The sequence below is a fragment of the Bufo bufo genome, chromosome 8, assembly GCF_905171765.1.
Source record: "Bufo bufo chromosome 8, aBufBuf1.1, whole genome shotgun sequence".
Classification (NCBI taxonomy): domain Eukaryota; kingdom Metazoa; phylum Chordata; class Amphibia; order Anura; family Bufonidae; genus Bufo; species Bufo bufo.
Window position 1 is genome coordinate 59,725,830 of NC_053396.1, and position 72,089 is coordinate 59,797,918.

General features: G+C 43.3%; 1 long non-coding RNA gene across 1 annotated transcript; it reads left to right on the forward strand.

Moving 5' to 3' along the window:
* Positions 1-24,936: 24,936 nt before the first annotated feature.
* On the forward strand, positions 24,937-35,096 carry LOC120977799. Its single transcript, XR_005773965.1, has 3 exons — positions 24,937-25,057; positions 30,479-30,485; positions 35,087-35,096. It is a non-coding gene; the product is annotated as an uncharacterized LOC120977799 (long non-coding RNA).
* The last annotated feature ends 36,993 nt before the right edge of the window (positions 35,097-72,089 follow it).

The following is a 72,089-nucleotide window of genomic DNA, read 5'->3' on the forward strand; positions in this document are numbered from 1 at the left end:
TCGATTGTTTCCCAAAGGTCCAAAAGCTCAGATCTTAGTCACATTGCCGAGAAAGTGATTGAGGTGCGAATCTTCGTAAGGCGATTATATTAGCGCACAGGCGAATATCAGCACTTGTCCCCAGAACAGAGAGGCAAAGGCCTGTGCATTCATATAGTATAGCACCATATTCGCGAATATTTAGAACTTCGAAAAATTCGACTTACGAATATTAGTATTTTTTATTTTAGTTTCCACCGTACAGATTACATTGATCTGTACTCTGTCAACTACTTTCATCAGCCCCCACTGTATCTCGATTGTTTCCCAAAGGTCCAAAAGCTCAGATCTTAGTCACATTGCCGAGAAAGTGATTGAGGCGCGAAATTTCGTAATGCGATTTTATTAGCGCACATGCAAATATCGGCTCTTCGTGAGGACACTAATCCCTCCCTCATTTTATATTGTGGGCCAATGAGAAGGAGTCCAACAGGTTAGCAACATGCCTAGCAACCAATCAGAAAGTTGCCCACCCCATTACTATATAAGATTTTGTCACGGCAGCCATTTTGTGCAGTTTCATGTGGTGGTGATTGAGAGAGGAGCTTGGAACTGTGCAGTGCTTTGCTTTTTTAAAAGCAAATTCTAAATCAAATTAATTGTTGAATCTGATAGTGTTAGATAGGGTAGGTTAGTGTAGCTGATAGGTTAAAGATTAGGGTACAGAGTTAGGAGAAAAATAATAATTTATTTAGGTTAGTGAATAGATTAGTGTAGCTGATAGTTTCTAGTTCAGGGTGCAGTGTAGGGCCTAGTTAGGAGAAATAATCATTTATTTAGGTTAGTGAATAGATTAGCTGATAGTTTCTAGTGCAGGGTGCAGTGTAGGGCCTAGTTAGGAGAAATATAATCATTTATTTAGGTTAGTGAATAGTTAGCTGATAGTTTCTAGTGCAGGGTGCAGTGTAGGGCCTAGTTAGGAGAAATATAATCATTTATTTAGGTTAGTGAATAGTTAGCTGATAGTTTCTAGTGCAGAGTGCAGTGTAGGGCATAGTTAGGAGAAATATAATAATTTATTTAGGTTAGTAAATAGATTAGTTAGGTGATAGTTTCTAGTGAAGGGTGTAGGTTAGTTATAGTGTAGGCTTTAGTTTTTCTTTATTACTGTTTAGTTTGTGTCGTGTCAGTGTCTACGTCCTTTAGTGTAGTTTATTAGTTTTCCTTTATTACTGTTTAGTTTGTGTCGTGTCAGTGTCTACGTCCTTTGTTAGTTAAAAAAAAAAAGACAAAAAAAAAAGTTTATTATTTTTCGTTTATTACTGTTTAGTTTATGTCATGTCAGTGTCTACGTCCTTTAGTGTAGTTTATTAGTTTTCCTTTATTACTGTTTAGTTAGTGTCGTGTCAGTGTCTACGTCCTTTGTTAGTTAAAAAAAAAAAAAGACAAAAAAAAGTTTATTCGTTTTAGTGTTTTTCTTTTACTTGTTATTCGGTGTATTGTCCGCGTGGTATTCTTTATTGTACGACAGTCCCCATCCCAATAAACTTTTTCCCAAAATCAAATTATATAATTAAATTTTTCTATAAATTCAAAAAATAAAAATAATAAGATCTTCACGATCAAGCAGCAGGGGTAGGAGAGTAGTTGGTCCCAGTGCTGGACAGCTGCCAGCACGGGGCCGCTCCTCTACCCACCGAGGTGCGGACGCAGGTGTCAGGGGCGTCCGCCTTATTCGTGAATTTTTTGGGACTGGCAGCAGGAGAATTACCTCACAGGATGCCGAGGAAGTTATGTCTCTCGTGGCACAAGCCAGTGCCACAGAGTCCTCTGCCCCGGCTCCGAGCAGCAGCTGCACTTCGTCTCCTGTAGGACCAACCCCCAGCCCCCAAGAATCGTCCCTGCTCCTGTTTGACAGCGACAGTGAGAGGGACATCTTGGGGGAGGTAATGCAGGAGGCTGATTTGCAGTTCAGTCCTGAGGGTCAGGACCTTATGGAAGGGATGGAGGAGGAGATGGAGGGGGTACCACCTGTATGTACCCCAGTGACATCCCTTCCAACAGGTGCGGGCGGTTTCAGACAGCGAAACCCCACACCTAATCAGACCCAGGCGTCAGCGAGGGGACAGAGGAGCCAGATCAGGGGCCCTACGTCTGCTGTTCGCCTCAGTCCACCACTGGTTGGCCCGGTGTCTGACATATCGGGGGACGAAGAGGAGGGTGATAGAGAATGGGTGCCACCTCCCTTGTCAGGCATCAGCAGCACTGATGAGGAGGAAGGTAGGCACCAGAGGCAAATGGTGTGACAGGTTGCCAGTGAGCCCAGAGTCAGGGACTCCACTGGTAATGGCAGTAGGAGGAGGCAGCAGCAGCCACCTCCACCTGTCCGCACCGAGCCCGAGCAGGCGCAAGTCAGCACCGCCCCATCTGACAGGAGGGTGGTGCGTAAGTCGCCTGTTTGGGCTTATTTCACCCTGGCACCAGATGATGCCACAATTGGCATTTGTAATCTGTGCCATGCCAGGGTGAGGAGAGGGAGGTCTGCGGCTCGGCTGGGTACCACTGCCCTCACCCAGCACCTGAGAGTCAACCACTGGCGGGAGTGGGAACAGATGCGGGGTGGTCACAGCAGTGGCGCCACCAGCAGTGCGCAGGGGACAGCAGCTCCTGCCACTGTTCTGCAGCCACCCCAACCACTTCCAACAAGGCGTTCCCACTCCCCCGCTCCCTCTCCTAGAGGTACTGGTACCGGCATCCAGACCTCTGCCTCCACCGCACCCTCCTCTATGTCCTCCACTGCCGTCCGGCGCCAGCCCACAGTTGCTGACCTTTTTGAACGCACCGCGCCCTATGCCCCCGGGGACCGACACGTGCGTTCACTCAATGGGCTCCTGGCAAGGGTTATCGCCCAACATCTGCTGCCCTTCAATCTTGTGGACAGCAATCCATTCCGGCAGATGTTGGAGCAGGCACAACTCAGATGGCGTGTCCCCAGCCACCATTTCTTTGCCAGGACTGGCGTCCCTGCCCTACACCAGCACATTGTGCAGAATGTATCCCTGTCGCTGGATCATGCTGTCAGTGACAGGGTGCATCTGACAATGGATGCTTGGACCAGCAGGCATGGGCAGGGACGCTATATCAGCTTTACTGCCCATTGGGTTTCCCTCCGAGGCGCCGGGGAGGGAACGGCGGCATCTGACTTTGTGGTGCCGCCCCGGGGTGTCCAGGGGAGAACTGCTGCTCTCCCCTCACAAGCCACTGTCTCCACTGCTGCTGAGCCCCCCAGCAAGCGTCCCCATAGCTACGCAAGTGCGGTGCACGTCCGCTGCCAGGCCGTGCTCCAGCTTGTGAGCTTAGGGGAACGGAGACACACTGGACCTGATGTTCTGGCCGCACTACAGGCTCAGGTCCAGAAGTGTCTGACACCCCGAAGGCTCCAGGCAGGTATGGTTGTCTGTGACAACGGCAGCAACCTCCTCGCCGCCCTCCATGCTGGCAGTCTTACCCACATACCCTGCATGGCACATGTCCTCAACCTAGTTGTGCAGAAGTTCCTCAGAACATACGAAGGGTTGAGTGACATTGTGCCAAGGGTACGGAGGATTGCCAGCCACTTTAGACGCTCCCCAACTGCTGCCGCGTCCCTGTCCAGACTGCAGCGGGACAACAGCCTGCCATTTCACAGGCTGATTGTCGACAGCAAGACGCGGTGGAACTCCACCCTCCACATGCTGGAGAGGTTGTGGGAGCAGCGAAGGGCGGTGAGGGAATACCTGCTGGACCAAGGCACTCCAGGGCCAACCAACCCACTCCCATACATCACTAATGCGGAGTGGGGGCAGATACAGCAGGTCTGCCACGTGTTGGCCCCATTTGAGCAGGCGACCAAGATGGTCAGCGGGGAGCATGTCGGCCTCAATGACGTGCTCCCCATAGTGTTCCTGCTGGACAGGACACTAGATCGCCTGCTCGAGGCTGGGGAGAGTGCCTTGGTGGAGCAAGAGGAGGCAATGCTTCACCAGGACGAGGAGGAGGAGGACGATGATGATGTGGACGTCCAGGAGTCTGGGCTTGGTCAGGAGGGAGAGACGGTGTTGGGGGCACCGTTAGTCCGGGGGTGGGGCAGCTCCGACCGGGAGCATCAGCAACAGCAGCAGGAGGACCAAGAGGTCATGGTCCTGGGCATCCATGAAGAGTCACAGCGGGCTGTCCTCTTCCCTATGGCTGCCCACATGCTGCGATGCCTCCGGAGGGACCCCCGGATCAAGAGAATCAAGGAGAGGGAAGATTATTGGTTGGCCACCCTTTTAGACCCTCGCTGCAAGGGGAAACTGGAGCAGTTCATCCCAGCCTGCTGTAGACAGGCCCGGATGGATCAACTGCGGGCCTGTCTGATCAAGCGGCTGGAGCAGGCCAACCCTCGGCCTCACGCTCCAGTTCTCCCCGCCCATCTCACCCAGCAGGTGGCTGGCCCCAGCAGCACCAGCCGAGCAGGTGACCTTATGGGTGAGATGCGGTCGTTCTACCAGTCTGCGCGACCCAGTAGCAGCAGCAGCAGCAGTCACCACCAGCGGCTGGCCCGCATGGTGGCAGACTACATGGGGTCCGTTGGTGCTTCCGACAGCATGAGCACCGACGACCCCATGGAGTACTGAGTTGCCAGGCTGGACACCTGCCGCAAGCTCGCTCAGTATGCGCTGGAGTTACTATCTTGCCCCCCCTCCAGCGTACTGTCTGAGCGGACATTTAGCGCGGCAGGTGGGGTGGTCACGGACAAGCGGACCCGTCTGTCCACAGAGTCAGTGGACAGACTTACATTCATTAAAATGAACGAGTCCTGGATCGGCAGTGACTTCTTGTCCCCCGCTGTCGGTTCAGGCCGTTGAAGGGTCCCTTGTCCATCCCTCTCCTTGTCTCTCCCTCCAAAACTTCTTTTTTTTAAAAATTTTAAAAAAATATTTATTTATATATTTACTTATTTAGATATTATAAATTTTCAATTATGAAATTTGTCTGATTTGTATTTATTGTTGTGTATGAATTATAAAATTATTGATGAATTATTAAATCTTATTATTGATGTATATATTACTTTTTATTTATAGCTTTTATTTACTATTATTTATTTTAATGATTTGATATATTATTAGAAAACTAAAGATAAATTAAATAGACACGCCGCATGCATCGGTAGTTAACAATTTATTCTTTAAAGCATATTGAGTCAGTATCAGAACACTGCGGCTACACAGCCAGCCTAACCGTGTGATGATTCCTACACGCCAGAGGGCACTATGGGCTTACCATGGCCTGTTGGTTTCCCATTAAGCAGTACACATTGCTGCTGCCAACTTTGAACGTGATGATGTCTAAAATGTCATATTTCATTTATGGGCTTACCATGGCCTGTTGGTTTCCCATTAAGCAGTACACATTGCTGCTGCCAACTTTGAATCTGCTGCTGACTGACATGTCATATTTCATTTATGGGCTTACCATGGCTTGTTGGTTTCCCATTCAGAAGTACACATTGCTGCTGCCAACTTTGAACGTGATGCTGTCTAAAATGTCATATTTCATTTATGGGCTTACCATGGCCTGTTGGTTTCCCATTAAGCAGTACACATTGCTGCTGCCAACTTTGAACCTGCTGCTGACTGACATGTCATATTTCATTTATGGGCTTACCATGGCTTGTTGGTTTCCCATTCAGCAGTACACATTGCTGCTGCCAACTTTGAACGTGATGCTGTCTAAAATGTCATATTTCATTTATGGGCTTACCATGGCCTGTTGGTTTCCCATTAAGCAGTACACATTGCTGCTGCCAACTTTGAACGTGCTGTTGCCTGACATGTCATATTTCAGTTATGGGGTTACCATGGCCTGTTGATTTCCCATTCAGCAGTACACATTGCTGCTGCCAACTTTGAACGTGATGCTGTCTAAAATGTCTTATTTCATTTATGGGCTTACCATGGCCTGTTGGTTTCCCATTAAGCAGTACACATTGCTGCTGCCAACTTTGAACCTGCTGCCGACTGACATGTGATATTTCATTTATGGGCTTACCATGGCCTGTTGATTTCCCATTCAGCAGTACACATTGCTGCTGCCAACTTTGAATGTGATGCTGTCTAAAATGTCTTATTTCATTTATGGGCTTACCATGGCCTGTTGGTTTCCCATTAAGCAGTACACATTGCTGCTGCCAACTTTGAACCTGCTGCTGACTGACATGTCATATTTCATTTATGGGCTTACCATGGCTTGTTGGTTTCACATTCAGCAGTACACATTGCTGCTGCCAACTTTGAACGTGCTGTTGCCTGACATGTCATATTTCAGTTATGGGGTTACCATGGCCTGTTGATTTCCCATTCAGCAGTACACATTGCTGCTGCCAACTTTGAACGTGATGCTGTCTGTCCTGATAAGTTATTCAGAGCTATGTTTAGGCCTTTTACTAGACATTTTCCATCTTCCGTCCTGTTGATGCTGCTATTGAATTTGCTGATCAGGCTGATTTTGGTTTAGTCCTTACACTACATCATTATATTTAAATGTTGATTATGCATTTCCTACTGAGTTGTGCCAAGTTATGTTTAGACCTTATGCTCAACCATTTCAAACTTCCATCTTGTTGATGCTGCATCTGTCTATCCTGAACATGTAGTTATAATTACTCTTTATTCTTCAATTTTATCATTAAATTATGATGCTGCCTATCCTGCAGGGTTAGGCGAAAATAATGTAGACCTTTTACTATGGTGTTTACATTTACCTGCTTTTGTCTGCCCTGTTCCTGCAGAGTTTAGTTTAGCTATCTGTGGCCTTTAGACAACAGATTTTTCTATTTTAATGGTAGTTTCAGTAGTTATCCTTAATTGTTTGGCCCTTTGATTTGTAAGCCTTCTACTGTTGCGTTACTATTTCACTGCTACTGTTTGGCCTAATGCAGCCAAGTAATGTGTCTGAAATATAGTAAATTATTAAAATCGAACTGTGGAATTTTTTTTTTTCAAGATCATGCAAAGGAGAACCAGCATGGACCACTTATTAGCCCTTGTAATATGACAAGTATTGAGTATTATTATTTTCATAAAATGGTGTTCATGTTTAATATTTGCGAATGTGCACTATTCATCGTATATTGTCAAGAATTTGATTGGAATATAGATAGAATAAAAACTTTTTTGTTTAATACATTCATGTGGTTTTACGCTTCATTCACCAAAATAATTTATTTTATTTAAAAAAATTCAATTTTGCTTTAATTGGGTTTTTGGCATCCATGTTGTGGTTCTTACTTTAGCAAGGTGGGGACTGCATGTGGGCTTCCATTTTCAAAAGGTTTTGTGCACTTAACATTGTACAAGACTGATTGATAAACCTAATAAAAGTTTTTTGTTTTATTTATTATTTTAATACGGACTTAGGATCTAACATGGTGTTGTCGGTTGTCCTGGAAAGGATGCCTGGCTTCCGTGTTGACCTCTCTACATGGTTGGGTGTTACTGGCGTTATACTCATCCGTGTGGTAATCCGGTTTTGGTAATGGAGCGTTATTGCCACATGTATATATAGATATATACATTTATATGTAATCTTACTTCTTGACAATTATATAATGATTATTTTCACATGCAAGTGCAATATAATTCAAGATTGTAATCTTTCTAAATTAACTGCTGACAGTATAATAATCTTGAAGCCATGTCACCATTTTGTGAGTGATTCTACTCATTGCATCACATGTTGATGTCTTTATTGACGAAGCTATGCCCCGACATGTCCAGTTTAACAAACGGACACTATATCTGATTCATGCTAGTTATTTCTTTGTTGACTCGTCAATTTTTTTTTTTTTTTTTCAGACACATTTGATCTTTACAATTTTTACAAATAATGTAACTAATATAACTTAAGACAATTTTACTATGCAATATTGTCTTATTGAGGTTGAAATTTGGATCACAGTATGGATAGTTGGATAATTTTTTTTATAATAAGATACTTTTTTTAACCACCTCCGGACCGCCTAACGCAGGATCGCGTTCCGGAGGTGGCAGCGCTGCGCACAGTCACGCATATACGCGTCATCTCGCGAGACGCGAGACTTCCTGTGAACGCGCGCACACAGGCGCGCGCGCTCACAGGAACGGAAGGTAAGAGAGTTGATCTCCAGCCTGCCAGCGGCGATCGTTCGCTGGCAGGCTGGAGATGTGTTTTTTTTAACCCCTAACAGGTATATTAGACGCTGTTTTGATAACAGCGTCTAATATACCTGCTACCTGGTCCTCTGGTGGTCCCCTTTGTTTGGATCGACCACCAGAGGACACAGGTAGCTCAGTAAAGTAGCACCAAGCACCACTACACTACACTACACCCCCCCCCCGTCACTTATTAACCCCTTATTACCCCCTGATCACCCCTAATCACCCCTGATCACCCCTGATCACCCCATATAGACTCCCTGATCACCCCCCTGTCATTGATTACCCCCCTGTCATTGATCAACCCCCTGTAAAGCTCCATTCAGACGTCCGCATGATTTTTACGGATCCACTGATAGATGGATCGGATCCGCAAAACGCATCCGGACGTCTGAATGAAGCCTTACAGGGGCGTGATCAATGACTGTGGTGATCACCCCATATAGACTCCCTGATCACCCCCCTGTCATTGATTACCCCCCTGTCATTGATTACCCCCCTGTAAAGCTCCATTCAGACGTCCGCATGATTTTTACGGATCCACTGATAGATGGATCGGATCCGCAAAACGCATCCGGACGTCTGAATGAAGCCTTACAGGGGCATGATCAATGACTGTGGTGATCACCCCATATAGACTCCCTGATCACCCCCCTGTAAAGCTCCATTCAGATGTCCGCATGATTTTTACGGATGCACTGATACATGGATCGGATCCGCAAAACGCATCCGGTCGTCTGAATGAAGCCTTACAGGGGCATGATCAATGACTGTGGTGATCACCCCCCTGTCATTGATTACCCCCCTGTAAAGCTCCATTCAGATGTCCGCATGATTTTTACGGATGCACTGATAGATGGATCGGATCCGCAAAACGCATCCGGACGTCTGAATGAAGCCTTACAGGGGCATGATCAATGACTGTGGTGATCACCCCATATAGACTCCCTGATCACCCCCCTGTCATTGATTACCCCCCTGTCATTGATTACCCCCCTGTAAAGCTCCATTCAGATGTCCGCATGATTTTTACGGATGCACTGATAGATGGATCGGATCCGCAAAACGCATCCGGACGTCTGAATGAAGACTTACACGGGCATGATCAATGACTGTGGTGATCACCCCATATAGACTCCCTGATCACCCCCCTGTCATTGATTACCCCCCTGTCATTGATTACCCCCCTGTAAAGCTCCATTCAGACGTCCGCATGATTTTTACGGATGCACTGATAGATGGATCGGATCCGCAAAACGCATCCGGACGTCTGAATGAAGCCTTACAGGGGCGTGATCAATGACTGTGGTGATCACCCCATATAGACTCCCTGATCACCCCCCTGTCATTGATTACCCCCCTGTAAAGCTCCATTCAGACGTCCGCATGATTTTTACGGATGCACTGATAGATGGATCGGATCCGCAAAACGCATCCGGACGTCTGAATGAAGCCTTACACGGGCGTGATCAATGACTGTGGTTATCACCCCATATAGACTCCCTGATCACCCCCCTGTCATTGATCACCCCCCTGTCATTGATCACCCCCCTGTCATTGATCAACCCCCCTGTCATTGATCAACCCCCCTGTCATTGATCACCCCCCTGTCATTGATCACCCCTCTGTAAGGCTCCATTCAGATATTTTTTTGGCCCAAGTTAGCGGAATTTTTTTTTTTTTTTCTTACAAAGTCTCATATTCCACTAACTTGTGTCAAAAAATAAAATCTCACATGAACTCACCATACCCCTCACGGAATCCAAATGCGTAAAATTTTTTAGACATTTATATTCCAGACTTCTTCTCACGCTTTAGGGCCCCTAGAATGCCAGGGCAGTATAAATACCCCACATGTGACCCCATTTCGGAAAGAAGACACCCCCAGGTATTCCGTGAGGGGCATATTGAGTCCATGAAAGATTGAAATTTTTGTCCCAAGTTAGCGGAACGGGAGACTTTGTGAGAAAAAAATTAAAAATATCAATTTCCGCTAACTTGTGCCAAAAAAAAAAAAATTCTATGAACTCGCCATGCCCCTCATTGAATACCTTGGGGTGTCTTCTTTCCAAAATGGGGTCACATGTGGGGTATTTATACTGCCCTGGCATTCTAGGGGCCCCAAAGCGTGAGAAGAAGTCTGGTATCCAAATGTCTAAAAATGCCCTCCTAAAAGGAATTTGGGCACCTTTGCGCATCTAGGCTGCAAAAAAGTGTCACACATCTGGTATCGCCGTACTCAGGAGAAGTTGGGGAATGTGTTTTGGGGTGTCATTTTACATATACCCATGCTGGGTGAGAGAAATATCTTGGTCAAATGCCAACTTTGTATAAAAAAATGGGAAAAGTTGTCTTTTGCCAAGATATTTCTCTCACCCAGCATGGGTATATGTAAAATGACACCCCAAAACACATTCCCCAACTTCTCCTGAATACGGCGATACCACATGTGTGACACTTTTTTGCAGCCTAGGTGGGCAAAGGGGCCCATATTCCAAAGAGCACCTTTAGGATTTCACAGGTCATTTACCTACTTACCACACATTAGGGCCCCTGGAAAATGCCAGGGCAGTATAACTACCCCACAAGTGACCCCATTTTGGAAAGAAGACACCCCAAGGTATTCCGTGAGGGGCATGGCGAGTTCCTAGAATTTTTTATTTTTTGTCACAAGTTAGTGGAAAATGCTTATTTTTTATTTATTTTTTTTCATACAAAGTCTCATATTCCACTAACTTGTGACAAAAAATAAAAACTTCCATGAACTCACTATGCCCATCAGCGAATACCTTGGGGTCTCTTCTTTCCAAAATGGGGTCACTTGTGGGGTAGTTATACTGCCCTGGCATTCTAGGGGCCCAAATGTGTGGTAAGGAGTTTGAAATCAAATTCTGTAAAAAATGACCTGTGAAATCCGAAAGGTGCTCTTTTGAATATGGGCCCCTTTGCCCACCTCGGCTGCAAAAAAGTGTCACACATCTGGTATCTCCGTAATCGGGAGAAGTTGGGGAATGTGTTTTGGGGTGTCATTTTACATATACCCATGCTGGGTGAGAGAAATATCTTGGCAAAAGACAACTTTTCCCATTTTTTTTATACAAAGTTGGCATTTGACCAAGATATTTATCTCACCCAGCATGGGTATATGTAAAAAGACACCCCAAAACACATTCCTCAACTTCTCCTGAATACAGAGATACCAGATGTGTGACACTTTTTTGCAGCCTAGGTGGGCAAAGGGGCCCACATTCCAAAGAGCACCTTTCGGATTTCACTGGTCATTTACCTACTTACCACACATTTGGGCCCCTAGAATGCCAGGGCAGTATAACTACCCCACAAGTGACCCCATTTTGGAAAGAAGAGACCCCAAGGTATTCGCTGATGGGCATAGTGAGTTCATGGAAGTTTTTATTTTTTGTCACAAGTTTGTGGAATATGAGACTTTGTATGAAAAAAAAAAAAAAAAAAAAAATCATCATTTTCCACTAACTTGTGACAAAAAATAAAAAATTCTAGGAACTCGCCATGCCCCTCACGGAATACCTTGGGGTGTCTTCTTTCCAAAATGGGGTCACTTGTGGGGTAGTTATACTGCTCTGGTATTCTAGGGGCCCAAATGTGTGGTAAGGAGTTTGAAATCAAATTCAGTAAAAAATGACCAGTGAAATCCGAAAGGTGCTCTTTGGAATATGGGCCCCTTTGCCCACCTAGGCTGCAAAAAAGTGTCACACATCTGGTATCCCCGTACTCAGGAGAAGTTGAGGAATGTGTTTTGGGGTGTCTTTTTACATATACCCATGCTGGGTGAGATAAATATCTTGGTCAAATGACAACTTTGTATAAAAAAATGGGAAAAGTTGTCTTTTGCCAAGATATTTCTCTCACCCAGCATGGGTATATATAAAATGACACCCCAAAACACATTCCCCACCTTCTCCTGAGTACGGAGATACCAGATGTGTGACACTTTTTTGCAGCCTAGGTGGGCAAAGGGGCCCATATTCCAAAGAGCACCTTTCGGATTTCACAGGTCATTTTTTACAGAATTTGATTTCAAACTCCTTACCACACATTTGGGCCCCTAGAATGCCAGGGCAGTATAACTACCCCACAAGTGACCCCATTTTGGAAAGAAGAGACCCCAAGGTATTCGCTGATGAGCATAGTGAGTTCATAGAACTTTTTATTTTTTGTCACAAGTTAGTGGAATATGAGACTTTGTAAGAAAAAAAAAAAAAAATCATCATTTTCCGCTAACTTGTGACAAAAAATAAAAAGTTCTATGAACTCACTATGCCCATCAGCGAATACCTTAGGGTGTCTACTTTCAGAAATGGGGTCATTTGTGGGGTGTTTGTACTGTCTGGGCATTGTAGAACCTCAGGAAACATGACAGGTGCTCAGAAAGTCAGAGCTGCTTCAAAAAGCGGAAATTCACATTTTTGTACCATAGTTTGTAAACGCTATAACTTTTACCCAAACCATTTTTTTTTTACCCAAACATTTTTTTTTTATCAAAGACATGTAGAACTATAAATTTAGAGCAAAATTTCTATATGGATGTCGTTTTTTTTGCAAAATTTTACAACTGAAAGTGAAAAATGTCATTTTTTTGCAAAAAAAATCGTTAAATTTCGATTAATAACAAAAAAAGTAAAAATGTCAGCAGCAATGAAATACCACCAAATGAAAGCTCTATTAGTGAGAAGAAAAGGAGGTAAAATTCATTTGGGTGGTAAGTTGCATGACCGAGCAATAAACGGTGAAAGTAGTGTAGGTCAGAAGTGTAAAAAGTGGCCTGGTCTTTCAGGGTGTTTAAGCACTGGGGGCTGAGGTGGTTAAAGTATCAATTTATTTTTTGTTAAAATTTGGTTGATACTCTATATATAATACATTTTGAATGTAGATTTGTATTTTGTAATCTAAAGCTTTGTTCAATAATACATTTGAAAGGTAATAGTGTGTTCACACAAAGGAGAATTAATGTGCGTTAAACAATAATTTTCTATTATAAATTACGTTTTTCTTTTAGATAAATGATTTATTGTACACTGCTCAAAAAAATAAAGGGAACACAAAAATAACACATCCTAGATCTGAGTTAATAAAATATTCTTCTGAAATACTTTGTTCTTTACATAGTTGAATCTGCTGACAACAAAATCACACAAAAATAAAAAAAATCACACAAAAATAAAAAAAATGGAAATCAAATTTTTCAACCCATGGAGGTCTGGATTTGGAGTCACACTCAAAATTAAAGTGGAAAAACACACTACAGGGTGATCCAACTTTGATGTAATGTCCTTAAAACAAGTCAAAATGAGGCTCAGTAGTGTGTGTGGCCTCCACGTGCCTGTATGACCTCCCTACAACGCCTGTGCATGCTCCTGATGAGGTGGCGGATGGTCTCCTGAGGGATCTCCTCCCAGACCTGGACTAAAGCATCTGCCAACTCCTGGACAGTCTGTGGTGCAACTTGACGTTGGTGGATAGAGCGAGACATGATGTCCCAGATGTGCTCAATTGGATTCAGGTCTGGGGAACGGGCGGGCCAGTCCATAGCATCAATGCCTTCGTCTTGCAGGAACTGCTGACACACGCCAGCCACATGAGGTCTAGCATTGTCTTTCATTAGGAGGAACCCAGGGTCAACCGCACCAGCATATGGTCTAAAAGGGGTCTGAGGATCTCATCTCGGTACCTAATGGCAGTAAGGATACCTCTGGCGAGCACATGGAGGGCTGTGCGGCCCTCCAAAGAAATGCCACCCCACACCATTACTGACCCAATGCCAAACCGGTCATGCTGGAGGATGTTGCAGGCAGCACAACGTTCTCCACGGCGTCTCCAGACTCTGTCACGTCTGTCACATGTGCTCAGTGTGAACCTGCTTCATCTGTGAAGAGCACAGGGCACCAGTGGCGAATTTGCCAATCTTGGTGTTCTCTGGCAAATGCCAAACGTCCTGCACGGTGTTGTGCTGTAAGCACAACCCCCACCTATGGACGTCGGGCCCTCATATCACCGTCATGGAGTCTGTTTCTGACCGTTTGAGCAGACACATGCACATTTGTGGCCTGCTGGAGGTCATTTTGCAGGGCTCTGGCAGTGCTCCTCCTGTTCCTCCTTGCACAAAGGCGGAGGTAGCGGTCCTGCTGCTGGGTTGTTGCCCTCCTACGGCCTCCTCCACATCTCCTGATGTACTGGCCTGTCTCCTGGTAGCGCCTCCATGCTCTGGACACTACGCTGACAGACACAGCAAACCTTCTTGCCACAGCTCGCATTGATGTGCCATCCTAGATAAGCTGCACTACCTGAGCCACTTGTGTGGGTTGTAGACTCCGTCTCATGCTACCACTAGAGTGAAAGCACCGCCAGCATTCAAAAGTGACCAAAACATCAGCCAGGAAGCATAGTAACTGAGAAGTGGTCTGTTGTCACCACCTGTAGAACCACTCCTTTATTGGGGGTGTCTTGCTAATTGCCTATAATTTCCACCTGTTGACTATCCCATTCGCACATCAGCATGTGAAATTGATTGTCACTCAGTGTTGCTTCCTAAGTGGACAGTTTGATTTCACAGAAGTGTGATTGACTTGGAGTTACATTGTGTTTAAGTGTTACCTTTATTTTTTTGAGCAGTGTACAATGTTATATTGGGCTTTTCAATAGCATATAATAATAATAAAGAACTGTTAAATTTTTTTTGCTCTAAATATTTTATTTTTGTTGGACAACAGTTTATATATAAGCGATGAATACACATGCTGTAGTTGGGTGTTCAATCTTTTTTTAAATACTTTTATAATCGCTCTTCCACAGCCCCATCTGTTACAAAATTTTGTCTGCTGCAATATTATAACCTGACACTCTCTATTACTGCTTAGTTATGCCAAACTTTGTGTAGTAATTAGAATACTACTTTAACTTACCAACTGCATGCTGATCTTGGCCTGATACTTCAGAGTTCTGTGTGGTCATTATACTCCACCGTTAGCAATGACTGCTTCTATTCTCCTGATCATTGAGAGTTATGTGTAGGCCGTATAATCCACTGTTAATATCTAACTACTGCGGATTCTGATGCTGTCTGTTCTGGTCACGGCGAGTTAGCCTTCAGCCTTTTGAGAATCCACATTACCTGCTGCTGCCTGTCCTGCTGAGTTAGGATGAGATATGTTTAGGTCTTATACTCGACCTTTAATATCTACCAGCTGCAGATGCTGTCTGTCATGATCATACAGAGTTATGTCAAGCTAGTTGTTTGTCCTTTGGTAGCTATGTGAAGTTTTTATACAACACGTCAGCTGTCCTGATAAAGTTGATTTTTCTATTTACTAATCAACCGAAAATGTTAACTTTACCTACTGCTGCTGTCTAGATGAAGCTGACTTGTATGCCTCAGAATACAACGTTAGCTCTACCTGCTGCTGCTGTCCTGATCAAGTTGATTTGTTATGTATATACCTCATAATACAACACTATAAATATCTGCTGCTGCTGTACATTTAAAGGTGACTTGTAGCCCTCAGAATACATTAGCTCTACCTGCTGCTGCTGTCTTGATCAAGTTGATTTGTTATGTATATGCCTCATAATACAACACTACCTGCTGCTGCTGTCAAGAAAAAATTATTTATGTGTAGGCCTTATACTACACTATTAAGATGTACCTACTGCTGTTGTCTTTCCGAACCCTGCTGACTTTCAACGTGGACTAAAGGCTCCTTTACTGATAACTCTGCAGTTAAAATGGTACAAAAACATAACCTTATAGAAAAATAAGTATGGAATCAATATAACTTAAGAAAACTTTTTTAATAAAAAAAATATTATAATAAAAATAAGGCAACATTTGCATTTGTTCCTGCAGGCTTGCGAGGTACTTTAGGTCCTCCTCATATTGGCCTTCAAATTCTTGAACCATTATTTGTGATTTGCGGATCTGGGCTCGTAATTCCTTTATTTTCTTTTGCCTCTTTTTCATTAGAGCAATTCTTTCCGAAATTTTCTTTGTTACTGTTATGAAAACACAAGAAATAAATATATCAATTAACAATAAGAGTCATTTATTGAATTTTGTGTACTATGTAGTTAAGTGCAGATAATTTGAGTCTCATTTTTAAAGTATACCATAATAAATGTAGTTATATATTAGATTATTTAGTGACATTTTAGTAGTTTTAAATTAAATTTGTTGTGTTAGATAATATTAGTTTATGTAGATTAAAGAGTTCTTGTGCATGGCTGTTGTTTGATATTACTGTGGTTTTTGTTGTCCCATTATTATTGTTACTTTTATAATCTTCATCACCTGCTATATAATTGTAGCGTGCAGCGTTTCATGACTTTCAAAATTGCGCCGTAATATTTTTGTGCCAAATTAAAAAATATTTGCCCTGGGGAGAAAATGGCTCATTAACCGTGGTCTAATAGCTGATCTACTAGTCCAGAGCAGCTAGCCAATTATATTAAATAAGGCCTTTTCAAGTTTTTGACAAACACCTGTTGTCTAGATCTCTCCTATTAGACGTATTACAAAAACATAAGCATTGCTGCTACGTGGCTGAAGGGGGGGTAAGGAGGTGTCATGTGGAGGTGACGAATGCTAAACAAGACTGTACGACAGCACCTGTCTCCTTAGAGGTGAAGCAGGGGACACCAGTGTTTTGTTCCCATGCAAGCGCTGATATTGGCTGTTACAACTCTACAGCCAATGACATAAATTCACATATGTGGTGGTGTTCAGGTGAATTATAGGCGAGTAGTGGAACTAAATGTGGGGTGCATTTAGTCCTGTAACCACTTGTTTAATAAAAAACTGTGTGTAATTTCCTTTTTTTTTTTTATTCAATTTGAAAAGTTTTTTTAAATGACAATCGTTGCCACATTATTAGGGATGAGCGAACCCGAACTGTATAGTTCGGGTTCGTACCGAATTTTGGGGTGTCCATGACACGGACCCGAACCCGAACATTTTCGTAAAAGTCCGGGTTCGGGTTCAGTGTTCGGCGCTTTCTTGGCGCTTTTTGAAAGGCTGCAAAGCAGCCAATCAACAAGCGTCATACTACTTGCCCCAAGAGGCCATCACAGCCTTGCCTACTATTGGCATGGCTGTGATTGGCCAGTGCAGCATGTGACCCAGCCTCTATATAAGCTTGGGTCACGTAGCGCTGCACGTCACTCTGCTGATTCAAGCATAGGGAGAGGTTGCAGCTGCGACGTTAGGGCGAGATTAGGCAGATTAACACCTCCAAAAGACTTCATTCAGTGATCGATCTGCAGCTGTGGATCATTGAAGTGCTGATATTCAATTGCTCAGTGTTTTTAGGCTGCCCAGAGCGTTTTTCAGTCACTTTTTTCTGGGGTGATCGGCAGCCATTTTGTGGCTTGTGGTGCGCCAGCACAAGCTACCACCAAGTACATTTAACCATCAATAGTGTGGTTATTTTTTGCTATATCCTACATCAAGGTCAAGCTTTCATCAAGTGCATTTAACCATCAATAGTGTGGTTATTTTTTGCTATATCCTACATCAAGGTCAAGCTTTCATCAAGTGCATTTAACCATCAATAGTGTGGTTATTTTTTGCACATATACTACATCAGGGGCAAGTTGAGCCTGTCACCCAGCGCCCAAAAAATAGGCCTCACATTTATATTCATCCAAATCAGTACTGTTTTAGCTGGTCAAGTTATTTGTAGTGACCATAAAAGCACAGTTTTTGTTCAGGGTTGAAAAACAATTCCCAAATTTGCCATTCTCAAAATTAGTAGTTTCTGCTGTATCAGGCCTACTTTAAATCTATCTCTAAAAGGATATCTTAGATTCAAGGTGCTGATAGGGTCATTCTGCAAAACTTAACACACACGCTACAGTGCAGATACAAGTCTAATTCTGTGTTTAAAGGTATATCTGTCACACAGCGCAAAAAAAATAGGCCTCACATTTATATTCAGCTAAATCTGTCATTACTGCTGTGCCTGTATTAGTGTAATACGGTACCTAAATAGAAAGCCAGACAGTGTTAGGTGTCTGTAAAAAAAGGCCTGAATTTTAATTCAATACATTGGCCCGAATAATATCTTTCTTATTGTGGTGAACGGTAACAATGAGGAAAACATCTAGTAAGGGACGCGGACGTGGACATGGTCATGGTGGTGTTAGTGGACCCTCTGGTGTTGGGATAGGACGTGGCCGTTCTGCCACAGCCACACGTCCTAGTGTACCAACTACCTCAGGTCCCAGTAGCCGCCAGAATTTACAGGGATATTTGGTGGGGCCCAATGCCGTTCTAAGGATGGTAAGGCCTGAGCAGGTACAGGCATTAGTCAATTGGGTGGCCGACAGTGCATCCAGCACGTTCACATTATCTCCCACCCAGTCTTCTGCAGAAAGCGCACAGATAGTGCATGAAAACCAAGCCCATCAGTCTGTCACATCACCCCATGCATATCAGCCTGCTGTGCGACCAAAGTTAAGGGTTTTGTGCACAACTGTTTTTAAATATACATATTCTGTGTAATACGTTTAAGATTTTTTTAAGATTTAAACACTACAATGTTTTCAAATAAAATAGTTTGTAATTTATAATTTGTTCAAATTATTTTTATTTTTTTAACATTTTAATAGATTACCGTTGGACAAGTAAATCGTTAACAGACTTTATAGAATAAATTTGGATTAAATAGAGGGTGTGTGGTTTCTGAAATGGGGTTATTTATTTGTCGCTGACACTATGTAGGCCACAAAAAGTTACTGCATAACCAAACTGTTATTGAATTATATTTCAGTTAATAAATTATCTAAACATGATATATGCATATGGCGATTGTAAACTTATACATTTATTTAATCTCTATTAATCTATATTGTAGCATTAAGTGATATTTTTATTTTGATTATATAATTTTATTTCTAATATTTTTTTAGTTTAGTTAATTTTAGAACAAAGATGCCATTAAAATTTGGACTAAATTTTACCACTGTCATTAATTGTAATGATAAGATAGAACTATGCCCGTGAAAAGTAAACTCGTTTTAAAGTTATTAGCACAAAAATAGATACCTTTTAATATTTAAGAAAATTTTTTAATTAGCGTTAAAGTAAAAATGGGCATTGGGTACTGAGGGTTAATGTTTCTAAATATGTGATGTATACATAATTACAATGATGTGTGCACATATTTACCCTCCTGGTGCGGGGTGGTAACCAACGCCTGATCGTCTTCCTCAGGAGCTGGGGTGGGCATATCCTCCTCTGCAGGAGCTGGGCAAGATGTTTTCGGCCCTTCAGAGGGTCCGGGTTCATCAGATGCCACCTCCACAACATTCCCCACATCAGGTGGGTTGGTGGCACCTCTAAGACTGTGGGAGGGCCCGCCTGCTCATCCTCCTCATCCTCCTCCCCAGCGGAGACCTCCACCAGATCGAAATCCGCTGTGGTTAGACGGCGGCGGACCTTTGGCACTGGAAGCCCTGTGATCACACAACGTTTGAATTTAGGCTCAATTTAAACGTCCGTAATGTGTTTTTCTTATCCACCCACACAAAAAAAATAAAAAAAGGACACCGGCAATGTGCGTGACGCATTTTGAAGACCGCACGCCAATGGCAATAATATAATATGACTATTCTTGGCCTCAATTGAGGACAATAATACAAGGATTATTAATAAATATCATCCAAAATACAGCAAAAAGTATTTGTTAGAAGGTGTAAATATTATATTTAATGTTCACGTTTTAAGATCGGATTGTATTGCGATTGTGGGTGGGGTCTGATCAATCGGATATTGGCCGGCTGAGCTGAGATGTACCTGTCTAGTGAAGTGACGGTACGGTATGGGGTGTACAGCTGGTTCGCCTCCCCGTGGTGCACCCTGGGTAACGCTAAATGAACCAGCAAATAATGGCAGGAAGAAATTTTTAGTTTTTCTCCAGACCAATAAGACATAAACTCTAATAAATAGACTATGTGTTTGTATGTGGTACACAGTGTGTGGTAGGAAAATGTATATGCAATGTGCATGTGCTTGATATTTCTTTGCTGCCCATACATACATACATACTTGCTAAATAAAAAGTGCTGTGATGGCAAAACAATACTTATTACAACAATGATGAATATCTAATTAGACATAATAAAAGATGAAGTTATATTTAGAGCAAAAATATATTCGTTCATTTTTTTTAAAGAACTGAAATGTGGACCCAGAAGTGCGGGTCCGCTTTTCTGGAGACGGGACGCACATCGTGCGGCCCCCTTAGAGATGAATGGGTCCTCAAGTCAGTTCAGAAAAATAAATTATGAAATTGAGCACTTGTGAATGGGCCCTTAGAGAAACAACTCAGAACTAATAATAAATGCTAAGTAAGGCTATTTTCACAATAGCAGCAGAGAGCTCTGGAACCTCGGATCCGTCCTGCCACTAGTGTACGTGTGGCTCAGGAATACCGCTCCGGACCCATTGACTGTAGTGGGAACGGGGCGTCATACCAAGGCTACAACGATAAACCATGCTGAGAGGTGCACAGAATAAAACTAGAACATGTCGGCATGGTTTGCAGATGTTCATGCCCAGGAATAACGCCACGATCCCTTGAAAGTCAATGGTGATGGAGCTGTAGTATGGGGCCACACGTACACTAGCGGCAGGACGGATCCGACAAGCTGTTCACATGAGGGAACAGCCTGGCGACGTCCATGCCGCTATTGTGAAACTAACCTAAGTGGGGGATGTATGTAATGTAATGATGGATGGGGACTTTTATTGTAAGGCTCCTTTCACACGAGCAAGTTTTCCGCGCGAGGGTGCAATGCGTTACGTGAAAGAATAGCACCCACACTGAATCCTGACCAATTCATTTCAATGGGTCTGTGTACATGAGCGTTGTTTTTGACGTATCAGTTCTGCGTTGCATGAAAATCGCAGCATGTTCTATATTCTGCGATTTTCAAGCAGCCCTGGCCCCATAGAAGTGAATGGGGCTGCGTGAAAAACGCATTGCATCCGCAAGCAAGTGGGGGTGTGATCCGTTTTTCACTGATGGTTGCTAAGAGATGTTGTGTCTAAACCTTAAGTTTTTTATCACGCGCGTGAAAAACGCATCAAAACGCATTGCACCCGCGTGTAAAAAAACTGAATGCAATCGCAGATTAAACTGAGTCAACTTTATTGCAAAATAGTGCGAGTTTCACTGAACACACCCTGGACGTATCTGGACCTAATCCGTCCGTGTGAAAGGGGCCTAAGGGCTGTTTCACACGAGCGGATGCCGTGCGTGACATCCGCTCCGTGAATGACAGCCAAGACCCGATGCGGACAGCAGAAGCACGGAGCAGTAACATGACTGATAATGCTCCGTGCCTCTCTGTGATCTCTATACTACGAAATCATAGCGAGATAAAGTTGTCACTGTGATTTCGTAGTATAGAGATCACAGAGAGGCACGGAGCATTATCAATCATGTTAATGCTCCGTGCTTCTGCAGTCTGCATCGGGTCTTGGCTGTCATTCATGCAGCGGATGTCACGCACGGCATCCGCTCGTGTGAAACAGCCCTAATACAGATTGATGATTGCTGTTTATCTAGATATACACACACACATATATTTATTATTATGTGTGTGTGCAAAGTACAAAATCAGCCGGTTACATCATACATCACTACCGCGCTGTGTGGATAAATATATATATATATATATATATATATATTTATACACTCACAGCGAGGGAGAGATGTATGAGGTTAAAGGATGATTACCATGGTAAAAATAAGTAATAATTTGTAACGGGTGATAAAAAAAAAAAGTACCAGGGCAGACTCTCTCACTGAGCTCTTTGACCCAGTCCGGGTGCCTCCTTTTCAAATCGGACCACTTCTTCACAATCTGCATTTCGTCGTGGGTCCGTCCAAATTTTTTTTTAACACGTTGACGACCCCCACAACGATTGCCCTCTTCTCTGCCTGCTTCCGGGTCCTGTCATAACCCTTCTTCAACATGCGATGCAGGATAAAGATGCAAACATGTATTACAAAATTTTGAAATACAAGGATTATTAATAGATATCATCCAAAACACAGCAAAAAGTATTTGTTAGAAGGTGGAAATATTATATTTAATGTTCACGTTATAAGATCTGATTGTATTGCAATTGTATGTGGGTGGGGTCTGAGCAATCGGATATTGGCCGGCTAAGCTGATATGTACCTGTCTAATAAGTGACGGTACGATATGGGGTGTACAGCTGGTTCGTCTCCCCGTGGTGCACCCTGGGTAACGCTAAATGAACCAGCAAATAATGGCAGGAAGAAATTTTAAATTCTTCTCCAGACCAATAAGACATGGGGCCAGATTTATCATTAGCTCAAGTCAGAATAATGGAGTGAAAAAGTTGCAAGAAAATGCGCAAACGCTAAAACTGCGCAGTGGGCATGTTTTCTTATGTAGATGAATCTCTAGACAGATTTACTATTGGGACTATTTAAAAAGTTGCAAAAAAAATGCGCTAGTTCACTCCAGTGAGGACCATGCTTATCTTATGAGAGTTTTTAACCACTTTCCGTCTGCCCATAGGATATAAACGTCCTATAGGTGGACCTCTATTTCTGAAACCACGTTTTAAAACGTCCGTTCAGAAAGTGCAGCTGCACGCTAATCGTGCAGCTGCTGATCGGGTTGCCCGCTGTCAGTGACAGCAGGGCAACCCAGAGAGAAGGCAGGGACAGTGCCCAGGTGTCCTTGCCTTCCGGATCGCTGCAGACACAGCGCTCACCGAGCGCTGTGTCTGCAGAGAAGGAAGCGCTGTGCGCTTCCTGTTCCGGCCCGGCGGTCATGTGACCGCAGGGACCGGAGAGTGCAGGAGCTGTGTGAGGTCTCTCAGAGACCTCGATCAGCCCTGCTCTGAGGCTGTACAGCGCTGTATACTGCTGTACAGCCTCTCTGGGGGAGTGTATTTCTCCTGTAACTGGGGCTCCTATGTCAGCCCTGCACTGAGGCTGTACAGCTCTGTATACTGCTGTACAGCCTCTCTGGGGGGTGCATTTCTTCTGTAACTGGGGCTACTATGTCAGCTCCAGTTACAGGAGAAATCAACAGTGAAAAAAAAAAGAAAAAGTTAAGTAAATGTCCCCCAGAGGTCTTGTATGACCTTATGGGGGACGAAAAGTGTAAAATTAAAAATAAATAAATAAAGGGTTGAAAAAAATAATAAAAAAAAAAGTTTCACATGTAAAAAAAAAAAAAGGCCCACAAATAAGGAATACATTTTTTTTTCTAAAAATAGAAAAAATAAAATAAAATAGACATATTTGGTATTGCCACGCCTGTAAAAACCAGCTCTATAAAAATATCACATGACCTAACCCCTCGGGTGAACACCGTGAAAAAAAAAAAAAAACTGTGTCAAAAAAAACTATTTTTGTCAACTTGCATCACAAAAGGTGCAACACCAAGTGATCAAAAACGCGTATGTCCCACAAAATGGTACCAATAAAACCGTCACCTCATACTGCAAAAAATGAGCCCCTACATAAGAAAATCTCTCAAAAAATAAAAAAACTATGGCTCTTAGAACATGGAGACACTAAAACATCATTTTTTTGGTTTCAAAAATGCTATTATTGTGTTAAAGTGAAACAAATAAAAAAAAGTATGCATATTAGGTATTGCCGCGTCCGTAAAAACCAGCTCTATAAAAATATCACATGAGCTAACCCCTCAGATGAACACCGTAAAAAAAAAAAAAAAATGTGTCAAAAAAAGCAATTTTTGTCACCTTGCATCACAAAAGGTGCAACACCAAGTGATCAAAAACGCGAAAGAAAATCTAAAAAAAAATAAAAAAATATATAGCTCTTAGAACATGGAGACAATAAAACATAATTTTTGCTGTCCATACATACATACATACATACTTCTTACAAAGTGCTGTGATGTCAAAACAATACTTATTACAACAATGATGATTATCTAATCAGACATGATTAAAAATAAAGTTATATTTAGTGCGCATATATATCCGCATAACTGCGCATGCGCGAATATAGTATTAAACATACTATTGCTTAATAATTACTATACTATACAGATATGGTGCGAACATGCGTTCAAAATGTTATGACATGAAGTTTTGTACTTACGGTTAGCAGGAGTTCATCCTCTTCGTCGTGGAACTTTGTGCCCACCATTATCTCTTCTCAGGAAGATTCACTCTTAAAATGGAGCTGACGTACTTGCGATAAACCACGCCTATAATGCGCGCGCGCGCACGTGCGCATGTGCACGTGCACAATCACAACACACTAACAGGTGGTGTATGTAGCGAATAAACGAATAGAGAGAATAAGCGACTATATCGAATAGGCAAATTATCTAACAGGCAGCGGTTAGGCGAATATTTGAATATTTGAAAAATGCTATTGACCCTGACGTACTTGCGATAAACCACGCCTATAATGCGCGCGCACGTGCGCGCGGACAATAGCATCACATTATTTTAAGTGGTTATGTAGCGTATAAACGAATATAGCGAATAAGCGAATTATCCAGCCAGCTAATAGGCGAATTTTTAAAAAATGCTATTAACCCTGCCGCATTAGTTAAAATATACCATCGGAACTGAGTTTTCACGAACGTATGGAAAACTTAGATCCGATGGTATATTCTAACAACACAGTGAAGTGACGCTTGTCGGATTAGTGTTAAATGTATCGCATAATATTTATTATCGAATTATCGCATATGCGAAATAATAACGAATTTGAATATTCGCGAATATTTTACGAATATTCTTTCGAATATTTGCGAAATTTTGCGAATTCGAATATGGGACATGCCGCTCAACACTAGTCATAGCAGAGAATCAGGCTTCACGTCACCCACCACTGGAACAGGCCACTGTCACATATTTAGGCCCAGGCACCCAGGCAGAGGAGAGAGGTTGCGTAACAGAGAATCTGGCCTTATGTCAGCACAGAATCAGTCTTCATATCATAGCAGAGAATCAGGCTTCACGTCACCCACCACTGGAACAGGCCACTGTCACACATTTAGGCCCCGGCACCCAGACAGAGGAGAGGTTCATTCAACTTTGGATTGCCCCGCAATATAATGGTAAAATGAAAATAAAAATAGGATTGAATGAGGAAGTGCCCTGGAGAAGAATAATATATTGTTAAGGGGAGGTAGTTAATATCTAATCTGCACAAGGGATGGACAGGTCCTGTGGGATCCATGCCTGGTTCATTTTTATGAACGTCAGCTTGTCCACAATGGCTGTAGACAGGCGGCTGCGTTTGTCTGTAATGACGCCCCCTGCCGTGCTGAATACACGTTCAGACAAAACGCTCGCCGCCGGGCAGGCAAGCACCTCCAAGGCATAAAAGGCTAGCTCTGGCCACGTGGACAATTTGGAGACCCAGAAGTTGAATGGGGCCGAACCATCAGTCAGTACGTGGAGGGGTGTGCATAGGTACTGTTCCACCATGTTAGTGAAATGTTTCCTCCTGCTAACACGTTCCGTATCAGGTGGTGGTGCAGTTAGCTGTGGCGTGGTGACAAAACTTTTCCACATCTCTGCCATGCTAACCCTGCGCTCAGAGGAGCTGGCCGTGACACAGCTGCGATGGCGACCTCTTGCTCCTCCTCTGCCTTCACCTTGGGCTTCCACTGGTTCCCCTGTGACATTTGGGAATGCTCTCAGTAGCGCGTCTACCAACGTGCGCTTGTACTCGCGCATCTTCCTATCACGCTCCAGTGTAGGAAGTAAGGTGGGCACATTGTCTTTGTACCGGGGATCCAGCAGGGTGGCAACCCAGTAGTCCGAACACGTTAAAATGTGGGCAACTCTGCTGTCGTGGCGCAGGCACTGCAGCATGTAGTCGCTCATGTGTGCCAGGTTGCCCAGAGGTAAGGACAAGCTGTCCTCTGTGGGAGGCGTATCGTCATCGTCCTGTGTTTCCCCCCAGCCACGCACCAGTGATGGGCCCGAGCTGCTTTGGGTGCCACCCCGCTGTGAACATGCTTCATCCTCATCCTCCTCCACCTCCTCCTCATCCTCGTCCTCCTCGTCCTCCGGTAGTGGGCCCTGTCTGGCCACATTTGTACCTGGCCTCTGGTGTTGCAAAAAACCTCCCTCTGAGTCACTTCGAAGAGACTGGCCTGAAAGTGCTAAAAATGACCCCTCTTCCTCCTCTTCCTCCTGGGCCACCTCCTCTTCCATCATCGCCCTAAGTGTTTTCTCAAGGAGACATAGAAGTGGTATTGTAACGCTGATAACGGCGTCATCGCCACTGGCCATGTTGGTGGAGTACTCGAAACAGCGCAACAGGGCACACAGGTCTCGCATGGAGTCCCAGTCATTGGTGGTGAAGTGGTGCTGTTCCGCAGTGCGACTGACCCGTGCGTGCAGCAGCTGAAACTCCACTATGGCCTGCTGCTGCTCGCACAGTCTGTCCAGCATGTGCAAGGTGGAGTTCCACCTGGTGGGCACATCGCATATGAGGCGGTCAGCGGGAAGGCCGAAGTTATGCTGTAGCGCAGACAGGCGTGCAGCAGCAGGGTGTGAACGCCGGAAGCGCGAACAGACGGCCCGCACTTTATGCAGCAGCTCTGACATGTCGGGGTAGTTGCGAATGAACTTCTGCACCACCAAATACAGCACATGCGCCAGGCAAGGGATGTGCATCAAACCGGCTAGTCCCAGAGCTTCAACGAGATTTCGCCCATTATCGCACACCACCAGGCCGGGCTTGAGGCTCACCGGCAGCAACCACTCGTCGGTCTGTTGTTCTATACCCCGCCACAACTCCTGTGCGGTGTATGGCCTGTCCCCCAAACATATGAGTTTCAGAACGGCCTGCTGACGTTTACCCCGGGCTGTGCTGAAGTTGGTGGTGAAGGTGTGTGGCTGACTGGATGAGCAGGTGGAAGAAGAGGAGGAGGAAGCTGAGTAGGAGGAGGAGGAGACAGGAGGCAAAGAATGTTGCCCTGCTATCCTTGGCGGCGGAAGGACGTGCGCCAAACAGCTCTCCGCCTGGGGCCCAGCCGCCACTACTTTTACCCAGTGTGCAGTTAGGGAGATATAGCGTCCCTGGCCGTGCTTACTGGTCCACGTATCTGTGGTTAGGTGGACCTTGCCACAGATGGCGTTGCGCAGTGCACACTTGATTTTATCGGACACATGGTTGTGCAGGGAAGGCACGGCTCTCTTGGAGAAGTAGTGGCGGCTGGGAACAACATACTGTGGGACAGCAAGCGACATGAGCTGTTTGAAGCTGTCTGTGTCCACCAGCCTAAATGACAACATTTCATAGGCCAGTAGTTTAGAAATGCTGGCATTCAGGGCCAGGGATCGAGGGTGGCTAGGTGGGAATTTACGCTTTCTCTCAAATGTTTGCGAGATGGAGAGCTAAACGCTGCCGTGTGACATGGTTGAGATGCTTGGTGACGCAGGTGGTGGTGTTGGTGGTACATCCCATGTTTGCTGGGCGGCAGGTGCCAACGTTCCTCCAGAGGCGGAGGAAGAGGCCGAGGCGGCGGCAGCAGCAGAAGAGGCCGAGGCGGCAGCAGCAGAAGAGGTAGCAGGGGGAGCCTGAGTGACTTCCTTGTTTTTAAGGTGTTTACTCCACTGCAGTTCATGCTTTGCATGCAGGTGCCTGGTCATGCAGGTTGTGCTGAGGTTCAGAACGTTAATGCCTCGCTTCAGGCTCTGATGGCACAGCGTGCAAACCACTCGGGTCTTGTCGTCAGCACATTGTTTGAAGAAGTGCCATGCCAGGGAACTCCTTGAAGCTGCCTTTGGGGTGCTCGGTCCCAGATGGCGGCGGTCAGTAGCAGGCGGAGTCTCTTGGCGGCGGGTGTTCTGATTTTGCCCACTGCTCCCTCTTTTGCTACGCTGTTGGCTCGGTCTCACCACTGCCTCTTCCTCCGAACTGTGAAAGTCAGTGGCAAGACCTTCATTCCATGTGGGGTCTAGGACCTCATCGTCCCCTGCATCGTCTTCCACCCAGTCTTGATCCCTGACCTCCTGTTCAGTCTGCACACTGCAGAAAGACGCAGCAGTTGGCACCTGTGTTTCGTCATCATCAGAGACGTGCTGAGGTGGTATTCCCATGTCCTCATCATCATGAAAAATAAGTGGTTGTGCGTTAGTGCATTCTATCTCTTCCACCCCTGGGGAAGGGCTAGGTGGATGCCCTTGGGAAACCCTGGCAGCAGAGTCTTCAAACAGCATAAGAGACTGCTGCATAACTTGAGGTTCAGACAGTTTCCCTGATATGCATGGGGGTGATGTGACAGACCGATGGGCTTAGTTTTCATGCGCCATCTGTGCGCTTTCTGCAGAAGACTGGGTGGGAGATAATGTGAACGTGCTGGATCCACTGTCGGCCACCCAATTGACTAATGCCTGTACCTGCTCAGGCCTTACCATCCTTAGAACGGCATTGGGCCCCTCCAAATATCGCTGTAAATTCTGCTGGCTACTGGGACCTGAGGTAGTTGGTTCACTAGGACGTGTGGCTGTGGCAGAACGGCCACGTCCTCTCCCAGCCCCAGAGGGTCCACTAACACCACCACGACAATGTCCACGTCCGCGTACGCGTCCCTTATTAGATGTTTTCCGCATTGTTCCCGTTCACCACAATTTTGAGAATGGCAAATTTGGGAATAGTTTTTCACCCCAGAACAAAAACTGTGCTTTTACGGTCACTACAAATAACTTGACCAGCTCAAACAGTACAGATTTGGTTGAATAGAAATGTGAGGCCTATTTTTTTTTGCGCTGTGTGACAGGTATACGTTTAATCACAGAATTAGACTTGTATCTGCACTGTACAGCGTGTGTGTTAAGTTTTTCTGAATGACACTATCAGCACCTTGAATCTAAGATATCCTTTTTGGGATAGATTTCAAGTAGGCCTCATATAGCATAAACTACTTATTTTGAGAATGGCAAATTTGGGAATAGTTTTTCAACCCAGAACAAAAACTGTGCTTTTACGGTCACTACAAATAACTTGACCAGCTCAAACAGTACAGATTTGGTTGAATAGAAATGTGAGGCCTATTTTTTTTTTGCGCTGTGTGACAGGTATACGTTTAATCACAGAATTAGACTTGTATCAGCATGGTAGCGTGTGTGTTAAGTTTTTCTGAATGACACTATCAGCACCTTGAATCTAAGATATCCTTTTTGGGATAGATTTCAAGTAGGCCTCATATAGCATAAACTACTTAGTTATTTTGAGAATGTCAAATTTGGGAATAGTTTTTCAACCCAGAACAAAAACTGTGCTTTTACGGTCACTACAAATAATTTGACCAGCTCAAACAGTACAGATTTGGTTTAATAGAAATGTGAGGCCTATTTTTTTTTGCGCTGTGTGACAGGTATACGTTTAATCACAGAATTAGACTTGTATCTGCACGGTAGCGTGTGTGTTAAGTTTTTCTGAATGACACTATCAGCACCTTGAATCGAAGATATCCTTTTTGGGATAGATTTCAAGTAGGCCTCATATAGCATAAACTACTTATTTTGAGAATGTCAAATTTGGGAATAGTTTTTCACCACAGAACAAAAACTGTGCTTTTACGGTCACTACAAATAACTTGACCAGCTCAAACAGTACAGATTTGGTTGAATAGAAATGTGAGGCCTATTTTTTTTTGCGCTGTGTGACAGGTATACGTTTAATCACAGAATTAGACTTGTATCTGCACGGTAGCGTGTGTGTTAAGTTTTTCTGAATGACACTATCAGCACCTTGAATCTAAGATATCCTTTTTGGGATAGATTTCAAGTAGGCCTCATATAGCATAAACTACTTAGTTATTTTGAGAATGTCAAATTTGGGAATAGTTTTTCAACCCAGAACAAAAACTGTGCTTTTATGGTCACTACAAATAACTTGACCAGCTCAAACAGTACAGATTTGGTTGAATAGAAATGTGAGGCCTATTTTTTTTTGCGCTGTGTGACAGGTATACGTTTAATCACAGAATTAGACTTGTATCTGCACGGTAGCGTGTGTGTTAAGTTTTTCTGAATGACACTATCAGCACCTTGAATCTAAGATATCCTTTTTGGGATAGATTTCAAGTAGGCCTCATATAACATAAACTACTTAGTTATTTTGAGAATGGCAAATTTGGGAATAGTTTTTCAACCCAGAACAAAAACTGTGCTTTTACGGTCACTACAAATAACTTGACCAGCTAAAACAGTACAGATTTGGTTGAATAGAAATGTCAGGTCTATTTTTTAGGCGCTGGGTGACAGGCTCAACTTGCCCCTTATGTAGTATATGGCCAAAAAATAACCACACTATTAATGGTTAAATGCACTTGGGTGACACAGGCTCAGCCTGCAGCTGATGTAGTATATGGCCAAAAATTAACCACACTGTTGATGGTTTAATGCACTTGGGTGACACAGGCTCAGCCTGCACCTGATGTAGTATATGGCCAAAAATTAACCACACTGTTGATGGTTAAATGCACTTGGGTGACACAGGCTCAGCTTGCACCTGATGTAGTATATGGCCAAAAAATAACCACACTGTTGATGGTTAAATGCACTTGGGTGACACAGGCTCAGCCTGCACCTGATGTAGTATATGGCCAAAAAATAACCAGACTGTTGATGGTTAAATGCACTTCGGTGACACAGGCTCAGCCTGCAGCTGATGTAGGATATAGCAAAAAATAACCACACTATTGATGGTTAAAAGCACTTGGTGATAGCTTGTGCTGGCGCACCACAAGCCACAAAATGGCCGCTCTGGGCAGCTTAAAAAAAGTGAGCAAGTTGATATTAGCACTTCAATGATCCACAGCTGGAGATCGATCACAGAATGAAGTCTTTTGGAAGAGTTAATCTGCCTAATCTCGCCCTAACGTCGCAGCAGCAACCTCTCCCTATGCTTGAATTAGCAGAGTGACGTGCAGCGCTACGTGACCCAAGCTTATATAGAGCCTGGGTCACATGCTGCACTGGCCAATCACAGCCATGCCAATAGTAGGCAAGGCTGTGATGGCCTCTTGGGGCAAGTAGTATGACGCTTGTTGATTGGCTGCTTTGCAGCCTTTCAAAAAGCGCCAAGAAAGCGGCGAACACCGAACCCGGACTTTTACGAAAATGTTCGGGTTCGGGTCCGTGTCACGGACACCCCTATACAGTTCGGGTTCGCTCATCCCTAAACAGGAATCCAAAATGATTCCGATAGGAGACTACAACGCGGTGATGGACCCACTCAGGGATAGAATGTCTGGCAGAGGTGGAGGAGCATTAAAAACAGATTTTTTTAAACTAGCCCAAGAATTTAACTGGGTTGATGTCTGGCGTCTTCAGAACCCGGATGAAACCATGTATTCCTGTTATTCTAAAACACATCAAAGTTGGTCAAGGATAGATATGGTCCTGGGAAATAAAAATCTAATGTCCCAAGATAGGATTAAGATAAAGTACTTGCCTATGGCTTTATCAGACCACAGTGCAGTGGTCATGGAATTAGATTTGATTAAAAAAAATATTTTGCTACCATTTAAGTTCAACTCCCACTGGTTAACGATGATCCCAGATAAAGAGACTATAATGGAAGATTAAAAAAAAAATTTTTTGGAGAATAATGATACTGCTAGCAGGTTAATTGTTTGGGATACAGCCAAGGCATATCTGAGAGGATTGCTCTTCAAAAAGGTGAATTAATGGAAAAAGAGCACTAGAGAAATAGGTAACGCACTAGAAAAAAAAGTAGAAGAAGTAAGAATAACTTGTATAACATACCCTACGGACTATAATAGCAAAACATGGGAGGAACAACAAGAAAAGTTAAAGGCACATCAAATGGCCAGAAGTAGGAAAGAATTACTTTTTCAAGGGATCTGCTTAGCTTCAGAGGGAGAAAAGGTTGGCAAAATCCTGGCAAATATAGTAAGAAATCAAAAAGGGAAATCCTGGATAGGGGCGATTAAAGATAAAACGGGTGAAATAATTAGTACACTGGAAGGAATTAAAGAAGTGTTTCTGGAATATTTCCAGGAACTTTATAAGTCTAGGGCACAATACTCAAAACAATATCTGGACCTATACCTAGACAGGATATCTCTCAGAGAGTTATCTCAGTCCCAAAAAGAATATTTAGAAAAAGAAATACCGATGGCGGAAATGAATGCTGTTTTGAGTAAGGTAAAATCTGATAAAGCACCAGGATGTGACGGGCTCCCTTTTGAAATATATAAAACGTTCTCCCAGGTATTAGTACCAGAATTAAAAACAACACTGAACGAGGCCAAAAAAATCGGCGATTTACCAGAATCCATGAAAGAGGCAATTATTACCTTAATCCCAAAAAAAGGTAAAGAACAACTAGACCCTGGATCATATAGGCCAATATCTCTTTTAAACACGGACGTTAAAATCTTGGCAAAGGTTCTGGCCGATAGGTTATCGAAGGTGATTAGGGGTATTATAAATGAAGATCAGACAGGCTTCATACCTGGGAGAACGATATATTCAAACATAAGAAGGTTGTTCCTAAATATCGAAACCAATAGATTAGAATCGGGGGACAAAGCGGTACTTTCACTCGACGCCCAAAAGGCATTTGATTGTATTGAATGGGAGTACCTATGGGCAGTATTAAAAAGGGTTGGTATAGGGGAGGGATTTATAAGATGGATTCAGCTAATATATTACAATCCTAGGGCTAGAGTGATGGTAGATGGGATCTTGTCCCTGCCCCTTGCCCTTTATCGGGGCACTAGGCAGGGATGCCCTCTCTCACCATTACTATTCGCTATTGCGATCGAGCCCCTGGCATGTATAATAAGAAATGACAGGGAGATTAAAGGTTTTCAATACGAGGGTGGAGAAGAAAAACTAATAATGTACGCGGATGATATTTTATTATTTATGCACAATACTGGAGATCAGTTTAATAGAGTTATTGATATAATAGATAAGTATGGTTTCTTTTCGGGATTAAATATTAATTGGGGGAAGTCACATTTGTTGATGTTAGGTGATATACAACCACAGGGAGATCTAAGGGTGCATGTGTTAGAGAAACACGAGAACTTTAAATACCTAGGTATACAAATCTCTGGAAATATAGCAGAATATGAAAAATTTAATGTACTCCCCTTACTAAAAGAACTTAGGACCAAAGTACACATTTGGCGGAGATTACCAATGTCAATACAGGGCCGAGTAAATCTAATAAAAATGATTTTTCTTCCCAAAATACTCTACGTCCTTCAAAACGCTCCATCGAGGCTAGCGCAGAGTTTTTTTTAAGTTACTGGATAGTTTAATGGGGGATTTTCTCTGGAAAGGTGCTATTCCCAGGATAAAGAAAGAAGTGCTTCAGCTCCCAGTAAGAGAGGGCGGATTAGCTGTTCCGAATTGTTTTTTTCATTATTTAATATCACAATATGGTCATATAAAAGGTACTTTAAATGGCTTAGTGGGGAGACAGGTTATAAATAGATTGGGGTGGAAAGAGGAATGGAACCACTTAGAGGTGCTGGAATCGGGTACACTGGGGAAAAAGAGCACAGGAAATAGAATATTAAATTTACTGGAGTACATATGGGAGAAGATTAAAAAAATATTAGAGATTAAAGGGTTTTTGTACTATACACCCATCTGGAAAAATATAAATCTTAAGGAATTGCAAACGATTAAGATCGATATAGACTGGGAGAAAAAAGGGATGAAATACCTATGCCAGATATTTGAACAGGGCAAACTGAAAGATTTTAATACAATGGTTAGAGAGTTTGGGATTCCCCAAAAAGATATGTATAAATATTTTCAGCTTAGGAATGTGCTGCGAACAGTTGTGCAGGATGACAAATATAGAATAGAAAAATCAGATATAATACACAAATTTACTAACGAGGGCGAAAGAGGAGGAATAACCGCAAAAATATATAGGATATTGATGGAGGGTAAAAAGAGACGGATTATAATACTCGCCAGAAAAAAATGGGAGAATGAACTTCAATCTTTTACAGAAGATAAATGGAAAGATGCCCTCAGAAGCTATTCTAGGGTCTCTAATAGGGGCTCACATAAGATTTCACCGTTTTTTGTAGTCCATAGGCTGCATCGATCCCCACGGATGCTGAAGATAATGGGTGTGAGAGCCTCGGATAAATGTATAAAATGTGGGAGAGAGAGTGCCGATTTAATACATTGCTTTTGGAGATGCCCAAGACTGTTTAGATATTGGAGAGAAATAATAGAGACTGTACATCTAATTCTGAACGTCCAAATATCTGAAGATTCTGTGATTTGTATACTAGGGGCAATTGAACATCTGAACTTAAACAGAGATATACGTGTGGTTCTCTGTAAAGTGTTATTCCAAGCTAGACTTCTTATACTCAAGAAATGGGTAGGGGTAGATCCTCCGACAGTGGGACAGTGGAGAAAAGCAGTTGATAACTTGATTAAGGAAGAATGGGCGATGGAGGGCCATAATAAAAAAGCCAAAAAAATTGATGTACTTTGGAAAAACTGATTACTTTAGGGCTTGATTGACTAAGAAATTTTAATTTTTATTATTTTATTTTATTTTTAATTTTTTTTAAATTTTTTTTCTTTATTATACGTCCCGCCTCTCCCCCCCCCCCATATGGGTGGTGGGAGGGTAAAAGGAAAAAATAATTTTCTTTTTTATGCATAGTAAAACTAGTCACGGTTGATAAAATGGAGATTGTTGATTTGTTATGATTGGAATGAATATGTTTTTTTACGAAATGAAAAAAATAAAGAGAAATTGAATACATAAAAAAAAAAAAAATCCCAGATGTGCAGTATATCAGAGGTTTTTTTTTAACCCCAGTAAGCAAAAGCCGTATTTGAGGCCTAAATTTCACAGTAATTTATGCACCTCTAATCCCAGATGTGCAGTATATCAGAGTCTTTTTTTTAACCCCAGTAAGCAAATCCGTATTTGTGGCCTAAACTTCACAGTAATTTATGCACCTCTAATCCCAGATGTGCAGTATATCAGAGGTTTTTTTTTAACCCCATTAAGCAAAAGCCGTATTTCTGGTCTAAAATTAACAGTCCCTTATGCACCTATAATTCTAGATGTGCACTATATGAAACAGAGGGGTTTGTTTCACCCAGTATGCCCCAGTATGCCAAAGCCGTATTTCTGGCCTAAATGTTACACTCACTTATGCACCTATAATCCTAGATGTGCACTATATGAAACATATGTTTTTTTTTTCACCCCAGTATGCCCCAGTATGAGAAAGCCGTATTTGTGGCCTAAATTTCACAGTAATTTATGCACCTCTAATCCCAGATGTGCAGTATATCAGAGTTTTTTTTTTAACCCCAGTAAGCAAAAGCCGTATTTCTGGCCTAAAATGAACAGTCACTTATGCACCTATAATCCTAGATGTGCACTATATGAAACAGAGGGGTTTGTTTCACCCAGTATGCCAAAGCTGTATTTCTGGCCTAAATGTGACACTCACTTATGCACCTATAATCCTAGATGTGCACTATATGAAACAGAGTTGTTGTTTTTTCACCCAGTATGCCCCAGTATGCCAAAGCCTTATTTCTGGCCAAAATGGGACACTCACTTATGCACCTATAATCCTAGATGTGCACTATATGAAACAGATGTTTTTTTTTCACCCCAATATGCCCCAGTATGAAAAAGCCGTATTTCTGGCCTAAATGTAACACTCACTTATGCACCTATAATCACAGATTTGCAGTGTATCAGAGTTTTTTTTAACCCCAGTAAGCAAAAGCCGTATTTGTGGCCTAAATTTCACAGTAACTTATGCACCTCTAATCCCAGATGTGCAGTGTATCAGAGTTTTTTTTTTAACCCCAGTGAGCAAAAGCCGTATTTGTGCCCTAAATTTCACAGTAACTTATGCACCTCTAATTCCAGATGTGCAGTATATCTGAGTTTTTTTTTTGAACCCAGTAAGCAAAAGCCATATTTGTGGCCTAAATTTCACAGTAACTTATGCACCTATAATCACAGATGTGCAGTATATAAAACACAGTGTTTTTTCCACCCCGGTATGCAAAAGCCGTATTTCTGGCCTAAAATGAAATGTCCCTTATGCACCAATAATCCTAGATGTGCACTGTCACGGCGGACGTGCACTCAGACTAACAGATAAACCACCAACCAGGCTCTAGGCGAGAGGCAGGGGAAGGGTCACCTCCTAGCTAATCCCTGACCTCTCTCCCTCCACTGCTCAGCCCACATTCAGACCTTGGTGGTAGGTATGATGTGTCCCCGTGCCTGGGCTGAAACACCCTAAATTCCCTGAGATGGTGAAGAGGGGAAATAGGAGCAGCCTGCTCGCACAGAACCTGGATAGGAGAGATGACACAAAACAATCAAACTAGAAACCACACTTATCTTTCTGAGCTGGAACAGCCAACCTTCCTTCCTAGCTTCCAAGACCAAAGTGATTCCTATAATCCGCTCAGAGCACTGGGCTGGAGTGCTATATAAACTAATGACCCCACCCAGTGCACCTGATGGGAGGCGGATCCAGCACGGCTCTAAAACAAAACACTAAACTCATGCTGCTATTCTGGCCGACCTCCGCACATAGTCAGGGCGGGGCATGACATGCACTATATGAAACAGATGTTTTATTTTCACCCCAGTATGTCCCAGTATGAGAAAGCCGCATTTGTGGCCTAAATCTCACAGTAATTTATGCACCTCTAATCCCAGATGTGCAGTATATCAGAGTTTTTTTTTTTTACCCCAGTAAGCAAAAGCCATATTTGTGGCCTAAATTTCACAGTAACTTATGCACCTCTAATCCCAGATGTGCAGTATATCAGAGGGTTTTTTTTTAACCCCAGTAAGCAAAAGCCATATTTGTGGCCTGAATTTGATAGTAACTTATGCACCTCTAATCCCAGATGTGCACTATATGAAACAGAGGGATTTGTTTTATCCAGTATGCCCCAGTATGCCAAAGCCGTATTTCTGGCCTAAATGTGGCACTCACTTATGCACCTATAATCCTAGGTGTCAGGGGCGTAGCTATAGGGGGTGCAGAGGTAGCAGTCGTTACCGGGCCCAGGAGCCTGAGGGGGCCCAAAGACCCTTGTGCCACATAAGACACTGGCATTATGGAAAGTGCATACTGGTCAATTTACACCTCTGGCTGGAGGGAAGGGGATAGGTTAAGAATTTGGCATGAGGGGGTGCCCTGTCAATGTTTGCCTCAGGCAGCAGGAAGGCTATGTGCTCCCCTGTCCCTTGCCAACAAGCACTGAGGGATGGGGGCCCAAGCTGAACTCTTGCACCAGGGCCCATGAGCTTTTAGCTACTCCCCTGCTAGATGGGCACTATATGAAACAGATGGGGTTTTTTTTCACCCCAGTATGCCCCAGTATGAAAAAGCCATATTAGTGGCCTAAATTTCACAGTAATTTATGCACCTCTAATCCCAGATGTGCAGTATTTCAGCATTTTTTTTTTAACCCCAGTAAACAAAAGCCGTATGTCACGAGGGTATCGAGAACCACGCCTGACTCCATTATACCCGGGGTCAGGAAGTCGCAGCGGTTGGCTGCTCGCTCTATTTATTATAGAAAAAAACGTAAGGCAGCTCTCACCTGCTATAGTAGAAACACCTGAGGAGCACGGATGCCGCTCCTGGGTGCGGTGAAATCCAATATAAGAAAGAGAAAAGAATCCGGCTCTCTCCAGGTGAAAAAATGAATGAATAACTTTATACCAGCGAATTAAAATCCGTACAGGTGTACATGAAACAGTCAACGCGTTTCAGACCTCTGAGAAATATGGGTCCTTCCTCATGACAAACGTGTTTATGAAATGGGAGCTCCCTCTTAAGTAACACAGACTAACCCCTGGTTGATGAGTATTACCTGGGAGGTGGAGACCCAAGGGGGCGTTCCCATGCACATGACAGAATAGAAAACCTCTTTAGCCAAAGGCAAAAACAGCATTAAGGAAGGAAAACTCAAATATAAATAAATCAAGTCACTAAAACAGGGATCATTAGACTAGATAAAATAAAAATACAAATACAAAGAGAGCAAAAATATTGATGGCAATAAGAGTGTGTGGTAGAAAAGACGTCATGGTCCCACATCAATATTGTAGAATGAGATCATGGCGTTTGTTCAAACCACAGGGCTGGCGAGATTCTAGCTGGAAGATCCAGAAGGCCTCCCTATTGAGGAGTTTTCTCCTGTGATCTCCCCCTCTAGGCGGTAGAAACACTCTTTCTATGCCCTTAACCTGTAGGTGGGATACATCACCAGCATGTGCAACTGCAAAATGCATGCTAACTGCAGAGACATTCCGGTCCTTGTAGTGAGGCACATCGGATATGTGTCTGCGGATCCGATTTTTTAAAGGAGTAGTGGTGCAGCCCACATACAACAAGGAACATATTGTGCATGTAATGAGATATACCACGTGTTTGGTGTTACAGTTGATGTAAGATTGGATATTATATACCCTCTCATTGTTCATGGATTTGAACGTTTTTTCAGTGGTCATGTGGTGGCAACAAATAAATTTTTTGTGGCCACACTTAAAATTGCCTTTGTGCTGTAACCAGGTGGCTTGTGGTTTTTTACCCACTGAAAAAAAGCTGGGGCTAATGATATTACCCAGAGTAGGTGCTTTTTTGGCTACACACTTTATTCCGTTCGACACGATCTCAGACCATTCGCCGTCAAAATTAAGTACATTGAGATATTTTTTCATAATTTTACAAATGGCAGAGAACTCTTGGCTATATTGTGTGATGAAATAAGTTGCTTGCTGGCTATGATTAGGATCCTCTGATTGTCTACGTGCCCGAGACTGTCCCGGGAAAATAAGCGACTGTCTATTAATTTGCGAAACCATTTTTTTAGCATGTTGTATATCCTGTCGTGAATAATCCCTGCGTAACAATCTGTTAGTTATGTTTGAGGCTTCTGTTTCAAAGGCCCTCTGATCGGAACAGTTCCGACGGGCACGTACTGTATGAGCTCACCTCTGGGGATACTATGGATAGTATGGGAGGGATGACATGACTGGGCCAAAAGAATGGTATTCCCTGCTAATTGTTTACGATGGGTAAATGTATTTACTCCACCAGTGGAGGGCTCCCCCCTCAGGCACAGATCCAAGAATTGACCACTGAAAAAACGTTCAAATCCATGAACAATGAGAGGGTATATAATATCCAATCTTACATCAACTGTAACACCAAACACGTGGTATATCTCATTACATGCACAATATGTTCCTTGTTGTATGTGGGCTGCACCACTACTCCTTTAAAAAATCGGATCCGCAGACACATATCCGATGTGCCTCACTACAAGGACCGGAATGTCTCTGCAGTTAGCATGCATTTTGCAGTTGCACATGCTGGTGATGTATCCCACCTACAGGTTAAGGGCATAGAAAGAGTGTTTCTACCGCCTAGAGGGGGAGATCACAGGAGAAAACTCCTCAATAGGGAGGCCTTCTGGATCTTCCAGCTAGAATCTCGCCAGCCCTGTGGTTTGAACAAACGCCATGATCTCATTCTACAATATTGATGTGGGACCATGACGTCTTTTCTACCACACACTCTTATTGCCATCAATATTTTTGCTCTCTTTGTATTTGTATTTTTATTTTATCTAGTCTAATGATCCCTGTTTTAGTGACTTGATTTATTTATATTTGAGTTTTCCTTCCTTAATGCTGTTTTTGCCTTTGGCTAAAGAGGTTTTCTATTCTGTCATGTGCATGGGAACGCCCCCTTGGGTCTCTACCTCCCAGGTAATACTCTTCAACCAGGGGTTAGTCTGTGTTACTTAAGAGGGAGCTCCCATTTCATAAACACGTTTGTCATGAGGAAGGACCCATATTTCTCAGAGGTCTGAAACGCGTTCACTGTTTCATGTACACCTGTACGGATTCTAATTCGCTGGAATAAAGTTATTCATTCATTTTTTCACCTGGAGAGAGCCGGATTCTTTTCTCTTTCTTATATTCTATTTATTATAGGGCTGTTTTCCTTATGGTAGCTTTCTGGGTTTGCTTTGCAAACCCTTTTGGCTCACTCAGGGATCCGTAGCTCTTTCTCCTCAGCTGTTCCTTGTCCAGCACTCCCAATCCTCCTTATATTCCTCTCTCACACTTCTCTGGTTGCCAGAGATAGAACTTCCTGCCTGGACATCTATTCTGACCTTCTGGAGCTGTGTTGCTGCGTTCTCTGGTAGTTGGTCCAGAACGCTACCCTCCGGATCCCTGTTGGACCTTTGTGGTCTATTGTGATCGCCCACCTGGGTGTATGTGTTTGTCTGTTTTGTCTGCCCTCTCCCTGGTGTTTCCCTCTTAATGATAGTGGTGCGGACTAGCGATCCCACCGGCCCGTTCACTATCTAGGGCTCATTTTAGGGAAAGCCAGGGTTTAGGCACGTGATCGCCGCACGGGTGAGGAACCGGTCTAGGGACGTCAGGGCAGTCAGGTGCCAGCCCCAAGGTGAGTTAGGGGTCACCACCTTTCCCTCTCCCTTGGGCAGGGCTTTCCCTTTTTTCCTCCTTGTGCATGACGTAGGTGTCACGACTGTGACTGATCCAGACAGGTCTGGGAGAAGAAGGTCGCAGCGACTTGCTACTCGCGATAGCTTGTGAGTTTGCTCCGTGGTTCAGGGTATGTCATCTGGGTTTTGCCTTGTGAACCTTTTTGTCCTGACTGGGAGTTTGTAGGCATCCTTCTCAGGTGAGTCCTGTCTGCCACTCCCAGCTACTATATTAGTTTCACTTTCACTTGCAGTCATTGCCAGATATAGTCCTTACTTCCAGTGCTACTCTGACCTTGGAAGGAGATCGTTTGATGGTGTTGCTGTGGAGCTCTTGTCCGGCGTGGACTGTCGTGTTTGGGATCGCCTTCTCTGCTCGTGACTGGATAAGTCTATCTCTGCTGTTGTTTGTTTGTTGCTGTCTTCCCCTGTTGTTTTCCTAGACGTGAGTGATGGTGACTAGCGCTCCCATCGGCCTTTCCCCAGTCCAGTCTTGTTAGGGCGACTGAGGGTTTAGGCATCCTGCTCGCCGCACGGGTTCACACCCCGTCTAGGGTATCAGGGCAGACAGGTGCCAGCTTAGGGTTAGTCAGGGGTGGCCATTCTATTTCCCATCTGTAGATAAGGGTCCCCCTTCCCCTCCGTCTGGTGCGACATGACTGCTGCTGGGTTAGCGGTCGTGACAGTATATCTGGCCTTTTAAAAAAAAAGAAAAAAAAAGGGACATTTCTTTTTTTTTTTTTTTTTTCTTTGTTGCTTGCTGTTTTGCTTTGTATTTTGTCTGTTCCACTATGGATCCGGTTTCGGTTTTGGCAAAACAATTACAGGGGTTATCCCTTGAAGTGGCAGGATTAAAAGCAACTGTGCTGCAGCAGCAATCCTTGGGTTCCACCGTTGCTACGGGAAACCAAGGTACTCCTGAGCCAAAAGTGGCTTTACCTGATAGGTTCTCTGGAGGGAGAGACCAATTTGTAACCTTCAGAGAAGCTTGCAAATTGTTCTTCAGGTTACACCCTAGATCCTCCGGCGGTGAGGAACAACGGGTGGGCATTGTAATTTCTCTCCTGCAAGGAGATCCGCAGGCTTGGGCTTTCTCCCTACCATCAGACTCTCCGGCCTTACGATCAGTGGAGGAGTTTTTTGAAGCCCTGGGCCTCGTATATGATGACCCGGACAGGGTCTCACTGGCTGAGTCTAAGCTACGTAGACTTCAGCAAGAGAACCGGTCTGCTGAACTATATTGTTCCGAATTCCGTAGGTGGGCTACTGATACATTATGGAACGACTCGGCCCTTAGGAGTCAATTCTGCCAGGGGTTGTCTGAAAAATTAAAAGACGCGCTGGCGGTATACGAGGTCCCTGGGTCTCTTGAGGCTGCTATGTCTCTGTCCATAAGAATCGACAGACGACTCAGGGAGAGACTATTAAATTTTACGGAGGCCTCTATAGGGCAGGGATCGGTCTGTTATGGTCCAGTCGAACCAATGCAAATAGGGGGCGCCACTAGACGGGTGAATCCTCCTAAGTTCCGCCATAGGTCAGAGGTTTGTTTTCGTTGTGGGGGGAGGGGTCATTTTGTAAAGGTTTGTCCCTCAGAACCCAAGAGACCACAAACAAAGGAGCCGCCGGAAAACTAGAGTCCCCAGATTGAGCAGAGGAGAACAGTCTGGGCGTATTCGTTTCCTAATACGCATGTCTCAGTTTTTGTTGTCCGCTACCGTTGAGGCGGGCAATAAAACTGAGATCTGTTCCGTCTTTTTGGACAGTGGGGCGGGGGTCAACTTGGTGGATTCACGGTTTGCTCAGGCTCTGGGTTTTACTCCGGAACCGGTATGCAGAACTATTCCTGTGTTTGCCATCGACTCCTCCCCTCTTACTCAGAGAGAGTTAACTCAGATCATCCATAATATCCATCTGCAGGTAGGGGACCTCCATAAAGAGCATATCTCTTGTTATGTCCTGGACGGTCTTCCGGCTCCTATGGTATTGGGGCTTCCCTGGCTGGTGACTCACAATCCAGTGGTGGATTGGCAGGCCGGGGAGATTGTGGAGTGGAGTGAACATTGTAAGGACAACTGCTTGAGTAGTAGGTGCTCTACACTCTCTGTAACATCTTTACCTGCCTTTCTGTCAGAATTTATGGATGTGTTCTCTGAGAAGGGTTGTCAGGGGTTACCACCTCATCGTCCATATGATTGCCCGATTAATCTATTACCTGGGGCAAAACTACCTAAAACCCGGTTATACAATCTTTCCGGCCCGGAGAGGAAGGCTATGAAAGATTATATTTCGGAGAGTTTGGCTAAGGGACACATCAGACCCTCTTCTTCACCTGTGGCTGCAGGGTTCTTTTTCGTTAAAAAGAAAGATGGGGGCCTACGTCCTTGCCTGGATTTCCGGGAATTAAACCGGATAACTATCCGAGATCCCTATCCTCTTCCTCTCATTCCCGACCTCTTTAATCAGGTTGCTGGTGCTAAATGGTTCTCCAAAATGGATCTCAGAGGAGCCTATAACCTGGTTCGCATCAAAGAGGGGGATGAGTGGAAGACGGCTTTTAATACTCCGGAAGGGCATTATGAAAATCTGGTCATGCCATTTGGTCTTACTAATGCGCCTGCGGTATTCCAACATTTTGTCAACGATATTTTTAGTCACCTTATCGGGAGATTTGTTGTGATATATCTTGATGACATCCTGGTCTATTCCCCGGATCTGGATACACATAAGATCCATGTGAGACAAGTGCAGCAGATATTAAGGGCCAACAAATTGTTTGTTAAGTTAGAAAAATGTGTGTTCGCCGTAAAAGAACTGCCATTTCTGGGGTATGTGTTGTCAGATTCAGGTTTCCACATGGATCCAGAGAAAGTCCGGGCGATTATAGACTGGGATCTGCCTGAGAACCTGAAGGCATTGCAACGCTTCCTGGGGTTTGCCAATTTTTATAGAAAGTTTATAAAGAACTATTCCTTGGTGGTCAAACCACTGACGGACATGACCCGAAAGGGATCCAATTTTTCCAAATGGTCACATGCAGCCAAAACTGCCTTTGCATCTCTGAAGGAGAGATTCACCTCGGTCCCTATTCTCGTACAGCCAGATGTCTCGCTTCCTTTTATTGTAGAGGTTGACGCATCAGAGGTGGGGGTGGGAGCGGTACTATCTCAGGGCCCGTCCCCTGGTGAATGGCGTCCGTGTGCTTTCTTTTCGAAGAAATTGTCTACTGCAGAAAGGAACTATGATATTGGCAACAGGGAACTTTTGGCTATTAAGTTGGCTTTTGAGGAGTGGCGTCATTTTTTGGAGGGGGCGGTTCATCCCGTCACGGTGATTACTGATCACAAAAACTTATTATATCGGGAGTCTGCCTCACCCCTAGACAGGCTCGGTGGCCGTTGTTTTTTTACTAGGTTTAATTTTGTAATAACCTATCGCCCGGGGGCAAAAAATACTAAGGCGGATGCATTGTCTCAAAGTTTTCCTGGAGGGGGTGATGTTGAGGTACCAGAGCCCATTTTGCAAAAGGGGGTGGTGGTCTCTGCATTACACTCAGGTTTGGAGGGGAGGGTGTTGGAAGCTCAGGGGGACGCCCCGGCCTCCTGCCCCTCGGGTAAACTGTTTGTGCCAGAAAATTTACGACTGGAGATACTAAAAGAACACCATAACTCCACACTGGCAGGACACCCAGGTAGTAGGGCAACCTCTGAGTTAGTGTCTCGTCGGTTCTGGTGGCCTAAATGGCGCCATGAGGTGTTGAATTTTGTGTCTGCATGTGCTACCTGTGCTCGTTCTAAGGTAGATCATACTTGTCCGGCAGGGCGTCTTTTACCTCTGGCCATCCCCAACAGGCCTTGGACGCACCTGTCAATGGATTTCATTACGGATCTACCAGTATTAGCGGGGAAGACTGTTATTCTTGTAGTTGTTGACAGATTCAGTAAAATGGTGCACTTTATTGCTCTTGCCGTATTGCCTAATGCTAACACACTGGCTCAGGTTTTTATTGACCACATCGTGAAGCTTCACGGGGTCCCTTCCGATATTGTTTCGGATCGTGGTACCCAATTCGTTTCTAAATTTTGGAAAGCTTTTTGTTCTCGTTTAGGGGTTCATCTGTCGTTTTCTTCATCTTTCCATCCACAGTCCAACGGTCAGACTGAACGTACCAATCAAAACCTAGAGACATATTTGAGATGCTTTGTTTCCGAAAATCAGGAGGAATGGTCATCTTATTTACCGTTAGCCGAGTTTGCCATTAATAATCGTCGTCAAGAATCCACCGATAAGTCACCATTTTTTGGTGCGTATGGTTTCCATCCTCAGTTTTGTACGTTTAGTGAGGGGGGGCCGTCTGGGATTCCCGAGGAGGAACGATTTGCGTCCTCACTTTCTTCAGTGTGGCAGAGTGTGCAAGAAAGTTTGAAGAGAATTGGTGGTAGATACAAACGTGCGGCTGATAGGAAGCGCTCTGAAGGTCCGGACCTTGGGGTGAATGACTTGGTGTGGTTGTCTACCAGAAATATCAAGTTGAAGGTTCCCTCGTGGAAATTAGGTCCGAGATTTATTAGTCCTTATAGGGTAATTAAGATCATTAACCCGGTGGCTTTTCGTCTGGAGCTAACTCAGACTCTAAGGATCCATAATGTCTTCCACAGATCTCTGCTTAAGAGATATGTAGAACCTCCTGAACCATTGCCACTACCGCCTCCTCCGGTGGTTGTTGATGGCAATCTTGAGTTTCAGGTAGAAAAGATTGTTGATTCACGATATGTTCGCCGCTCTCTTCAGTACCTGGTGCACTGGAAAGGTTATGGTTCCGAAGAGAGAATGTGGGTTCCAGCATCAGAGATAAAAGCGGACAGACTCATTCGGGCTTTTCATAGCTCCCATCCGGAGAGGCCTGGTCTTGAGGGTCCAGGGGCCCCTCGTAGAAAGGGGGGTACTGTCACGACTGTGACTGATCCAGACAGGTCTGGGAGGAGAAGGTCGCAGCGACTTGCTACTCGCGATAGCTTGTGAGTTTGCTCCGTGGTTCAGGGTATGTCATCTGGGTTTTGCCTTGTGAACCTTTTTGTCCTGACTGGGAGTTTGTAGGCATCCTTCTCAGGTGAGTCCTGTCTGCCACTCCCAGCTACTATATTAGTTTCACTTTCACTTGCAGTCATTGCCAGATATAGTCCTTACTTCCAGTGCTACTCTGACCTTAGAAGGAGATCGTTTGATAGTGTTGCTGTGGAGCTCTTGTCCGGCGTGGACTGTCGTGTTTGGGATCGCCTTCTCTGCTCGTGACTGGATAAGTCTATCTCTGCTGTTGTTTGTTTGTTGCTGTCTTCCCCTGTTGTTTTCCTAGACGTGAGTGATGGTGACTAGCGCTCCCATCGGCCTTTCCCCAGTCCAGTCTTGTTAGGGCGACTGAGAGTTTAAGCATCCTGCTCGCCGCACGGATTCACACCCCGTCTAGGGTATTAGGGCAGACAGGTGCCAGCTTAGGGTTAGTCAGGGGTGGCCATTCTATTTCCCATCCGTAGATAAGGGTCCCCCTTCCCCTTCGTCTGGTGCGACACGACTGCTGCTGGGTTAGCGGTCGTGACAGTAGGTCATTACACAGTATTTCTTGCCTAAAATGAACAGTCCCTTATGCACCTATAATCCTAGATGTGCACTATATGAAACATGTTTTTTTTTTTCACCCCAGTATGCCCCAGTATGAGAAAGCCGTATTTCTGGCCAAAATGTAACACTCACTTTTGCACCTCTAATCCCAGATGTGCAGTATATCAGAGTTTTTTTTTAAACCCAGTAAGCAAAAGCCGTATTTGTGGCCTAAATTTCACAGTAACTTATGCAGCTATAATCACAGATGTGCAGTATATAAAACAAGGTGTTTTTTCCACCCCGGTATGCGAAAGCCGTATTTCTGGCCTAAAATGAACAGTCCCTTATGCACCTATAATCCTAGATGTGCGCTATATGAAACAGAGTTTTTTTTTTTCCCAGTATGCCCCAGTATGCCAAAGCCGTATTTCTGGCCTAAATGTAAAACTCACTTATGCACCTCTAATCCCAGATGTGCAGTATATCAGAGTTTATTTTTTAACCCCAGTAAGCAAAAGCCGTATTTGTGGCCTAAATTTCACAGTAACTTATGCACCTCTAATCCCAGATGTGCAGTATATCAGAGTTTTTTTTTAACCCCAGTAAGCAAAAGCGGTATTTCTGGCCTAAAATGAACAGTCCCTTATGCACCTATAATCCTAGATGTCCACTATATGAAACAGAGTTTTTTTTTTCACCCAGTATGCCCCAGTATGCCAAAGCCGTATTTCTGCCCAAAATGTGACACTCACTTATGCACCTATAATCCTAGATGTGCACTATATGAAACATGTTTTTCTTTCACCCCAGTATGCCCCAGTATGAGAAAGCCGTATTTCTGGCCTAAATGTAACACTCACTTATGCACCTATAATCACAGATGTGCAGTATATCACAGGTTTTTTTTTAACCCCAATAAGCAAAAGCCGTATTTGTGGCCTAAATTTCACTGTAACTTATGCACCTATAATCCCAGATGTGCAGTATATCAGAGTTTTTTTTTAAACCTAGTAAGCAAAAGCCGTATTTGTGGCCTAAATTTCACAGTAACTTATGCACCTATAATCACAGATGTGCAGTATATAAAACACTGTGTTTTTTCCACCCCGATATGCGAAAGCCGTATTTCTGGCCTAAAATTAACAGTTCCTTATGCATTTATAATCCTAGATGTGCACTATATGAAACAGAGGTGTTTTTTTTCACCAATTATGCCCCAGTATGCCAAAGCCGTATTTCTGGCCTAAATGTGACACTCACTTATGCACCTATAATCCTAGATGTGCACTATATGAAACAGATGTTTTTTTTTTCACCCCATTATGCCCCAGTATGAGAAAGCCATATTTGTGGCTTAAATTTTACAGTAACTTATGCACCTCTAATCCCAGATGTGCTGTATATCAGAGGGTTTTTTTTAACCCCAGTAAGCAAAAGTCGTATTTGTGGCCTAAATTTCACAGTAACTTATGTACCTCTAATCCCAGATGTGCAGTATATCAGAGTTTTTTTAACCCCAGTAAGCAAAAGCTGTATTTCTGGCCTAAAATGAACAGTCCCTTATGCACCTATAATTCTAGATGTGCACTATATGAAACAGAAGGGTTTGTTTCACCCAGTATGAACCAGTATGCCAAAGCCGTATTTCTGGCCTAAATGTGGCACTCACTTATGCACCTATAATCCTAGATGTGCACTATATGAAACAGATGTTTTTTTTTCACCCCAGTATGCCCCAGTATGAGAGAGCCGTATTTGTGGCCTAAATTTCACAGTAACTTATGCACCTCTAATCCCAGATGTGCAGTATATCAGAGGTTTTTTTTTAACCCCAGTAAGCAAAAGCCATATTTGTGGCCTAAATTTCACAGTAACTTATGCACCTCTAATCCCAGATGTGCAGTATATCTGAGTTTTTTTTTAACCCCAGTAAGCAAAAGCCGTATTTCTGGCCTAAAATGAACAGTCCCTTATGCACCTATAATTTTAGATGTGCACTATATGAAACATAGGGGTTTGTTTCACCCAGTATGAACCAGTATGCCAAAGCCGTATTTCTGGCCTAAATGTGGCAGTCACTTATGCACCTATAATCCTACAGTCGTGGCCAAAAGTTTTGAGAATGACACAAACATTAGTTTTCACAAAGTTTGCTGCTAAACTGCTTTTAGATCTTTGTTTCAGTTGTTTCTGTGATGTAGTGAAATATAATTACACGCACTTCATACGTTTCAAAGGCTTTTATCGACAATTACATGACATTTATGCAAAGAGTCAGTATTTGCAGTGTAGGCCCTTCTTTTTCAGGACCTCTGCAATTCGACTGGGCATGCTCTCAATCAACTTCTGGGCCAATTCCTGACCCATTCTTTCATAATCACTTCTTGGAGTTTGTCAGAATTAGTGGGTTTTTGTTTGTCCACCCGCCTCTTGAGTATTGACCACAAGTTCTCAATGGGATTAAGATCTGGGGAGTTTCCAGGCCATGGACCCAAAATGTCAACGTTTTGGTCCCTGAGCCACTTAGTTATCACTTTTGCCTTATGGCACGGTGCTCCATCGTGCTGGAAAATGCATTGTTCTTCACCAAACTGTTGTTGGATTGTTGGAAGAAGTTGCTGTTGGAGGGTGTTTTGGTACCATTCTTTATTCATGGCTGGGTTTTTGGGCAAAATTGTGAGTGAGCGCACTCCCTTGGATGAGAAGCAACCCCACATATGAATGGTCTCAGGATGCTTTACTGTTAGCATGACACAGGACTGATGGTAGCTCTCACCTTTTCTTCTCCGGACAAGCCTTTTTCCAGATGCCCCAAACAATCGGAAAGAGGCTTCATCGGAGAATATGACTTTGCCCCAGTCCTCAGCAGTCCATTCACCAAACTTTCTGCAGAAGATCAATCTTTCCCTGATGTTTTGTTTGGAGAGAAGTGGCTTCTTTGCTGGCCTTCTTGACACCAGGCCATCTTCCAAAAGTCTTTGCCTCACTGTGCGTGCAGATGCGCTCACACCTGCCTGCTGCCATTCCTGAGCAAGCTCTGCACTGGTGGCACTCCGATCCCGCAGCTGAATCCTCTTTAGGAGACGATCCTGGCGCTTGCTGGACTTTATTGGACGCCCTGAAGCCTTCTCAACAAGAATTGAACCTCTTTCCTTGAAGTTCTTGATGATCCTATAAATTGTTGATTGAGGTGCAATCTTAGTAGCCACAATATCCTTGCCTGTGAAGCCATTTTTATGCAACGCAATGATGGCTGCACGCGTTTCTTTGCAGGTCACCATGGTTAACAATGGAAGAACAATGATTTCAAGCATCACCCCTCCTTTTAACATGTCAAGTCTGCCATTTTAACCCAATCAGCCTGACATAATGATCTCCAGCCTTGTGCTCGTCAACATTCTCACCTGAGTTAACAAGACGATTACTGAAATGATCTCAGCAGGTCCTGAATGAAATGCAGTGGAAAGGTTTTTTTTGGGATTAAGTAAATTTTCATGGCAAAGAAGGACTATGCAATTCATCTGATCACTCTTCATAACATTCTGGAGTATATGCAAATTGCTATTATAAAAACTTAAGCAGCAACTTTTCCAATTTCTAATATTTATGTAATTCTCAAAACTTTTGGCCACGACTGTATACAGTAGTGTAATATGTGAGGTACGAGGTATAATAGATGCAGTGTGTACAGGTATATAGTAAATACAGCAGTGTATTGACACCTTGTACCTCACATATCAGTACACCGCTGTATATACTATATATCTGTACACACTGCATCTATTATACCTCGTACCTCACATATCAGTACACTGCTGTATATACTATATATCTGTACACACTGCATCTATTATACCTTGTACCTCACATATCAGTGCACTGGGGTATATACTATATATCTGTACATATTGCATGTATAATACTGTGTAATATATGCTGTGTGTGTATGTATGTGTGTATATATATATATATATATATATATATATATACTGTATATATATAGATATATAGATATACACACAGAGCAGTGTATTGATGTAAGACATACAAGGTATAATAGTGTAGATGCAGAGTTTACAGAAATATGTGGTCAGTTATACATTATGGTCACTGTGTGTGTGAGGTACATGAGGTAGTGGTCACTGTAACTGTCTGAAGTATTATACATGAGTGAGCAATGAGTAAAAACAGGGCATGGAGGGGGGGTAAATGATGAAAAGTGGAGGACCTCCACTTACCTCTCCATTCCAGTCTGTATGGATCAATGCAGAGCTGCTTGTGAACTTCTAATACTTGCTGTTAGGGGTTGAAGGACCTGTGATGATGTCATCACAGGTCCTGGCAGATATACCTTTGAAACCTAGGAACTACACCATTTTTGGTACAGTTCCTTTGCTAGATTCTGCAGGACCTGTGATGTTGAAGATGATGTCATCACAGGTCCTGGCAGATGCACTGTTCTAACCTGGGAACTACACTTTACACTGTGCAGTTCCCTTATAGGACCTCTGATGACATCATCAAAAGTCCTTTAGCTTTCGAAAGATAAACAGGAGCAATTAGGGGCGGGGCCTCTCCTCCACTTCGGGACCCTCTTTCCCTGTCATCACAGGTCCTGGCAGATGCACTGTTCTAACCTGGGAACTACACTTTACACTGTGCAGTTCCCTTATAGGACCTCTGATGACATCATCAAAAGTCCTTTAGCTTTCGAAAGATAAACAGGAGCAATTAGGGGCGGGGCCTCTCCTCCACTTCGGGACCCTCTTTCCCACGGGCCCCATAGCAGCTGCGTGGTCTGCCTATATGGTAGGTACGCCACTGGCCTTGATCCATCTTATCATTGTAACCATCTGTCTCCCTACCATTTACGTTCTGTACAGATTCTGCTGCGGCCTGCTTCATGCCATTTATGCCATTTTCCAACCATCATGTTCTGTGCGGCTGCTGCTATCACCACCTTCATCATGCCCCTGCCTCCATCATGCCACTGCTGCAAACTGCTGACCATCATCTTCTGTAAGACTGCTGCTGTCTGCCTGCCAACATGTACATTACCATAGGGCTTCTGCTGCAGCCACTGTTGCCTCGCTGTTAATCCCTTACTGTCAGTACCATTTACGCAAAGTATCTGCTGCCACTATCACTACTTCTATTACTACTATTGTCACTTCTACCCATAGACAGCTTTGTATGTTCCATGCTATTCTGCTCTTGCTGCTGTCACTATTGCAGCTGCATCCCACTATATCCGTACTGTACCCTTTCCACATCCACACTGCACTGTTGCTGCTTTCAATTAGAAGGGAGAATTTTTTAGGCTTGTTCACAACAAATCACTTTTTATTCTGACAATCAACACTTGTGTGTATTATACGGGCAGGCATTCCAACCCTGTAAAGGCACCTTATTTTTATTTTTTCGTTTGTGTTCAAACATCATCTGCCCCTGATAAGGGACAATTTTTGAAAGCTTTGGAATATGAAAAAGTATGAGACATGTGCCGGAGCAGTGTGTTTTTAAACACGCTGTATGGTAACGCCATCAAATGTGCATTTACTCATAGCTATGTATGTCAGTGTCTGTCAGACATCATTTGATATTGCTGTCATCGCATTCCAGAGCTTGGGGAGGAGGGAGGGGAAAATAAAAAAATCATGAAAATTAAACAAAGAGAGATAACAAGTTTTCCTAAAAAAAAAATATGAGTCCTGGGAGGCTAGAGGGGGTTATATACCAACTTTCAGGACAATTGGAGCAACTTCAGTTCAGCCCAAATCAATTTGTGCCCGAACTGAACTTTTTTAAAAATTTGGCAAATCGGACCAGAGACGAATCTCAACTGGTTCGCTCATATGTACTCAGGATAGGTCATCAACATTAACCGATCAGCTGCAGGGGTCCGGCAGTCACTGATGTGTGGAGGGAGAGAGATTCCATTGGGTCCCCACGCTGCTGTGAATGGAAGCCGATGGCAGGGAAGGTAGCCCGATGCCTTTCTTAGGCACCGTGGCTGCCTTCCTGTAAGCCTGTGAGATCCAGCTCCCTGGATCTCACAGGCAAGCAGGCTATAAGTGTATTACAGTCTGTAATACACTTACAGCCAATGCATCACAATACAGAAGTATTGTGATGCATTGTAAAGGGGAATAGACCCCCAAAATTCCCAGAGTAGGACAAAAAAATTAAGTGTTTAACCACCTCCGGACCGCCTAACGCAGGATCGCGTTCCGGAGGCGGCAGCCCTGCGCAGAGTCACGCATATACGGGGGGTCGGGTCATCAGCTTGCCAGCCAATGATCGTCGCTGGCAAGCTGATGATTTAAAAAAAAACTAATGAAAAGCCATCTAACACATTATATTAGTAAATATGATGTGTTAAATGGCTTGTCTGCTCCTCTGCTGGTCCTTTTCGCCGGTTGGTTCCAGCAGAGGAGCAGACATCACAATGAGTAGCACCAAACACTTCACCTTAGCCCCAGATCACCCATCACCCGAATTAACCCCTTGATGACCCCTTGATCGCCCCTGTCAATCACCTAGTGAAAGGAAAAAAGTGATCAGTGTAAACTGTCACTTTTTTTTCCACTGCTATTGACTGATAGGTTTTAGGGATAGTTTAGGCCCCTTGGTTAGGTAGTTTAGCGTCAGTTAGCGCCCAGCCCACCGCACCGCAGTCACTGATTCGCTGATTAGCGTATCGCTAATCAGCATTTGTACTTATATAGTATCTGTAAGTGATCAAAACTGATCACAGTCAGATCTATAATTGTATTAGTGTATTAGCTCGCCCTCCACCCAAAACGCAGTGTTTGCCCGATCAGGCCTGATCGGTCGCCCACACGTGCGTTCACCCACGCCCGCCCCGCCGCAGTGACAAAAAATATAATATTTTTTGATCACTGCACAATCACTTTCCAAGCGCTGCGGCGATAAAAAAAATCAGTTTTGATATTTTTTATCAATCGCAGCGGCCTCAGGTACTTCGCTAGCCTCCCCTTTGTAAGAAGGGCTTGCTTTTTTTCTTGGGTAGTCTCAGGGAATACCCCTAAATTTAGTAGTCCAAATGTCAAACAGGGGGTATTCTTCTGAAGAGGCTTACAGGATTCTGACCCAGTCGGATGAGGAATGGGAACCCTCATCTGACGAATCTAGCGGGTCAGAATATGAACCTGTAGAGAGCAGTGGCAGTCTGACCCAAAGTTCGGACGAGGAGGTTAAGGTCACTGATAGCACCAGGTGTACCCGGCCCCGTGTCGCTAGACCACAGGTTGTGCAGGATCCGTTTCAAGGGCAGCAGAGTGGGGCTGGCGCTGTCGGATCACGTGGTGAGGCATACACCAGCAGCGCAGCCCTCCCTGGACCTAGTACCAGCACTGCCGTACAACATGGTGAAGTGGCCAGCACCAGAAGGGCAGTTGAAGCTGGTACGGTGGCACGTGCAATAGTTACCCCGTCGCAGCCACCGCAAAGACAGGCCCGTAGAGCCCCTAGAGTCCCTGAGGTGCTGGCAAACCCTGATTGGCAGTCACCAACTTCAGCCGCACCTGTAGTTCCCCCTTTCACCGCCCAGTCTGTAGTTCGGGTTGAGACAGCTCAGATCGGTTCGGCCCTGGGATTTTTTGAGCTGTTCTTGACTGCGGAGCTCTTGGACTTAGTGGTGGCAGAGACAAACCGGTATGCCACTCAATTTATATCCGCCAACCCGGGAAGCTATTATGCCCAGCCTTTCCAGTGGAAACCAGTCCAAGTTTCCGAAATTTAAATTTTTCTGGGCCTTCTCCTCAACATGGGTCTAACCAAAAAGCATGAATTGCGGTCATATTGGTCCACGAACCCGATTCATCACATGCCCATGTTCTCTGCTGCTATGTCCAGGGTACGTTTTGAGACCATCCTGCGTTTCCTGCACTTTAGCGACAACAGCACCTCTCGTCCCAGATGCCACCCAGCTTTTGACTGGCTCCACAAAATTCGGCCCCTCATAGACCACTTCAACCAGAAATTTGCAGATTTGTATACCCCCGAGCAAAACATCTGCGTAGACGAGTCCCTAATACAGGGAGTGCAGAATTATTAGGCAAGTTGTATTTTTGAGGATTAATTTTATTATTGAACAACAACCATGTTCTCAATGAACCCAAAAAACTAATTAATATCAAAGCTGAATATTTTTGGAAGTAGTTTTTAGTTTGTTTTTAGTTTTAGCTATTTTAGGGGGATATCTGTGTGTGCAGGTGACTATTACTGTGCATAATTATTAGGCAAATTAACAAAAAACAAATATATACCCATTTCAATTATTTATTTTTACCAGTGAAACCAATATAACATCTCCACATTCACAAATATACGTTTCTGACATTCAAAAACAAAACAAAAACAAATCAGTGACCAATATAGCCACCTTTCTTTGCAAGGACACTCAAAAGCCTGCCATCCATGGATTCTGTCAGTGTTTTGATCTGTTCACCATCAACATTGCGTGCAGCAGCAACCACAGCCTCCCAGACACTGTTCAGAGAGGTGTACTGTTTTCCCTCCTTGTAAATCTCACATTTGATGATGGACCACAGGTTCTCAATGGGGTTCAGATCAGGTGAACAAGGAGGCCATGTCATTAGATTTTCTTCTTTTATACCCTTTCTTGCCAGCCACGCTGTGGAGTACTTGGACGCGTGTGATGGAGCATTGTCCTGCATGAAAATCATGTTTTTCTTGAAGGATGCAGACTTCTTCCTGTACCACTGCTTGAAGAAGGTGTCTTCCAGAAACTGGCAGTAGGACTGGGAGTTGAGCTTGACTCCATCCTCAACCCGAAAAGGCCCCACAAGCTCATTTTTGCTGATACCAGCCCAAACCAGTACTCCACCTCCACCTTGCTGGCGTCTGAGTCGGACTGGAGCTCTCTGCCCTTTACCAATCCAGCCACGGGCCCATCCATCTGGCCCATCAAGACTCACTCTCATTTCATCAGTCCATAAAACCTTAGAAAAATCTGTCTTGAGATATTTCTTGGCCCAGTCTTGACGTTTCAGCTTGTGTGTCTTGTTCAGTGGTGGTCGTCTTTCAGCCTTTCTTACCTTGGCCATGTCTCTGAGTATTGCACACCTTGTGCTTTTGGGCACTCCAGTGATGTTGCAGCTCTGAAATATGGCCAAACTGGTGGCAAGTGGCATCTTGGCAGCTGCACGCTTGACTTTTCTCAGTTCATGGGCAGTTATTTTGCGCCTTGGTTTTTCCACACGCTTCTTGCGACCCTGTTGACTATTTTGAATGAAACGCTTGATTGTTCGATGATCACGCTTCAGAAGCTTTGCAATTTTAAGAGTGCTGCATCCCTCTGCAAGATATCTCACTATTTTTGACTTTTCTGAGCCTGTCAAGTCCTTCTTTTGACCCATTTTGCCAAAGGAAAGGAAGTTGCCTAATAATTATGCACACCTGATATAGGGTGTTGATGTCATTAGACCACACCCCTTCTCATTACAGAGATGCACATCACCTAATATGCTTAATTGGTAGTAGGCTTTCGAGCCTATACAGCTTGGAGTAAGACAACATGCATAAAGAGGATGATGTGGTCAAAATACTCATTTGCCTAATAATTCTGCACGCAGTGTACATTTTACCGGGCTCCTTGACTTCAAACAATACATCCCAAGCAAGCGTGCCCGGTATGGGGTCAAATTGTATAAGCTCTGTGAAAGGGCCACAGGCTATACCCACAAATTTCGGATCTATGAGGGAAAAGATCAGACCCTGGAGACGGTCGGTTGCCCTGACTACCTGGGGAGCAGTGGGAAGATGGTCTGGGACTTGGTGTCACCCTTATTTGGCAAGGGGTACCATCTTTATGTGGACAATTTTTACACAAGTGTGCCCCTCTTCAGGCATTTGTTCCTAGAAAAGATTAGCTGCTGTGGCACCGCGCGAACTAGTCGCGTGGGCTTCCCCCAACGGCTCGTTACCACCCGTCTTGCAAGGGGGGAGAGGGCTGCCTTGTGTAACGAAGAACTGCTCGCGGTGAAATGGAGAGACAAGCGTGACGTTTACATGCTCTCCTCCATTCACGCAGACACGACAATACAAATTGAAAGGGCAACCCGTGTCATTGAAAAGCCCCTCTTAGTCCACGACTATAATGCGCTCATGGGAGGGGTGGACTTCAATGACCAGATGTTGGCTCCCTATTTAGTTTCCCGACGCACCAGACGCTGGTATAAGAAGGTGTCTGTATATTTGATTCAATTGGCGATGTACAATAGTTTTGTTCTCTACAGTAAGGCTGGGAGAACGGGATCCTTCCTCAAATTTCAGGAAGAGATCATCGCGAACCTCCTGTATCCAGGAGGTTCCGTTGCCCCATCCACCAGTGTAGTTAGCCGTCTACACGAGCGACATTTCCCCAGTGTCGTTCCTGGTACCTCAACTTAACCGTCACCCCGAAAAAGATGTCGTGTCTGTAGCAGGAGTGGAATAAGGCGTGACACCCGCTATTTCTGTCCTGACTGTCCTGACCACCCTGCCCAATGCTTTGGAGAGTGTTTCCGGAAGTACCACACACAGGTACACTTAGCATAGGGATTGCATCTCACAGGACAGGCACACAGGGCTATTAGGGCCATTACACTCACAGCTACTGCAAACCTCCCCTTTCACCTGGGATAAAGTGCATAATGTACTTCGCCACATCTTTGGGCGATTTGCGCTTTGCACATTGTCCCATGGGGAAGGAGAGGTTTGTCCTATAAAGGTAAAAAAACAAAAAACAAAAAAAAAACACCAGTAAGCAAAAAAGTTAACTTTCAGTTAAAAAAGTTTAAAAACAGTTTATATGTTCTGTTCAAAAGTTATTATAAAGTTAATAAAATTTATTGCGTTGCGGCCTGTTTTTTTTTTTGTTTTTTTTACCTTCCAGGTGGAGCAACCGATTGACTAGCTGCAGCACTGATGTGCATTCTGACAGAAGCATTGCGCTGCTGTCAGATTACACACAAGTCGGTGTATGCGGCGCTGCAAGACGAGATTTCTCCTCTGCAGTAAAAGATACGTTTGCCGAGGCATATGAGCTGAGGAGGCGGCGGTGTTCATATGCTTTGGCAAACACTTTGTATATATAAAAAAAAAAAAAAAATCCCGGCAATGATTTATTCATCCACATCGATTGATGTGAATGGATAAATCTGGTTTGCCAGGGCATACGGGCTAAGTGGGTATGGATGTTGGGCGGAGCTCCTATGTCCTGGCAGACGCCTTTCCCCTCCTTTTTTTTTTTTGGCAGAGATTTTTTCATCCACATTGATCGATGCGAATGAAGAAATCTGTGCCGTTCATTTTTTCTTTCAGCCCAGAGGCTGAACGGAAAAAAAAAATCTCATTACCTGTATGCTCAATATAAGGAGAATAGCAGAAACTCCTAATGCTGGCCATACATGTAATGACTGCGGAGACCCTCAAATGCCAGGGCAGTACAAACACCCCACAAATAACACCATTTTGGAAAGAAGACACCCCAAGGTATTCGCTGAGGGGCATATTGAGTCCATGAAATATTGAACTTTTTGTCCCAAGTTTGCGGAAAGGGAGACTTTGTGAGAAAAAAATATAAAATCTATTTCCGCTAACTTGTGCCAACAAAAAAAATCTTCTATGAACTCGCCATGCCCCTCATTGAATACCTTGGGGTGTCTTCTTTCCAAAATGGGGTCACATGTGGGGTATTTATACTGCTCTGGCTTTTTAGGGGCCCTAAAGCGTGAGAAGAAGTCTGGGATCCAAATGTCTAAAAATGCCCTCCTAAAAGGAATGTGGGCCCCTTTGCACATCTAAGCTGCAAAAAAGTGTCACACATGTGGTATCGCCGTACTCAGGAGAAGTTGGGGAATGTGTTTTGGGGTGTCATTTTACATATACCCATGCTGGGTGAGAAAAATATCTTGGTCAAATGCCAACTTTGTATAAAAAAATGGGAAAAGTTGTCTTTTGCCGAGATATTTCTCTCACCCAGCATGGGTATATGTAAAATGACACCCCAAAACACATTGCCCAACTTGTATAAAAAAAATGGGAAAAGTTGTCTTTTGCCAAGATATTTCTCTCACCCAGCATGGGTATATGTAAAATGACTCCCCAAAACACATTGCCCAACTTCTCCTGAGTACGGAGATACCACATGTGTGACACTTTTTTGCAGCCTAGGTGGGCAAAGGGGCCCACATTCCAAAGAGCACCTTTCGGATTTCACCGGCCATTTTTTACAGATTTTGATTTCAAACTACTTACCACACATTAGGGCCCCTAGAATGCCAGGGCAGTATAACTACCCCACAAGTGACCCCATTTTGGAAAGAAGACACCCCAAGGTATTTGCTGATGGGCATAGTGAGTTCATAGAAGTTTTTATTTTTTGTCACAAGTTAGTGGAATATGAGACTTTGTAAGAAAAAAAAAAAATTAAAAAAATCATCATTTTCCGCTAACTTGTGACAAAAAATAAAAAGTTCTATGAACTCACTATGCCCATCAGCGAATACCTTAGGGTGTCTACTTTCCGAAATGGGGTCATTGGTCGGGTGTTTGTACTGTCTGGCCATTGTAGAACCTCAGGAAACATGACAGGTGCTCAGAAAGTCAGAGCTGCTTCAAAAAGCGGAAATTCACATTTTTGTACCATAGTTTGTAAACGCTATAACTTTTACCCAAACCATTTTTTTTTACCCAAACATTTTTTTTTTATCAAAGACATGTAGAACAATAAATTTTGAGAAAAATGTATATATGGATGTCGTTTTTTTTGCAAAATTTTACAACTGAAAGTGAAAAATGTCATTTTTTTGCAAAAAAATCTTTAAATTTCGATTAATAACAAAAAAAGTTAAAATGTCAGCAGCAATGAAATACCACCAAATGAAAGCTCTATTAGTGAGAAGAAAAGGAGGTAAAATTCATTTGGGTGGTAAGTTGCATGACCGAGCAATAAACGGTGAAAGTAGGGTAGGTCAGAAGTGTAAAAAGTGGCATGGTCATTAAGGGTGTTTAAGCTAGGGGGGCTGAAGTGGTTAAAAAAAGTTAAAAAAATATAGTTTTACAAAAAAATTAAAGTTTTAAGTAATTAAGCGTTCTTTTCCCAAAATAAAGTAAAGTATTTTCTTTTCAAAAATAGGGAAAAAAGAAAAATATACATATTAGGTATCACCGCGTCCGTATCGACTGGCTCTATGAAAATCAGATGATCTTAACCCCTCAGATGAACACCATAAATAAAATTAATAACTGCTAAAAAAACAATTTTTTTGTCACCTTACATCACTAAAAGTGCAACATCAAGCGATCAAAAAGGTGTTTGCCCCCCAAAATAGTACCAATCTAACCATCACCTCATCCAACAAAAACTGAGCCACTACCTAAGACAATCGCCCAAAAAAATTAATAAAAACTATGGCTCTCAAACTATGGAGACACTAAAACATGATTTTATTTGTTTCAAAACTGCTTTTATTGTGTTAAATGTAAAAAACTAAAACGTAGACATATTAGGTATCGCCGCTTCCGTAACAACATGCTCTATAAAAATACCACATGACCTAACCCCTCAGGTGAACACCGTAAAAAAATAATAAGTGTAATAGCAAGTGATCAAAAAGTCATATTTACTCCAAACCGTCATCTCATCCCACCAAAATTATACCCTACCTAAGACAATCGCTCCCAAAAAAAAGCTATGGCTCTCAGACTATGGAGACATTAAAACATGATTTTTTTGTTTCAAAAATGATATTATTGTGTAAAACTTAAATAAATTAAAAAAGTATACATATTAGGTATTGCCACATCTGTAACGACCTACTCTATAAAAATATCACATGATCTAACCCCTCAGGTGAACACCTTTAAAAAAATATTTAAAAATTGTGTAAAAATAGCAATTTTTTGTCACCTTACATCACAAAGTGTAATACCAAGCAATCAAAAAGTTATAAGCACCCCAAAATAGTACCAATCAGACCATCATCTCATCCCCCAAAAAATGAGACCCTACCTAAGACAATCGCATAAAAAATAAATAAAAATACGGCTCTCAGAATATGGAGACACTGTTATTGTGTAAAACATAAATGAATCAAAAAAGTATACATATTAGCTATCGTCTTGTCCGTAACAACCTGCTCTATAAAAATACCTCATGATCTAACAAAAAATAAAAATGGTGCCAAAAGTTATTTTTTGTTATCTTGCGTAAGAGAGTGTAATATAGAGAAACCAAAAATCATATGTACCCTAAGGCCTCTTTCACACGAGTGTGACAGATTAGCTCCGGATGCGTTCAGGGTGCGTTCAGTGAAACTCTTTGTCTGCGATTGCGTTCAGTTGTTCAGTTTTTTCCGCGCGGGTGCAATGCGTTTTGATGCGTTTTTCACGCGCGTTATAAAAAACTGAAGGTTTACAAACAACATCTCTTAGCAACCATCAGTGAAAAACGCATCTCACCCGCACTTTTTTTTTATCCTAGGATTTTTTTTTATTTATAAATATCTTTTATTTTCCAAAATACAAAAAGACCAATACAACATTAATGGACCGTCCAAAAGGTCCATATTACAAAACATTTTACATTTACATTAGCATTTGCATTAACCTTTTACCCCAAATACCCACCCACCCCCTTGAATCGAGAGAGAGGGGGGGAGAAAGAAAAAAAAAAAAAAGAAAAAAAAAACCTCTTTGTTTAAACACCTCGGCCCTGGTTCAACCAATTCTTTCAAATGTTATAATTTTTTTCCTGTCTATCACTCAATCTCTCCGAAACCTGTTCCAATCTAATCAGGTTAAACACAGCTTCCTGCCACTGTCCTACTGTAGGGGGGTCTTTATTTATCCATTTCCGAAGTATCAACAGTCTAGCCAGAAACAATACTTTATTCAACGCCAACTGTAGCTCTTTATTTAACTTAAGATGTGCAGTAGCCCCCAATATACAGACTACGGGGTCTTCCAAAACTTGAATATCTAAAAATAATTATGTAATCTCTACAATCTCTTTCCAATACCTTGTCAATTTTGGGCATCTCCAAAAACAATGTATAAGATCCGCCCTCTCACCCCTACATTTTGAACACTTATCCGAGGTTCTAACCCCCATTTTCTTTAGCGCCCAGGGAGATCGATGTAACCTATGGAGTATAAAGAATTGCAAAATTTTATGTGAAGCCCTTTCTGAGACCCTAGTATAACTTCTAAGGGCATCATTCCATTTTTCTTCCGTAAAAGATAGGAGCTCTTTTTCCCAGTTTCCTCTAGCTGATATTATAATCCCTTTTTTTCTTGCCTCCATCAAAATTCCATATCTTTTTTTTGTAGCACCTTTTTTTTCCCTTCCATTGGTAAATTTATATATTCTATTTGATTGTTCTTTTCTATATTTATTTGGATTAGCTGGTATCCTAACAGCGTTTTTTAGCTGGAGATATTTAAAGCTATCCTTTTGATGGATCCCCAACTCCGTTGCCAAGGTTGAGAAGTTCTTCAGTTTATCCTCCTCAAATATTTGCCCTAAATACTTTACCCCCTTTTTTTCCCAATCTATATAGGATTTAATCCTTTGCACTTCCTTTAAATTTATGTTTTTCCGAATTGGTGTGTAGTGCAAATAGCCCTTAATATCCATAATTTTTTTGAGTTCCACCCATATGTTTCCCATTAAATTCATTATCTTATTTCCTGTGCTATTTTTCCCTAGTGTTCCTGACTCCAATACCTCTAAATAGTTTGTGTCCCCTATCCACACCATTTTTATTAACTCATCCCTCCCCACAGTTCCTTTTAAAGTTCCATTTATCTGAGTATATTCTGTTATTAAATAATAAAAAAAACAATTTGGAACTGCTAAACCACCATCTCTTACTGGGAGCTGAAGAACCTCTCTCCTTAGCCTGGGAGTATCACCTTTCCAAATAAAATCCCCCATTAAACTATCTAACAACCTGAAGAGTTTTTTCGGCAACCACATTGGGGAATTTTGTAAAACATATAATATTTTTGGAAGAAAAAACATTTTTATTAAATTCACTCGGCCCTGAATTGACAATGGTAGTTTTTTCCAGATGTGTATTTTGGTTCTAAGTTCTTTTATTAAAGGGAGTACATTTAACTTCTCATAATCTTGAATATTTGTAGAAATCTGTATACCTAAATATTTAAAACTCTCGTGTTGCTCAAGCACGTGCACCCTTGCAGAATTCTGTGATAGCCCCTTACCTAATAACATCATATGGGACTTCTCCCAATTTATATTTAACCCCGAAACAAAAAAAAACTTATCTATTAAATCTATAACTCTATTAAACTCATCCCCCGTATTGTGCAAAAATAATAAAATATCATCAGCATACATTATTAATTTTTCCTTTCCATCCCTATACTGAAAACCATTGTACTCCCTATTATCTCTTATCAAGCATGCCAAAGGTTCTATTGCAATGGCGAATAATAATGGGGAGAGAGGGCCTCCCTGCCTAGTGCCCCTATGAAGGGCAAAAGGCAGGGACAAGCTCCCATCCACCATTACCCTGGACCTAGGATTGGAATATATGAGTTGAATCCATCTTATAAATCCCTCCCCTATACCAACCCTTTTCAATACTGCCCATAAATACTCCCACTCGATGCAGTCAAAAGCCTTTTGTGCATCCAGTGAAAGTATAGCTTTTTCGCCAGCTTCTGTTTTATTAGCTTCAATATTAAGGTACAGCCTTCTAATATTTGAGTATATTGTCCTTCCTGGTATAAAACCTGTCTGATCTTCTTGGATTATACCTTTAATCACCTTAGAGAGCCTACCTGCCAAAACCTTTGCTAGAATCTTCACGTCCGTATTCAGCAAAGATATTGGTCTATATGAGCCGGGATCTAGTTGTTCTTTACTCTTTTTTGGGATCAGCGTTAATATTGCTTCTTTCATTGACTCTGGTAAATCACCAATTTTTTGGGCCTCACACAATGTCACTCTTAATTCCGGTATTAACACCTGCGAGAAAGTTTTATATATTTCAAAGGGGAGTCCGTCGCACCCTGGTAATTTTAATAGTTTCACCTGACCCAGAACCTCCTCTATCTCTAAATTAGAAATTTCTTTATCCAGGTATTATTTTTGTGTTTTAGATATCTCGGGGATAGCAATCTGATCTAAATAATTGTCCAGGACTTTTTTGTTGTATTGTACCCTAGACTTATAGAGTTCCTCAAAATATTCAACGAAGACTTTTTTAATTCCCTCGGGTGAACTGACTATTTCATCTCTATTGTCCTTAATTGCCCCTATCCATGTTTTCCCTTTCTGATTTTTCACTATACCTGCTAGGATTTTTCCAACCTTTTCTCCCTCCGAAGCCAACTGAAACCCCTGGAAGAACAATTCCTTCCTTGTTTTATCCATATAATATGTTTTTAAATTTTCATGTTCTTGCTCCCATTTCTTCTTATTATTTCCGGTCGGATTCATTATACATATGGATATTGCTACTTCTAAGTTCTTTTCCAATAATTTACCCTTTTCTTTGGTAGTTTTTTTTAAAATAGTTCACCTTTTTAAACAGACATCCTCTCAAGTATGCCTTAGCCGTGTCCCACACTATAGATTTTTTAGCAGAACCACTATTTTCTAAAAAAAAAGTTTTTTAAATCCAGCCCTATACTCTCTTTATCTGGGATATACATTAACCAATGGGGATTGAACTTAAACAGTGGCCAATTTTGCCTCTTGTTCAAATACAAATCGATTATAATGGCACTATGATCGGATAGAGCCATAGGCAAATACTTTATCTTTATCCTACTTTGGGTCATTAAGTTTTTATTTCCTAGAACCATATCTATTCTTGACCACGTTTGGTGTGTTTTAGAGTAACAAGAATACATTATTTCCTCTGGATTTAAATAACGCCAAACAACAATCCAGTTGAACTCCAAGACCATTTTACAAAAATCTACATTTTGCATTCTTCCCCCTCCGCCAGACACTCTGTCTCTGAGTGGATCCATTACAGCATTATAATCTCCTGTCGCAATCATTATACATTCCTGTCTATTTAACATAAATCTATGCAACTCGTACAACACATCTGACCTATATGGTGGAGGAATATATACATTTGCGAATACCATTCTAACCCCTTCCACATTACAATGTAGAAAAAGGTACCTGCCACAGTCGTCCGCCTCACATTTAACACACTCAAATTTGATCTTTTTATGCACCAAGATTGAAACCCCTCTGGAATAGGTAGTGTATACCGAATGGTACCCTTCCACACTCCATCCCTTCTCCATCCATACGAGGGAGTCTTTAACTAAGTGTGTCTCTTGGAGGCAGACGATGGCTGGCAAGAACCTCCTAATCCACTCAAAGACCGCGTATCTCTTTATCCTTTCCCGCAAACCTCTCACATTCAGCGAGACAAACCTAACCATCTAGCAGAGGGGGAAGAAAAAAAAAAAGAAAGAAGAACCCCCTCTCTCTCTCCCTTCAACGAAATACCCCCTCCTCCCACCCCCCTTCTGAGTAGCTCCCCCTCCGCTGATCAGCAGACAAGGCAGCTCCATTACTCAGCATTATGGCTCCCCAACCCTCCCCCATACCCCAACCCCCCTCAGCTATTGATCCTATCCAACCATTCATTTGCATCTATTGGAAAGAAGACACCCCAAGGTATTTTGTGATGGGCATAGTGAGTTCATGGAAGTTTTTATTTTTTGTCACAAGTTAGTGGAATATGAGACTTTGTAAGAAAAAAATAAATAATAAAAATCATCATTTTCCGCTAACTTGTGACAAAAAATTAAAAATTCTAGGAACTCGCCATGCCCCTCACGGAATACCTTGGGGTGTCTTCTTTCCAAAATGGGGTCACTTGTGGGGTAGTTATACTGCCCTGGCATTTTAGGGGCCCTAATGTGTGAGAAGTAGTTTGAAATCAAAATGTGTAAAAAATGCCCTGTGAAATCCAAAAGGTGCTCTTTGGAATGTGGGCCCATTTTCCCACCTAGGCTGCAAAAAAGTGTCACACATCTGGTATCGCCGTACACAGGAGAAGTAGGGCAATGTGTTTTGGGGTGTCTTTTAACATATACCCATGCTGGGTGAGAGAAATATCTCGGCAAAAGACAACTTTTCAATTTTTTTTATACAAAGTTGGCATTTGACCAAGATATTTATCTCACCCAGCATGGGTATATGTAAAATGACACCCCAAAACACATTCCCCAACTTCTCCTGAGTACGGCGATACCACATGTGTGACACTTTTTTGCAGCCTAGGTGGGCAAAGGGGCCCACATTCCAAAGAGCACCTTTAGGATTTTACAGGGCATTTTTTACACATTTGGATTCCAGACTTCTTCTCACGCATTAGGGCCCCTAAAATGCCAGGGCAGTATAACTACCCCACAAGTGACCCCATTTTGGAAAGAAGACACCCCAAGGTATTTCGTGATGGGTATAGTGAGTTCATGGAAGTTTTTATTTTTTGTCACAAGTTAGTGGAATATGAGACTTTTTAATAAAAAAATAAAAAAAATAAAATCATCATTTTCTGCTAACTTGTGACAAAAAATAAAAAATTCTAGGAACTCTCCATGCCCCTCACGGAATACCTTGGGGTGTCTTCTTTCCAAAATGGGGCCACTTGTCGGGTAGTTATACTGCCCTGGCATTTTAGGGGCCCTAATGCGTGAGAAGTAGTTTGAAATCAAAATGTGTAAAAAATGAATTGTGAAATCAGAAAGGTGCTCTTTGGAATGTGGGCCCCTTTGCCCACCTAGGCTGCAAAAAAGTGTCACACATGTGGTATCGCCGTACTCAGAAGAAGTAGGGCAATGTGTTTTGGGGTGTCTTTTTACATATACCCATGCTGGGTGAGAAAAATATCTCGGCAAAAGACAACTTTTCCCATTTTTTTATACAAAGTTGGCATTTGACCGAGATATTTATCTCACCCAGCATGGGTATATGTAAAATGACACCCCAAAACACATTGCCCAACTTCTCTTGAGTACGGCGATACCACATGAGTGACACTTTTTTGAAGCCTAGATGCGCAAAGGGGCCCAAATTCCTTTTAGAAGGGCATTTTTAGACATTTGGATCCCAGACTTCTTCTCACGCTTTAGGGCCCCTAAAATGCCAGGGCATTGTAAATACCCCACATGTGACCCCATTTTGGAAAGAAGACACCCCAAGGTATTCAATGAATGGCATGGCGAGTTCATAGAAGATTTTTTTTGTTGGCACAAGTTAGCGGAAATTGATTTTATATTTTTTTCTCACAAAGTCTCCCTTTCCGCTAACTTGGGACAAAAAGTTCAATATTTCATGGACTCAATATGCCACTCAGCGAATACCTTGGGGTGTCTTCTTTCCGAAATGGGGTCACATGTGGGGTATTTATACTGCCCTGGCATTTTAGGGGCCCTAAAGCGTGAGAAGAAGTCTGGAATATAAATGTCAAAAAATTTTACGCATTTGGATTCCATGAGGGGTATGGTGAGTTCATGCAAGCTTTTTTTTTTGTCACAAGTTAGTGGAATATGAGACTTTGTAAGAAAAAACAAAAAAACAAAAAAAATAAAAATCAATTTCCACTAACTTGGGCCAAAAAAATGTATGAATGGAGCCTTACAGGGGGGTGATCAATGACAGGGGGGTGATCAATGACAGGGGGGTGATCAGGGAGATTATATGTGGTGATCACCCCCCTGTCATTGATCACCCCCCTGTAAGGCTCCATTCAGACGTCCGTATGTGTTTTGTGGATCCGATCCGTGGATCCGTAAAACACATACGGACGTCTGAATGGAGCCTTACAGGGGGGTGATCAATGACAGGGGGGTGATCAATGACAGGGGGGTGATCAGGGAGTCTATATGGGGTGGTTCAAAATCGCTATATTTCCCTTATGCTGTAAGGATGTGGTGTTTTATTCAATAAATCAAACAGATGTCCCTTTGGACTAGCTTACACCTATTATCCTACACCTCCTAAATCCTAAAACTTAGCCTTTAATAGTTCATCTTAAATATCACCTATAATAGTTTATTAAAATAATCAGTGGTCACCTAGTCCTATATTAAACTAGTACTAGCCTCCTGCCTGTTATATCTATCTGGAGTGAGACTTATTGGCTTGACTGGCTGCGCGCTGCCAGTATTAGTACAAGCACAATATAATTTGTATTCCTATATATATTAGCTAAGTGACTTCACTGCCATTAAAACTAAATGTCCACGCTGCCCCCCGACATGTTTCGCCGTGCTCCGGCGTCTTCAGGGGTTTGGGCAGAGTGTGAGCGTGTGCTGGCTCGGCTGGATTATATCACTTCCGTTTGTGATGTCATAGATTGTGGGCTGGCTCAGGAGAGTGCATTCGTCCACCTCCCAGAGGCCGATAGGCCACTTGTCAGCTGATGTCTACGCCTCCTCCAACTTTGACCTTTACTTGATGTGCGCCGTACTGTGTCATCAGATTGCGCTGCGCATGTCTAGTAAACTTAGACTATGGGATGCTGCATACTAACTTGTCCTTAATCCGCTTCTCTACGCATGTCCTCTGACTTAGTCGCCGGCGCATCTTCTTTGTATACTGCATCTACGCATGCGCCAGTACTTAGTTATCGGACCTCCGTCCCAGGGCTCAATGCGTCCTGTTGCGCATGTCAGAGCACTTCGTTCGCAATGCTCTCCACGTCGGATACCAGAGTGCGCCTGCGTGAATACTTGGCCGTGATGCGGCGCTTGTCTCCGGACTTTGTAAGTATTGTCCACTTCCACGTCTAATGTGGTGTCAAGTTCTAAGTTGTTATCACAAGGACCTCCATTCCTTGATGATCCGGTTCACTTCTTTTTCCTTAGGTATACTCCCATGCCGGTCATCACAAATAATTCCAGCTATCCTCCATATCATTTGCAGTGGGTTCTGGTCTGAATATCCCAGAAAAGATTATCTGGCTGTCAGAGGGATCGCGCTTAGGTAGCCTTTTTGCTACTATCTTTAATGTATATATTGGCTTTGGGTTCTTCCATATTTATGCCCCTCTGTGTTCACTGTGATCGCTATCCCTCTCACAACCAGACTCTTCCATCCCTTATGACACCTCTAGTAGTCAACCTGGCTATGTCACATTTTATAAGGCCCCAATTTCCAGGGGGGGACGGGGACGAATGAACTCTCCCACTTGCCATTATTGCCTGTCTCATCTGGTTCTTTTATTTTTATTTTTTTGTGTATTTATTTTAAGCCTTGCCGAGTAAGCTTCTTAGTTTGTGATTTCCTGTATTTCTCATATTTAGTAGTATCTTATAATTTACTTTCCTTTTCTTTTTAGGAGGGGGTACAAACTACAGAAAGGATGAATATGTGAACCCTTCGTTGAGGCCTCTTGGGGATAAGCTGTTGAGCAGGTAAATCCATTTGGTCTCCTCCTGTTGGAGTTTCCTATCTATATCTCCTTTACGTGGACCTGGTTTCACCTTTGTCACTCCCCAAAATTTTATCTCTGAACTGTTTCCTCTATGCTTTTCTCTAATGTGTCTGGCTAGGCTGGTGTCCTCCCCTGTATTGATACTGCTCAGGTGTCTAGATATTCTCCTTCTTAATTCTTGGGTGGTCTTCCCCACATACAGTTTGGGACAGTCACACCTGATGACGTACACCACTCCTTTTGTTTTACAGTTAATGTAATCTCTTATTTCGTAACTTTTCCCATCTACTGGATTTTCAAACGTTTTGGTAGTTGCCATCCGGCCACAAAATATACAATCTCCACATGGGTATGACCCCTTATGATTTAACCAGGTAGTTTTCGTTATTTTGTTCTGTTGATAATGGCTATGAACCAACATTTCTCTTAGATTTTTTCCTCTTCTATAGGTTATCGCCGGGTAACTGGGTATTACTTTCTGTATGTCGGCATCAGCTTGTAATATGTGCCAGTGTCGTCTCAACACTAGTTTGATGGCATTATGTTCAGTGTCATAGGTGCCAATACAGCGTATGATTTTTCCACCTCCTTTCTGAGTTCTACCAACTAGCAACTGCTGCCTTTCTAACTTCCTTTCTTTACTGTACGCCTTATGCAGGCATTTCTTTGAATATCCTCTACTAACGAATCGTGAATAGAGTATATTGCATTCTTTTTGGAATGCCTCTTCTGTGGAGCAATTGCGCCTAGCTCTTAAATATTGCCCCACAGGCAGGGCTGGGACAAGGTCCACCACCAACAGAGGCTGAGCTGCCCAAGTGCGCCCCCCCCCCCCCTTGCCTGCGCCCAGGGCCAGTGCAAGGTTTTTTACCAACACAAGCGAACCTACATTTTGGCGCCCCCGACCCCCCCTCCCCCTTCAGCTCACCTGGGGGAAGGGGGGGGGGGTGCGCCAAAATGTAAGTTCGTCCCATAAGACGCACCTAGGTTTTAAAGGAGGATAATAGGAAACAATATTTTTCATTCCACCTCAGGTCAGACCAGCCATCAGACCCCAGCTCACAAGCACAGCCCCAATGCCTCAGATCAGACCCCCATGTCAGCCATCAGCCCTCCATGTCATATTTCTCCCCGTCCATGGCACAGACAGACTACAGTCATTGTCTCCGGCCCATCATGTAACCCCATCCTCACCCATGTCACATTTCTCCCCCTCCATTTGATTGCTCTAACACATGTTTCTCCAGATGATCTTATGCTAAAAGTCATGGTAATAGAGTCTCAAAGGTCTATAGAAGCAGGTACACTATTTTTACAAACCTTTGAGGCTCTATTAACACTACTATCAACATCAGGTCATTTAGAGAAACAGCATCTTTTTTTAATTATGTTTTTCCTTTAGGTGTTAAAACATAACTTTCATTTGATTGCTGTAACACCTAAAGGAAAAACCTTTTTAAAAACCTGCTGTGTCTCTAGATGACCTTATGTTGATAGTAGTGTTAATAGAGCCTCAAAGGTCTGTAAAAATAGGGTAACTGCTTCTATAGACCTTTCAGACTCTATTACCACTGCTATCAACATAAGGTCATCTTGAGAAACAGCAGGTTTTTAATTTGATTTCCTTTAGGTGTTCAAGAAATCAAATAAGTTATGTTTTAACACCTAAAGGAAAAAGATAATTTAAAAAACTTGCTCTTTCTCTAGGTGACCTTATGTTTATAGTAGTGTTAATAGAGTCTCAAGGGTCTATATAAGCAGTTACCCTATTTTTACAGACCTTTGAGACTCTATTAACACTACTATCAGCATAAGGTCATCTTCTAGAGAAACAGCAGGCTTTAAAAAAAATCCCTTTAGGTGTTAGAGTAAATTGCAATCAAATGAATGTTATGTGTTAAGATTAGGGTCAGAAGCAGACAAGCAGGGTTTCTTTAGCCTCTTGGCTATTAGTTTTTACATTCATAAAGCTCCACATTGAGCTTCCAGCAGCAGACAGATGCCAGGGCACTTCTGTGGTCACCTCACCTGGGCACATGGTCTTTGCTCAGCTGTCACGGCCATGGCTATGACCGTGACTCCTGAACCGCATGCGGTTGTCAGCGGTTTTCATTGGTGTTCAATCACAGGTGAGGGCTGTGGTATTGGCCTCACCTGTGGTTGCCGCTGGCAACAGTATGTATGTGGCAGCGTAGCAGGCTGAGCTGTGCCATGCAGCTCGCTACGCTGCGCATGCGGTTTTGTGTGTGATGTGTGGATGTGTGCACTGTGTTTTATGTTATTGTGTGCACGTTCCCTTTAAGTGGTGTTTTCCCTTCCCTGGTGTTGGAAGGGTTAATCCCCTTCCTAGTGTGTGTGATCACTGGGTGTGTCCGACTGTGGGGTGTGGCTTCTTGGCCTATAAAGCCTCATTGCTTTTGTAGGCCTGCAGGTTGCTTCAGCCATGCTTAGCTGAGAGCAGCCTCATGTATTTATTACCTGCCAGTAAGAGCCACCCCTGTGGTCATAAACCTTTATGTCAAAACCTTTATGTCATAACCATATTGTGCTTATGTTATTTCCAGTTATGTGTGATGTCTGTGTGATGTTTTATATGTCTCCCTTTGTGCAGCTATGGATCTGGGTCCCTGTGTAGGGATGCGTTTATGATCTGCACCCTGCTAACACAGGGATCCAGTCAGCAAGGCTGTGGCAGGTAGGTGGAACTCTGGTTCACCTGCCATATCCATAGTGCTGTTTATGTCTCCCCTTTTCCTGCAGCTTGGCCGTTGAGACTCCTGCTCCTCCGTGTCTAGGAGGAGTGGGCTTGTCTTACTTAGCTCCTAGGTGAGGGTCATCTTGAGGGCCAGCAGGGACTTTTAGGTTCCGGAGCATGGGCCCTCCTACCATCAAGGTTGGCCCATGTAGCTAGGAGCTAGGGTCAGGTTAGGGATGCCTTAGGAGGTGACCTGCTCCCTAATCCTGTCTACATGGCCAAGCAGCCGAAACATCACCAAGCTTCACACGGCTGAGGATTTCCCCCATCCTCAGCCGTGACAGTATGACCACAGTCGCTCTTACGTGGCGTTCCCTCGAAAGAGGGTAAAGCATGCACTGCTGTCTACGGATGGGGTGCATGCGCGTTCTCCGGAGGGAGAGCGTTATGGGGCTTTCACCATTTACGGCGCGGTGAGTGGCATTCCCAGCTCACCGTTGTCCGTGTTGGTGTCCCCTTTTTGTTTGTCTTTCCCCTCCCCCCCTCCCATTGTTTCT